The sequence below is a fragment of the Oncorhynchus masou genome, chromosome 18, assembly GCF_036934945.1.
Source record: "Oncorhynchus masou masou isolate Uvic2021 chromosome 18, UVic_Omas_1.1, whole genome shotgun sequence".
In the NCBI taxonomy this organism is placed as follows: domain Eukaryota; kingdom Metazoa; phylum Chordata; class Actinopteri; order Salmoniformes; family Salmonidae; genus Oncorhynchus; species Oncorhynchus masou.
The window spans coordinates 21656943-21729031 of NC_088229.1; the positions used below are offsets into that span (position 1 = coordinate 21656943).

Below are 72089 nucleotides of genomic sequence, written 5' to 3' on the forward strand. Positions count from 1 at the left end.
ACAAATGATAGTCCCTCTAAGCACAAAACAGATGGGATGGCGTATCACTGCAGAATGATGTGGTAGTCATGCTGTTTAAGTGTGCCTTGAATTCTAAATAAATCACTGACAGTGTCACCAGCAAAGCACCCCCACAACATCACACCTCCTCCTCCATGCTTCACAGTTGGAACCACACTTGCAGAGATCATCCGTTCACCTACTCTGCTTCTCACAAAGACACGACGGTTGGAACCAAAAACTCAAATTCGGACTCATCAGACCAAAGGACAGATTTCCACTGATCTAATATCCATTACTCGTGCTTCTTGGCTCAAGCAAGTCTCTTCTTCTTATTGGTGTCCTTTAGTAGTGGTTTCTTTGCAGCAATTCGACCATGAAGGCCTGATTCAGGCAGTCTCCTCTGAACAGCTGAGGTTGAGATGTGTCTGTTACTTGAACTCTGTGAAGCATTTATTTGGGCTGCAATCTGAGGTGCCCGTTAACTCTAATGAACTTATCCTCTGCAGCAGAGGTAAATCTGGGTCTTCCTTTCCTGTGGTGGTCCTCATGAGAGACTGTTTCATCATAGCGCTGGATGGTTTTTGCAACTGCACATGAATAAACTTTCAAAGTTCTTGAAGTTTTTCGGATTGACTGACCTTCATGTCTTAAAGTAATGAGACTGCCATTTCTCTTTGCTTATTTGAGCTGTTCTTGCCATAATATAGACTTGGTCTTTTACCAAATAGTGCTATCTTCTTTATACCACCCCTACCTTGTCTCAACACAACTGATTGGCTCAAATGCATTAAGAAGGAAAGAAATTCCACAAATGTACTTTTAACAAGGCACACCTGTTAATTGAAATGCATTCCAGGTGACTGCCTCATGAAGCTGGTTGGGATAATGCCAAAAGTGTGCAAAGCTTTCATCAAGGCAAAGGGTGGCTACTTTGAAGAATCTCCAATATAAAATATATTTGGATTTGTTTAACTCTTTCTTGGTTACTACACGATTCCATATGTATTATTTCATATTTTTGATGTCTTCACTATTATTCTACAATGTAGGAAATAGTACAAATAAAGAAAAACCCTGGAATGAGTAGGTGTGTCCAAACTTTTGACTGGTACTGTACATGTTGCACTCTTTCCTCTTTTGAACATATCATACACTTACATAGGGGGGCTTTACGTCAAAATGCAAACAAAGTTTACTTTACGCAGACACACATGAACATACACACCATTCACAGCCCAGGTTATTTTGTACAGATAGCCTTTGAATCTCACTGCTCTCCCAGAGTATTTAACCAACTATTTGGTGATTCATAACTGTGTAACAATGCATATAACACCAAAGACAAAACCAGTAGGCTACAAAAACATTTGAAAAAAGTAAATCTTAGTTTATATCGGATTGGCTTGGTGGTAGAATGTGTTTGAGAACTGTCACCGCATTCTTTGCTGAAGAACTCTCTGTGTTGAAGCTGTGAGAGAGGGCCAAATGCCCATGAAGACTCGGTTATTAGGCTCCTGAGTGGCGCAGTGGTCTAAGGCATTACATCTCAGTGCAGGAGGCGTCACTACAGTCCCTGGTTCAAATCCAAGCTGTACCACATCCAGCCGTGATTGGGAGTCCCATAGGGCGGCTCACAATTGGCCCAGTGTCGCCAGGGTAGGCCATCATTGTAAATAAGAATTTGTTCTTAACCGACTTGCCTGGTTAAATTTAACATTTTTAACTACAAAGAAAGGTAGACTGGAATCCTCAAATCCTTACTGTAAGGTCAGTAAGAATACCTTCCCACAATAAATGCTTACATGTTTATACTGGAATGAGAGTTCTCTCTCCACAAATTCACTTGAGTAATGTCATACAAAGTGAAATTCCAGCCTTTTCGGAGTAAATCCTTTGCTTGTTCTAATGCTGTAACATGCACTACAGGCCCACAGTTTCCTTACAGAAGCATACAGACTTCCCAAATGGATGCAAGTTTCATTTTACTGTGCAAAAACGTGCCTGAAACAAAATACAAATATAAAACGCATAAAACATATTTTAAATCATATTCTGAACACTAATATGTGATAGTCATAGTACAGTAGTTTACTCCATCTTTGAATAAGTCTGCTGCATAGGAGTATTGTGTTCAAAGTATCCCAAAGGAATTGCAACATATTACAGATTCATTTTTGTGATATTGAACATTGGCCTGCTTGTTGAATAAGAATAACTTTCACTGGGTCTGTGAGGGTCAAAGTTAGGAGATTGCACAGTTCGTGTCTTTGTCCTTTGCGCCAAGGCTATTTGCCCTCCTCTTCTTCCTTCTCAGGCTGTTCCTCAAACCCCTATCCTTCACTCCTTTCCTCTCTCCATCCCCCTCTCCCTCCCTCTCTCCGTCCACGGACGGGGGCCTTCGGGTTAGCTGGGGGGGCAAGGGGATGGGCTGCCCCAAGAAGTAACCCTCTTCCTCTGATTCTGAGGAGGAGGAGCAGGTTGAGCAGGAGTCCTCATGTTTGTTGTACTGTGCTGGCTGGAGGGTGAGTGACAGGGGCTCTGTGGTGCCAGGGGAAGAGAGGGAAGCACTCTCCCGCTGTCCTCTCCATTCTAGAGCGTCCAGACGGGGCCGATCAGGCAGAGAGTGACGGAAGCGTGTCTCTGTGCCTAGGTGGAGAACGGAGTCAGAGGCCACACGGCCTCTATTCCACCCCCGCCGTAAACTACGATGTTGGTATGAACCATCTGAGGGGACACAAAAAAAAGACAGTTGGCAGTTGTGATGAAAAGAGAGAGAAAAAAAGAGAAAAGTGGTCTTACCCAGTAGGTCCATTTGAGGTGGAATGCCCTTCTCCATATGTAATCTGCGCCCAAAACCTCCATCCTCTTCCTCCCATTCTACCTGTTCTTCTTCCTTTTCTCCTCTCTCCTCATCTTCTTCCTCCTCCTCCTCATTCACAGAGTAGCTGCAGCTGATTGGCTCTCGGAAGCTGACTCTGGCTGTCCCACTGCGAAATGATTGGGGACTAACGTCAGGGGGGCTTGGTTCTGGTTGGTACAGATTTGGCTTGGCCATCAAATCACAAGACTTGGTGGGTAGAGGGGCTGGGAGGGGCGGTGGGTCAGCAGGACTGGGGTGGTTTAGTGATGCAGGTAAGGAGGAATTCCTAGGGGGAGGACACACTGGAAAGAAGGAGAGAAATAAAAGACCTCAATCTATAAAAAGGCAAAGGATTCAATTACTATTCAATCAACTCACAATAACAGGAGATGAGCAAGATTTGGAAACGGATTTATAGAATACTATCCCAACTCTTGCTTATGGCCAATTGTATCTAACAGAGCTCTACAGTTAACTGTTTCATTCTGAACACAATACTTTAGCTCAAGACCCACATTTATTATGCATGTAATTGCCTTGAAGTAGCACTTTGTAGAACAATTCACCAATGTGTAATACCTTTTGTAACTTGACTACTCTTCTCCACCCAGTTCCCACAGTCCTTTGCAGTAGAAGTTCCTCTACTGAAACTGGTGAGGGGGTGTCCAGCGTAGCCGTTGGGCTCTCCTAAAAACTCCAGACTACTGCCTGGATGCTTGCCACAGTCTCCAGTGTGCAAACTGTTGAGAGATTGGTCGATAGGCCAAGATGGTGCCCAGCCTTTGGCTAAGCGACAGTGGGGAAGAGGAGAGTAGGACCTTCTGAGGTTACGATGACCATTGGGTGGTGGGGAGACTCCATTTGGAACATCAGTAGAGATGTGAACACCTGGGAAACAAAGAAGAAAAATGAAGATAAAACACACCTTGCTTGAATAGAAAAGGCTATGTAATATTTTGACCATTTCTAAATGGTATTGTTTTGATAATTTGATCAATGTTGCTATGGATAAAATAACCTGCTAAATTATTCAAATTATTACTTCATTTCAATTTCATTCCCTGAAGGCTATGAGTATTACAAAGCTCAGGCATGACCTACATAACATGTAAATGCCATCTGCAGTATGCAGCTACCTTCATTTTCCTGTGCAGCATGAACACAGTTTTTTCCTGGGACAACAGGGATGTTGGCTCCCTCTGGTGGTTGCTGTGGGGAGCAGCGCTGCGACTGTTGGATCTTCTCTGCAGTCTCACAGTGCCTGTGCTGCGGAGGCCGGCTCTGGAGGGCTGAGTCACACGAGTCTGAGTTATCTGGGTCCTCTCCCAGGGAGCAGGGCCTGGAGCAGAAGATAAGGCCCCCACGCGGGAGGAACGGCCGCCCCAGCAGGGGGAGCCGACAGCGGGCACAGCAGAAACACGACTCGGCTGCATGCCAGTGCTGGCCCTCATAGGTCATCTGACCCTGGTCTATACCTGGAAGACAAAGAGAGGCTGTAAGAAAGTTGTCTCTGTGCGAGTGTGTATACTTTTCTGTGTTTCTGTCTGTGCACACGTGTATATTGTTTTTTTTATGTGTACAGAAGGCATATCTTAAATTTGATCATCCTGTTGTTGCATGAAGTTTGCTGCACAGCAGGAAATGAATACACTGCAAGTTAGCAAGTTTTAAAAAGGCTTCTAAAGGTTGTCATTTCCTTTTTAAAATGTCAGACAAAAAAATATGTATCAACCCCTACAAAATGTATAATCCACAACATGTTTTTCCCTGCTGTAGTAAACTGGCTTCTATTAAGATCCTACATCTGTATGTGTGTAAACACTGAGTGTACCAAACATTCTTAATATTGAGTTTCACCCCCCACACCACCTTTTGCCTTCCGAACAGTCTCAATTTTGTCTCGCCCATTCATCCTCAATGACACACATACACAATCTATGTCTCAAGGCTTATAAATCCTTCTTTAAACCGAATTTTCCCCTTCATCTACACTGATTGAAGTGGATTTAACAAGTGACATCAATAAGGGATCATAACTTTCACCTGGATTCATCTGGTCAGTTTGTCATGAAAAGAGCAGGTGTTCCTAATGTTTTGTATACTCAGTGTATGCTTCCCTTTGTGGAAACATGGATCTGTGTAACTGCAGTACCTATGTGTTCCCCACAGGTGTCACAGTACTCTGCATAGAAGGACTCATAGCAGGAGCAGCAGTACGGCCGGCTCTCTCTCATGATGTACCGCTGCCCTCCCAACGCTGCCTCACACTCAAAACAACAGAAGTGCTTCATGTGCCAGTGTCGGCCCTCTGCCTCCGTACACTCATCTGCTAGAATGATCTGCATTTCAGGGAGAGACGGAGTGAAGAAGAAATAATGTGGGTCAACAAATCATATCTCAAGAAAATACTTAACTCTTGAATATTTCTGGTTGTTGAACGATATTGTCATTCCTCTGGCAAACAGGTTTTTCCAGGGTGTCCGTGTAACAGGGCCAATGTGTCCTCTAAGGACTTCCCACTGGGAACACACTGGTTGAATCTTCATTGTTTCTACGTCATCTATCTATTTATTTCTCAACTTTTTTTAAATTAAGCACATTGCTTATATTTATAACAGAAGTATAGTCTGCCTGGCTGTCATGAAATGAAACCACAGGGAAAAGCATCATCCACTCACTATTTAAGTGCATAGGTTACATGTTTTTTCCTCCGCTGCCCGTTTTGATACAGGTGCATGATAATGGTCCATTTTAAAATTTCCCACATATACTAAATAATATATGTAAAGACAAGATTAAATCAAGAATAGTTTGATGGGTGACAATATTAGCCTGTCACTTGTGAATTATATATTATCACTCTGGATGTTGCCCAGCATAACATAGTCGCCCACCTCATGTAGCCTAGCCCATAAGCCAATATATTTGATAAGGTTTGTATCACAACTAAAGTGGCCAAATAACTTCATAAAATTAAGCACATTAATCAGCTATACAAGGGGTGTATTGCCTAACTGGTTACATAAGCAACACGTGAGTTTAAGTTTGGGGAAGTAAATTTTCACCATAATAATGCACCTTTATAATAAAAGCATTTTTTACACATAATTGCATTTGCAGTCACTTTTGATAATGGTGTTTTCTGCGAATGGAACATTTGCGCTTATAGCCTACTACCATGTGCGCATTGCTGTGCCTATAATGTGAAGAAATAGCCTAATAGTTTATCAACATTTTAAGCTAAACGTTCTGATCTGTTGCTTCAGCCACATTGCGTAAAAACGTTTTTTTGAATCTAGTGGTTGTATTAACTTGGGATCTACCGCATCCCAAAACTGTCCCAGACCGTGTTTGGAATATTTATTTCTCACACAGAATAGGTTGACCTTTGTACCATGATGTAGGCTAGTGCGTTTGCTGTTCATTAGACCTACGCATCTTGTTGGCTAACAAAAAGTAATTTCGGACAGTTCTTCCAACAGCTTCCATATGCACCTCGGAAGAACGCGCGCAGTTGCGTCCCCGATGCGTCTGTCATCACTTGTAGCCTGTGACAAAGACCCGATCACGTGAAGGAGTGCGCGCCACTCAGAGAGGGCACAACACAAAAGGCATGGATTTTTTTTAGGGTGCATTACGGCCAGACAAAGGGGATGCCGACGTGAAATTCTAGGCATTATCAAGTGCTTTTATCAAGTGCTTATCAAATTGCAAATGTTTGTTTGATGTTGTGTACAGCCTGCGCAAAAAACTAAGCAGAGCTTATGCCTTTCAAGGTACTTTTTTCAAATCATCATTAGAGTCGCATCATGCAGCCTTACATTGTATTGGAAATCAAAACATATAGACCAACGTTTGTAGAACAACTAAAGTTACATTAACTCTAAATGAAGTATATAGTAATAACAATTTCTTTGTTAACCGCTCAACACAGAATAGCCGCAATCCCTCAAATCGTTTGGAGAAAATATTTATATTTTATTCAGATTTGTTCAATTGTATTCTTCATACTATAAAATTATTTTTGACAATCCTGGTCTACAGGCACGTAAATCAAAGAAAGAAGACTTACTCTGGGCTGGGAGAGTATGAGTACACATCTCTCATAGGAGTCAGTGTTAGAACTGGACAGGGCAGATAGAATGTATAAACAGACACATGGATCCACAGTTTAGAGATCTTTGTGGAAAGGACAGACAACGGTTAAACAGTATGGAGAAATTTGTGGACTGGACAGGGCAGGTCAGAGTGTATGAGCCAGTGCGGAGAGATTTGTGGACTGGACAGGGCAGGTCAGAGTGTATGAGCCAGTGCGGAGAGATTTGCGTTGTAGACATAGTCACCTCATCACAGGCTTGGCAGCGTGGTTTCATTCTCTCAGCGTGGTGCCGGCCGCAGTAGATCTGTCCATCCTGGTAGAAGTAGATGAGGTCTACCAGCAGCTCAGTGCACGAGGCACACTGGAAACACTGAGGGTGCCAACAGCTACCGTGCCCCGCTCGGCTGGCAAACACTGCTATGTCCCCACCATAGATCTGTCTGCCACACTGAAACACAGAGAGAGAAAGAGAGAGAAAGTGAGAGAGACAAAACAGGTAAACAAAATGCAAATGTGCTTGTGCTTGAGGGAGTACAGAGAATACATACACTAAAAACCAAGAAATGTCCTAATTCCTTGTCTCATCTCCCTAAACGCTCACTCTCAATGTTTCCGTCCCACCCTAGTCTCCCCCTGATCCCCCACCCTGAGCAGTGTCTACCTGTTGGCAGATGGCTCCGGTCATGGTGACAGGGAACAGTCTGACCATGCCTCTGCCCAGGTTCTCCCTCTTCCTCTGCTGACTGAACAGACAAAGCTCCTTCTTCTCCTCCTCATCCAGTTGGTTACAGTACTGATGCTGGAAACACAAAAGACATACAGTTATAATGCTGACTCAGACAAGCAGAAGTCTAGTGAGGAACAACACAAACCAAATGAATTACAGCCCAGAAGCTAGGAAAACCAACATTTCACGCAGAGTTCCAGTCTAGTATTAGAGAACAGTTACAATGCTGAGTCAGACAAGCTGAAAACCATTATATTACAGCCCAGGGGCGTTAGGACAACCAAAAGCTCACACAGAGTTACAGTATTAGTGACCGTTACCTCACTGTCGTGGGCTGGTAGCTGGTGAAGGAGCTGTTTGATGCGGTACCTCTCTCCTGAGCTGTTAGCATAGGGCACTCTGTCCTCCGGGATACAGCTGAAATACTGATACACCTGGATTAAAAAACAAGAATGTTCAGACACACAATCCAAGGATGTTTTTGACCCTGTGTGTTGAAGTTTAAATATACACTGAGTACAAAACATTAATGACTCCTGCTTTTTCCATGACAGACTGACCAGGTGAATCCAGGTGAAAACTATGATCCCTTAATGTCACTTGTTAAATCTACTTCAAATCAGGTTAAAGAAGCCTTGAGACAATTGAGACATGGGTTGTGTATGTGCCATTCAGTGGCTGAATGGGTAATACAAAATATTTAATTGCCTTTGAAAGGGGAATGGTAGTAGGTGCCAGGCGCACCAGTTTGTGTCAAGAACTACAACGCTGCTGGGTTTGTCAAGCTCAACAGTTTCCCATGTGTATCAAGAATGGTCCTCCACCCAAAGGACATCGAGCCAACTTGACACAACTGTGGGAAGCATTGGAGTCAACATGGGCCAGCATCCCTGTGGAATGCTTTCGACACCTTGTAGAGTCCATGCCCCGACGAATTGAGTCTGTTCTGAAGGCAAAAGGGGGGTTGCAACTCAATATTAGGAAGTTGTTCTTAATGTTTTGTACACTCATTGTATATGCTGAGTGTTAATGTATGCATGTATGTGTGAGAGTGCGTGCATGTCTTTGTGTGTGTGTGCATTAAATGTATGTATGTGAAGTGTTCTCTGGTTCCGTTCTCTGGTTCTGACCTGTTCAGGCTTGAGTCCAGGTGGGACCCAGGCGTACTCCTCGGACGCACAGCCCGAGTCGTCATCAGAGATGGAGTGTCTTTGGAAGTCTGAAACCAGCTTCATCATCATCCTCTCTAGCTGGCCCGGCACTGCCCGCACTGCATGCTCCTCACGCACACACTTACAGTGCACACAGATCTTTCTGTGGAGAGAAAAATAGGCCACTGGGTTCAATACATGGCAACTCAGAGTATTGCACAGATGCAACACCCACCAAACAGAAGGCTAGGACTGAACAGTTGGCAAGTGTGACTAAGTTTTTACACAGTTTACACATCTAATAATCTAATCATAAAAACACACCATTGATTGCCTTCTCAAAACCCATACTGTCTGTAGTCAAGTATTGCATGGCAGGAATATAATTTGCGTTGGAGACATGAAGTAATTAGCCAGCCCACAAACATTCTTGAGCGTGACTCAATATGACTCCCTACATTACAGTTACTAACACAACAAACAGGTGTTCATCCAAGGAGAGGCATGTCACCAACTCCGATACAGTCGAATATACACTAAACAATCAGAGGCTAAAACAAGCATGGAGTAAAACTGCAAACTGACACACACGCATTCAGTCTAACAGTGACATGGTTGGATACACAGATACACGGATACACACACACACACACACGGATACACACACACACACACACACACACACACACACACATTTACATTTACATTTAAGTCATTTGTCAGACGCTCTTATCCACACACACACACACACACACACACACACACACACACACACACACACACACACACACACACACACACACACACACACACACACAACTGGATGGGGAAGCTGACCATTCTCTGAATACCTGCTGAAGGAGACCCCAGCCCATTGAACAGACATGTTTAACACGTTGTCACCTATGGTAGACATAGCGGTGAGCCTCATCTTTGCCCTGCACATTAAGATTCCCACCGTTGCTGAGAAGGCAGTATCTTCATCCCAATATGGCGATAGGACTATGGGCAAGTGTGTGTGTCGAAAGGAAAGTAGTGGGTGTGAGTGTAAAAAAACATTAAGAACACCTGCTGTTTCCAAGTCATAGACTGACCAGTGAAAGCTATGATCCCTTATTGATGTCACCTGGGTCATGATGTTGCATCTTTGGGTGTGGCGAGCCCCATCCCCCTCTCCCTGCCTCTCCATTTCCTCCTTCAACTAGGCTGCTGTGGCTAGAGAGACGTCGTAAATTCCTGAGGATCTCCTCATGGACACACAGTATACAGAGAGTAAATTTTCATAGAGAACAAAATAATTCCTTCCACCTCACAGAACTTGTGGTACGAACCATTTTCATGTTCCGGAGAAAGTATAACTGATCGGTGAAGAATCCAGCTACGAACTGATCCGTTTGTTACAACTTGGGGAAGCTCATGGGAGACGGTGTGGCCACATTACCATAACGCTGTTTATATAATAGCCGCAGATATGATGTTTACATCTAATTGTTATTTAAGATGAATGAGTGAGTATGATACTGTTTACACAGTGATTTTGGACTGTTTAATGAAGGAAACTCAAAAAGGGAATTGGAGTGAACTAATCAGAGGACCGCCCCTGAGCCCAGTTAGGGTCAGACATCCTGGGACCCAGCCCCTTTTCTGCAATTCTGAATAAAACCCAACTTTGAGAAATTATCACCAGACCATATTTTTCTCCATCAGGAGTGGACAAAGGTTGTAGACCATTGCTGAATCTTTTAACCATACCACGTGGTTAAACTCTTAGACTATCAATACCGACAGAATAAGAACAAGTCTTTGATATTAACTATTAGTCTGCAGCTAGGAATTTGCAATCATTGAACGCGAAGAATGACAACTGCCAAAACATCCATAATATAACAAATGAATGCATGTCACTCTGAACTATCCCCTCTAACCAAGACAGAGAGAGAGGACGAAACTCTCCAACAGAAACAAACTTTTCACCAGCGATCAAGACAACACACTGAGCGTAAATATATATATTGATTGCAATTTTTCCCGAATGAGTGAGCGTTCATGTGCAAAGGATTAGCATTTCAATTGTTATAATTATCACTCTGTAGTGACTTCTTAGTCGACCCCCACTTCCCCTTTTGTCTAACAAGCCTCAATGCCGGTTTAGCACACTAGGGCACATTCTCCTATCATTTCATGTAACCACATTTACCTTGTTGGTTTGTTTGTTTATGCATTTCTGTGAATTACTTAGTTAGTAATAAATACATTATTTAAGACAATTGATGTATGGATGACTCATAGTGAATACAATTTATGGTGTTTGGAATGAGACTAACGTGAGGTAAAGTAAATAATTCATTAATTCGAAGACTAATTAATCAGATAAAATATCTGAAAAGTTATTTTAGGAAATTATAACTTTGTAATCTGAATATTTTCCTTGGTGCCCCGACTTCCTTGTTATTTACGGTTACATGATTAAATCAGTCTAATCACGTAATACTAATTACAGAGAATCTTTGATAAAAACTAAGTCTTCAATATAATGATAGTAAAGACACGACACCTAAATTAAATCCACTTCAATCAGTGTAGATGAAGGGGAGGAGATGAGTTAAAGAAGGAGTTTTAAACCTTGAGACATGGATTGTGTATCATTCTAAGGGTGAATGGGACAAGATAAAATATTTAAATGCCTTTGAACAGGGTATGGTAGTTGATGCCAGATTCACCGATCTGTGTCAAGAACTGCAACACTGCTAGGTTTTTCAAGTTCAACAGTTTCCTGTGTGTATCAAGAATGGCCTACCACTTAAGGGACACCCAGCCAATTTAACACAACTGTGGGAAGCATTGGAGTATGGGGGGTGCAACTCAATATTAGGACGGTGTTCTTAATGTTTTGTACACTCATAGGTTAGACAGTTTTGATTGGACAGTGTTTTTCTTCTTCTGTTTCTTACCACGCAGCTACTGTACATTGTATGTTTGGACTTCTGTTTTGAAGCCAGAGCATGAGTGAGTCATATTTCACTGTTAGTTTTACAAAAGTAATTCTACATTTTCAGTTAGAAAACTGATGATTGTTTATTTTTGATTAAAAGGTATTGATGATGGGTGTACTTTTTGCTTCATGCATCGTAAACTCAGCAAGAAAAGAAACTTCCTCTCACTGTTGTCGTGTCTTTGTCTATGCCGGATTAAGTGATATGACATGCTATTCTATGAAATAATTTCTCCGTAATGAATATTACCTGATTGAGCTAATCATGTAAATGTAATTAACTAGAGTCGGGCACCACAAAATACTATTTATAGAGCTGTTATGTTCCGAATAAACTCTTAAAGACCTAGTAAATGTTTTACATCAATAGCAGTCAATATTAATCGTCATCTTAATTCAGTCTCATCTGAAAGTTGTAAATTCTTAGTTATCTGCACGAACCCTGGCTAACAAGTTGAATCGGCAATACAAAATTGGGTTTAATTATTTATTTACTAAATACCTAACTAATCACACAGAATTACACATACACATAATTAAAATCATAACTTGATTACAAATGACGTCATAAAGGAAAACGTCCCTAGTGGGCGGAACAGATATGACAGCTGGTTACACAAAAGAAAAGGGCTGGGTTTGAGTGAAAGAGCAGGAAGACTAAGGGACACAGGGAGAAGCTGTGCTATCGTATATACAGTATCTTATGCATTCTAAAATACCGCCCATTTGGAAAAGGAAAATGCAATAAATATTTACTCCGAGCTGCGCTTCGGTAGGTTGGTGGTAGATGGAAGGCCGTGTTGCCAAACCGAGTCCTTTGAAGAATGTCTCTGGTTGTCAATTGTCCCTCAACAGGGACGGGCCACTGATTGAGCAGAGCCCTGTCTTATGAAAACCCAAATCTCACATTTTAGAAGCTAAAATCACATTTCATCCCATCACATATAATTTCAATTTCAAACATTGAAATTGAACAACAATTCCATGTGAATCCGATAACTCTGATGTGTAGACATTCCACTGTAGAGTTTGTCATCTTATCATTGATGAGAATGTCTCAGATGACAACCGAACTGACATCATATTCATTAAGTACCACCGCATATGTTCAATTGGTCGCATTACCAGAATATAGTTCATTTCCCCCCACCTTCTGATGTTCCCAGAATCTCTATGTTAACCAAGGGTTTTGCAAATGTAACCTCAGTAGGGTAGAGAGAGGAAAAAGGGGGGAAGAGGTATTTATGACTGTCATAATACTACCCCCCAGGCCAACGTCATGACACTGTCAACTGCATTTAATTTCAGCAAAATTAACATGTGTAAATATTTATATGAACATAACAAGATTCAACAACTGACACAAACTGAACAAGTTCCACAGACGTGACAAACAGAAATGGAATAACGTGTCAAAAGTATCAAAAGTAACAGTCAGTATTTGATGTGGCGACCAGCTGCATTAAGTACTGAAGTGCATCTCCTCCTCATGGACTGCACCAGATTTGCCGGTTCTTGCTGTGAGATGTTAGCCTCTCTTCCACCACGGCACATGCAAGTTCCCAGATATTCCTGGGGTGAATGGCCCTAGCCCTCACCCTCCGATCCAACAGGTCCCAGACGTGCTCAATGTGATTGAGATCCGGGCTCTTCGCTGGCCGTGGCAGAACACGGACATTCCTGTCTTGCAGGAAATCAAGCACAGAACGAGCAGTATGGCTGGTGGCATTGTCATGCTGGAGGGTCATGTCAGGATGAGCCTGCAGGAAGGGTGCCAAATGAGGGAGGAGGATGTCTTCCCTGTAACGCACAGCATTAAGATTGCCTGCAATGACAACAAGCTCAGTCCGATGATGCTGTGACACACCGCCCCTGACCATGACGTACCCTCCACCTCCAAATCGATCCCGCTCCAGAGTACAGGCCTCGGTGTAACGCTCATTCCTTCGACAATGAACGCAAATCCAACCATCACCCCTGGAGAGATAAAACCACGAGTTGTCAGTGAAGAACACTTTTTTTGCCAGTCCTGTCTGGTCCAGTGGCGGTGGGTTTGTGCACATAGGCGACATTGTTGCCGGTGATGTCTGGTGAGGACCTGCCTTACAACAGGCCTACAAGCCCTCAGTCCAGCCTTTCTCAGCCTATTGTGGACAGTCTGAGCACTGATGGAGGGATTGTTCGTTCCTGGTGTAACTCAGGCAGTTGTTGTTGCCATCCTGTACTTGTCCCGCAGGTGTGATGTTCGGATGTACCGATCCTGTGCAGGTGTTGTTACACGTGGTCTGCCACTGCGAGAACAATCAGCATTCCATCCAGTCTCCCTGTAGTGCTGTCTTAGGCGTCTCACAGTATGGACAATGCAATTTATTACCCGGGCCACATCTGCAGTCCTCATGCCTCCTTGCAGCATGCCTAAGGCAAGTTCATGCAGATGAGCAGGGACCCTGGGCATCTTTGTTTTGGTGTTTTCCAGAGTCAGTAGAAAGGCCTCTATAGTGTCCTACGTTTTCATAACTGTGACCTTAATTGGCTTACTGTCTGCAAGTTGTTAGTGTCTGAACGACCGTTCCACAGGTGCATGTTCATTAATTGTTTATGGTTCATTGAACAAGCATGGGAAACAGTGTTTAAACCCTTTACAATGAAGATCTGTGAAGTTATTCACATTTTTACGAATTATCTTTCAAAGACAGGGTCCTGAAAAAGGGACGTTTCTTTTTTTGCTGAGTTTATGTGTGTTCTTACTGTGACTGTCACCCTGATATTGGCTACTAGGTAGCTGGTAGCTACTTGGTGGTAGCTACTTCCCATGCAGTTTCCGGACAGTCGTGCTTGGCAAGCGGGAGCAAAGGGCACTGTGTCCTAGTGTTGTTACTGTTCATTCCCACCCCATTGAGTAGTAGACTGTATGTATATATCAAGGTGACATCTAGATGGTTATTAATATTAGTTATTTCTTGTGTAGGCTGCTATCCTGATCTGGCTATGTCATATGGCTGTGAGCTACACTAGTTCATTTAGCAGACAATATCGTTTTATTGTATAAAGAATACAATTGAATATAGCTGAATAAAACAGAAAATATATTTTCTCCAAACAATGAGGGAGTGCGCACATGTGGCTTTTCTTTTGATAATGTCTTGAATTTCCCGGTAGCATGCCCATTGTGTCGACGTAATGCCCCCTGAAAAAATCCATGCTTTTTGCGGCCATTGGCCGTTGTGCCCTTGGGCTGAATATAATAATTATAATTCCCTAATTCTCCTGGCTGCGTGCTCCGAAGCATCTCTCACTCACACGGTTCTCTCAGATAGCTACATTTTTATTAGCCAATGCAGTCACATGATCGGGTCTTCCTCACAGGCTGAAGACAGACGCAACTGCGCACGTCCATATCCAATTCCGGGGTGCATATTGAAGATATTGGAAGAACTGTCCACATTTACATTTCATCAGCCAACACCATTCTCAAAAGTTACCAAAAATGTAATTATGCATGTATTGCTTTTATTATATATTGCTTTTATTATAAAGGTGCATTTGTATGGTGAAAATGATCTTCTCCAAACTTGAAACTCACGGGCTGCATATGTATGCCAGTTAGGCAATACACCCCTTGTAAAGCGGATTAATGTGCTTAATTTATTAAGTTAAGTGGCCACTTTAGTTGTGATACAAACCTTATCAAAACTTATAGGCCTATGGGCTAGGCTTATTTTGCGACTATGATTTGAAAAGGTTCTGAGAAAAACAGGCATGCTCTGTTTCTTGCCTCACTGCACACAAGCTGGGCATCATTCACAAGTGATAATATAGTGAAATGCTAATATTTTCACCCATCAGGATATTCTTTATTTAATCTTGTCTTTACATATACAAAATAATATACAGTGATTCGGAAAGTATTCAGACCCCTTGACATTTTCCACATTTTGTCACGTTGCAGCCTTATTCTAAAATAGATTCAATTATTTTTTTCCCTCTCATCAATCTACAATAGCCCATAACGACAAAGCAAAAACACATTTAGAAATATTTGCAAATTAAAATATTTAAAAAATGAAATAAAATGTACATAAGCATTCAGACCCTTTACTCAGTACTTTGTTGAAGCACCTTTGGCAGCGATTACAGCCTTGAGTCTTCTTGGGTAGACACTACAAGTTTGTCACAACTGAATGGGGAGTTTCTCCCATTCTTCTCTGCAGATCCTCTCAAGCCCTATTAGATTGGATGAGGAGCGTCGCACCACAGCTGTTTTCAAGTCTCTCCAGAAATGTTTGATCGGGTTACAAATTCAAAGACTTGTCCCGAAGCCACTCCTGCGTTGTCTTGGCTATGTGCTTAGGGTCCTTGTTCTGTTGGAAGGTGAACCTTCGCTCCAGTCTGAGGTCCTGAGTGCTCTGGAGCAGGTTTTCATCAAGGACTTTTCTGTACTTTGCTCTGTTCATCTTGCCCTTGATCCTGACTAGTCTCTCAGTCCATACTGCTGAAAAACATCCCCACATCATGATGCTGCTTCACCGTATGGATGGAGCCAGGTTTCCTCCAGACGTGACGCTTGGCATTCAGGCCAAAGAGTTCAATCTTGGTTTCTTCAAACCAGAGGATCTTGTTTCTCATGGTCTGAGAGTCCTTTAGGTGCCTTTTGGCAAATCCCAAGTGGGCTGTCATGTGCCTTTTACTTAGTGGCTTCCGTCTGGCCACTCTACCATAACGGCCTGCGTGGTAGAGTGCTGCAGAGATGGTTGTCCTTCTGGAAGCTTCTTCCATCTCCACAGAGGAACTCTGGAGCTCTGTCAGAGTGACCATCGTTTTCTTGGTCATATCCCTAAGGTTTGGTCGGCCAGCTCTAGGAATCTTGGTGTTTCTTCCATTTAAAAATGATGGAGGCCACTGTGTTCTTGGGGACCTTCAATGCTGCAGACATTTTTCGGTACCCTTCACCAGATTCGTGCCTCGACACAATCCTGCCTCAGAGCTCTACGGACAATTCCTTCAACCTCATGGCTTGGGTTTTGCTTTGACATGCACTGTCAACTGTGGGACCTTATATAGACAGGTGTGTGCCTTTCCAAATCATGTCCAATCAAGTTGTAGAAACATCTCAAGGATGATCAATGGAAACAGAATGCACCTGAACAAAATGTTGAGTCTGATAGCAAAGGGTCTGAATACTTATGGAAGTAAAGTTTGCATTTTTTAAATGTAATTTTTTTACAAAAAATTGAAAAACCTGTTTTTGCTTTGTCATGGGATAGTCTGTGTAGATTGATGAGGAAAACAATTAATTGATTGAATAAGGCTGTAATGTAACAAAATGTGGAAAAGGAGTCTGAATACTTTCTGAATGCACTGTATGTGTGAAATTTGTTCTTATTTAGATTTTACCTGTCTCGAAAAAGGGACAGGTGGAAAAAAATACATGTCATCTATGCACTTAACTTCTTTGGGGTACCCCCCTTCTTCTCAATTTCCGACTGTAGCTCAGGCCCAGAAGCAAGGATATGCATTTTCTTGGTATCATTTGAAAAGAAACACTCTGAATTTTGTGGAAATGTGAATTGAATGTAGGAGAATATAACACAATAGATCTGGTAGAAGAAAATACAAGGAAATAAACATACGTTTTCTGTTTTCTATTGTTGCTGCATCATCTTTCAAATGAACAAGAACAGCCACACATACAGATAGGATGCTGGGGATGATTTGAATGAAGAACATAAGATGCCAACAAAGCTGAGCAAAGTTTTAGACAGATAACTTCAAAAATGAGCGAGCTACATGACACTGAGGATGAAGTCATCCAGGTGTCCCACACAAATGTACCCAAGTGGCCGAATTGGTACAGTGATACATTTTGAAGGAAAGAACTATATACAAAATACATAAATGCTATTCTAACACACCCCCCCCAAAAAAATAAAAAATAATAATAATAATAATTAAACATAAACAAATAACAAGGGTAACTATTTACACATTTTCTATTTACAATATTGTGAAGACCCTCAGTCCTCTACACAATATTGTGCTGAAGGTGCCATGGCCCATAGCAGTCTCTTTCTGGTGTAAAGCAGAGGCTTACTGAACAGGTGGTGCGGGTGATGGGGCATTTCCTGTGACAAAGGGCCCAAAGACATCTCCCTACTGTGCCCTTTTTGCCCTGAGGCACATTCATGCCTGCAGAGATTAATCTGGGCAGGTGAACACCACTGGTTGGAGCAGAAGGGACAGCGGTAGAGGGGACAGAAGGTGCTGAAGCAACTCGGTCTTGCTTTCTCTATCAATTTCCTCTATAATTTGGGTTAAATCTGTATACCTAGACTTTGTTTGAGCTTTTCCTGAGTTATTCGCCATAATTTAAATATATAAACTTGCTGAAAATGCTATTGACTATGTACTGCTATGCGTAACACTCGTGGCTCCGTCAAGTAGGATTTGCAATGGCGAATGAGCCTCTTTTACGCCAGAGTTTACGACAAAGGCTGGTCTTCGAACGTATAACCATTACATATTGCCGTTTACCTCCACTCATTGGCTATCTTCCAAGCTAGATTTCAAGATGATCAGTGGTCATTGGGCCAAAATACAGTCAATCAACGATAGACCGGTCCAACCATTGGTGCGCAATGAGGTCACTGATTGGTGTCTTCAAATCGGTTTGTTTCGGTCAAAACGTCCCGGGAAAATAACCATCAAGTATGGTTGTGTTAGTAACAACGAGAGGATTGCAATGAAACCAACCATGACTGGATAAACGTTTGTTTAGTGTGTGTAATTACCACGAACGCTTCGTCCAAAGTTGAATGAGACGGAAATCACAACGCAAGCGGTTTACAAATATTTCGGTTTAGGCTATAAAAGTGGATGTTATCAAACAAAACGAACATTCACTGGTAGTTAGGACACTTGGCATTGCCACCAGAGGAAGATCTTCAAAGGTAAGCAATTTATTTTATTGTTATTTCTGACTTTGCTTGGTTGGAAAATGCTAAAAAATAAAATAAATAAAAAAATCGCATGGTTTGCTTTCGCAGTAGAGCATTTTTGAAATCTGACACAGTGGCTGGATTAATAAAATGTTCATCTTTTAAATTATGTAAGATGCATGTATTTACAGGAATGTTTACTAAAATACAAATTGTGTATTTAGAATGTTAGCGCTCTGCAGTTTTACCGGATGTTGGCCTGGTGGGACGTTAGCATCTCACCTACCCTAGAGAGGTTAAATAGCGAATGGAGTACACTTTTCCTGTAGTTCATTTTCATGCCAGCCAGGTAGGCTATACTCCTCGTGTAAAAAGAAGCAATGTGCTTAAATATTAGGAAAGTTGGGATATAAACATAATAGGCCTAGCCTATAGAAAGCTGATGGGATACTCCTCTTTTTAATAGAGACCATCAATCTGTTTTCTCACGCAATTGCATAGCCTATAGAAATGTTGCGCAACATAAGCTCATGGGCTCTCATGAAGTGTTTGACTAGATTTTCGATGAGATTTGCATTGATGTTAGAATGATTAGAGGGACAATAGAGTGCTGAGTACCAGGCGGTCTAAGGGTTGCCCCCTCTCATTGAATAACTCAAGTTGAAGGTTGATCTGTTGTCCTGCTGGTTGCCATTAGTAACTTAATTATTCTTATAACTTCTTCTGTGTGCAATTTAAACAAAATGGGTTCAAGGACATACATCTGTTCTATTATAAGCAATTATTGGTAGCATGAGTGTCTTTGAATTTGTAAAATGTATTTACACAAAGACTGACCATGAATATTGCAATTTTTCCATTCAATATAATGGCGGAGCCTGTTTTCTGCTAACAATGCCTGCAGTACTGCGGCCGTCCTTAAACTTCCGTGGCTACAATGAGATGGGGTAGTCGTTCTCCTCTGTCCCACAGTGGTTAATAACTGTTGGAGGAAGAGAAGATGGAGATGGAGGGGGTAATCCTCCCCCTTGTCACCCCCTCTGGGCTGTCATATCTTTCCTCTGAGTAATTGGGCCTGTCTGTATGTGGGACTGACTGTGACAGTGTGAGGGTTTGTACAGTATGTGTTCATGTCTGTGTAGGCATTACGTGTGTGGATGCATCAGTGTGTGGATGCATCAGTGTGTGGATGCATCAGTGTGTGGGCTCCTGTATAAACAGTATCTCTCTGGTTCTTGTGTGATTGCATAACAGGCCCTCAGCTGGTATTTGCGGCTCAAGGCCAGCTCCTCAGGCACAGATGGAGGACAAAGCCGCTTTGCGTAGACATCCCCCTTAAAACACACACACAAACACCAATCCTTTCATATGGATAAACAGCATTCACTTTCAATCCCCTGTTCCAAAGTCTCCCATCCCATCCTTACTACTATTCCCTTCACAATAAAATATTAAACTGAACAGCTCTCCTGCGAAAAGTTTCCAACCCTGGCTGCCTTAGCTCCTTATAAGGCCAGGTTGTAGTGCAGTGGGTTCAGTATAAATCATGGTAAACATAGCAGGTCACCTCAGGGTAAGCCATGCTGGCAAAACTCACAAGCCACAATCCAGCCACAGCTGTTTGTCCTCAGAGCTCGTGTACACTGTATGTGTGTGGATGTAAGAGCCACCGTACAACACAGAGTCACGTGTGTGTGTGTGCGTGCGTGGTACAGATGCCCCGCAGCATACAGGCAGCTGGAAAACCACTACATGTACCAGGGAATGATATCCAGCCACCCACCAGCTCCTCAAAATAACAGGGAGATTTATCAGATTTAACAGGGAGATTTATCAGTGCCAATCAGCAAAGAGTTGTCCAGAGTACAGTTTCCAAGTACAACATGAAACACTATTGCCCGAGAGCAATTCATTTTAAATGATGTGTAGGACTGTGCTTGCAAATGATCTTGATTGTTATTAACCCACTTGTATCTATTTGCCAACCTGGAAAGACATCTAGCTTGCCATTAAGAGTATATTTAGCTTGAATGCCAGGACGGCACACTCAGCCGCCACAGCCACTGCCACGAGACCCTCAGAAATGACCAGCGGTTCTACTGTGGTCACAGAGCAGATGCTGATGTGATATGTTTGGCCTGTAATCCATGTTACGCCTCCAATTCTCAGGTTACGTCACAACGCTGTGGCTGTAACAGCATCTTTCTTTGTATTGATATGTAAACAGTGACTCTGGTTGTGGATAATCCCGTACATGACTGAGTGCTGGGCAGAAGGATACAGCAAAGTAGTGAGGATGCTTCTCTGTGATGCTACTGAGGTCAGAAATCCTTGCTCTGCCACATGGCCTAAATGTTTACTATGACCTCTCTGGTCTTTTCACACAGCGCTGATGGCTTTAGTGTAGTTCACTAGTACTATATGTTAGAAACATATACAGTATATCCTTCTTTTATCCTCCAAAACGTTTAATTTTTATTTTTACGAAGCACATGCCTAAAAATTATTCTAATAAAATACCTATTAGCTTGTGGTACTCTAATCTGGTCTTAACCACTAAACAGAGTAAAACAGTGTGAACTGGGCCAGCATGGAGACTGTAACTTCCATTAGTGCACAGTACATACTGCACAGCAGGACCACATAATCCTGACACATAATCCTCAATAATTTCTATATTCCCTACTAGCCCTCTTGGAGGGGAACAGAAATAACTCTCTCTCTGCTTATTTTCACTTTTGGAATGCCACAACACAAATTACAATCATTAGCGGTCCTGTTTTCAAATCTGCTAGCAGTGTTAACAGGCTCAATCTAAATTCTAAACCCTCTCCCTCTGGCAAGCAGGGACCCCACTATCCACTTCCTACTATCCGCTGTGAGCTATCACATTCAAGTACACACAAGGACTTTGACTTTCTGTTCGATGAGTGTTAAGCCTTCCAATTAGTGGCTACATACAACAAAACAGTAAAGCAGGAATTAGCCAAGACCTTTACCTTTTGTCATCAACATCACAAAGAAATCCATGCTGCCTCTGTAACATCCTCCTATCCAGACCGGTGCTATAGTGAAGCTTCTCAGAATCTGATCTCAGATTTAGTCACATCGTGCTGCTGCCTGTCTGTCTGTCTGCCTGCCTGCCTCGTCAGAGCTGAGTTCAAGATGAGGCAGCTCCTTACCAGCGGAAATGTGTTTTCTCTCTCTACATGTCTCTTTTCAATGTATCCCTCCCCACACCATCCCTCTACCCCCATCTGATTAGAGTTGACCAAACAATAAGTCTCTGGACACACACACACACACTACATTCTTTCCATTCACTGCATGGTTTCTCCACACTTCTAAAAAGTGTGCAACAGTTCAATTTGACCTCTCACATTTTCAGAACACACATACACACACCAATGCCATCAGCTTTAATGTTTGAAATAATTGGAGCAGATTCTATAACTCAACTTCATTTGGGAATGAATCATTTCATGTTCTGACAAGTCTAATCAAGATGAGCAATGCAGCACAGATAAAAAATGCTTCGTTTGGACATCAAGCCCTTTTGACCAATTAAAGGATGGCATTTCAGAGAACATCTTGGCCTGGCTACAGGCCTCTAAGAAGTCCAAAATCATAACAGCTCATCTGTCCTCGCTGTCAATCACTCCAGGATGACCTGTCAATCAACACATCCAACCAAAAAGTCCCTTTTGTCCTTAGATCTATGTTAAATTGCCTCGCTTGTCAATCTCTCTTTTACCTTTCTCTGTTCAATCCCCTTTTCCGGTTTCTCTCACTCTCGCCTGGAATAACTATTTAACCGTTCAAACATCAACAAGTGTGCCATTAACCCAGACAAGATAAGTAATAAGATACTCACTCTTCCATACAATCACAACTTATAACAAATTCAAAAGTCACTTTTTAGATGTATCATTAGCCATTCAATCCATCCCCATTTGTTTTGGCCATACATGAGTCAAATGGGTAATGTACCAACCAGTTTGTACAGTACAGTGATCAATAACCCTCTTGGGATGAATACGTCTGCTCTGCTCTTGGTGTGACTAGCTGTGATTTAAACTGAGTAGCTACAGTATCTCTCTCTGTGGCCTGATAGTGCTCTGAGTCCAGATTAGATAGATCCATCCATCCCTCTAAGAAACAGATGGACACTGTCCCAGAATGCTTGCTCTGTGGTCAGTAATTAGTGCCTGAGTAATCGCCACGCCACCTGCCTGCTCTTACCAACTAATAGGGGAGGCTGGCTTTGAGCACTCTGTGTCTCAGTGTCACTGACTGGGACCTATGGGGTCACAAGTAACTTAATTCCTCCTCTGGTGGATAGGGTCGTGGAGCCATCTGCACCCTGCCTAAGAGGCCCCGGCCCAGCCTGGGAGAGAGCAGGTTGATGATAGATCACTGCCCTGACAGTGTGGTTAAACAGCCCAGCTCTTTGGTCACTTGCATGTTTGTCTTCCATGGGGGTAATGGGGGTAGGTGTTACTGAGAATGGGTTAATAAAGGAGATGCCATTTGTCCTGAACTCTGGAGTCTTTAAGATGTTAAACAGTGACCCCCATACATCTCAATCATTTAATCATTCTGCTCTGTGGTAACTGGGAAGTAACTGTGGTTCTGACACCTCCTGCTTAAAAGGATTAAACATCTCTCATTATTCTTGCCCTGATATCAGACTGGAACATTAAACAAAAACTCCCGGTCACCAGACCTCAAACCATGTACCCTCTCTATTCTGCCGAAATGTCTTTCAATAACTTCACCATACCAAAGATGAATATAACCACACCAAAGATGTATGGAAAACACATCAATGATATGATGACAGTCACAGTTACATTTGGTTCTTTTATCTGGTTTGTCTGTGTTTTTAGCATGACAGTATAAAGTACAGTAGAGTCACCATGTGCTTTAGATTAAGGACTGTTTGTCTTCAAAGCCTGTTGACTTGACCTCAACACAGGGACATAATAACCAAGGACGCAAGCACTCAGTTAGAATAATTTGATAGAAATGAATACCCTCCTTGCAGCCTTTATTCCATATTTATAAACTGGGTGGTTTGAGCCCTGAATGCTGATTGGCAGACAGCTGTGGTATATCAGACCGTATACCATGGGTATGACAAACATGTATTTTTACTGCTCAAATTACATTGGTAACCAGTTTATAATAGCAACAAGGCACCTCAGGGGTTTGTGGTATATGGGTAATATACCACGGTTAAGGACTGTATTCGCATTGCGTCGTGCTAAAGAACATATCTTAGCCCTGGTATATGGGCCATATACCACACTCCCTCGTGCCTTATTGCTTAAGTAGAACCCAGTCTGTTTCTTATATCTGACTCTTTATTAGTTCAATCTGCCAGCCAGGGTTGGCTTATCTTCTGAAGGCCCAATGTGTGTTTGTGTATGCTGCATTGTTTAACCCAGAACTCTCTTTCTCTCTGTCAAAATTACCATGAAATGTGGCTATTGTCTCCATTCACTAAAACAACTAATAAAGGGAGTACTTCAGAAAATAGTCAGAAGTGCAAGCTGTGTCAACTTCAAGCCTTGTGCGAATGTACAGTGCGTAAACAAAAATAGTTTTTAAATGTACCGGTCCAAACTCAAAACCTTCTAAACTGCCCTTTCTCAAAGTGCTTATTAACTGTATGAAGACAGTGAAAAGTCAGAGAGAGCCACCCCTCCTTCAACCCATCCCTATCACAGCAGTGGTGGCCCGATCACAGCGGGATCTGAAAGAAAGGGATGGGGAGAAGGAGGGAGGGAGAGATTCAGGGAGGGGTAGAGAAGTTTAGGGCTTTATCACAGCGGTGGCGGCAGTAGCCGGATGTGAAAGGGCTAATCTTATTAGGGTGACGGACAGGATTAGGACTAACTAGGAGACCCAATGGTCTGGACACACTAAGGAGGGGAGGGAGGACAGGATTAGGACTAACTAAGAGACCCAATGGTCTGGACACACTAATGAGGGGAGGGAGGACAGGATTAGGACTAACTAAGAGACCCAATGGGCTGGACACACTAAGGAGGGGAGGGAGGACAGGATTAGGACTAACTAAGAGACCCAATGGGCTGGACACACTAAGGAGGGGGGGAGGACAGGATTAGGACTAACTAAGAGACCCAATGGGCTGGACACACTAAGGAGGGAGGGAGGACAGGATTAGGACTAACTAAGAGACCCAATGGGCTGGACACACTAAGGAGGGGAGGGAGGACAGGATTAGGACTAACTAAGAGACCCAATGGGCTGGACACACTAAGGAGGGGGGGAGGACAGGATTAGGACTAACTAAGAGACCCAATGGGCTGGACACACTAATGAGGGGAGGGGGAGGATTAGGAGGACAAGGATTAGGACTAACTAAGAGACCAATGGGCTGGACACACTAATGAGGGAGGGAGGACAGGATTAGGACTAACTAAGAGACCCAATGGACACACTAATGGGGAGGGAGGACAGGATTAGGACTAACTAAGAGACCCAATGGGCTGGACACACACAGGATTAATAACTAAGAGACCCAATGGGCTGGACACACTAATGAGGGAGGGAGGACAGGATTAGGACTAACTAAGAGACCCAATGGGCTGGACACACTAATGAGGGGAGGGAGGACAGGATTAGGACTAACTAAGAGACCCAATGGGCTGGACACACTAATGAGGGGAGGGAGGACAGGATTAGGACTAACTAAGAGACCCAATGGTCTGGACACACTAATGAGGGGAGGGAGGACAGGATTAGGACTAACTAAGAGACCCAATGGTCTGGACACACTAATGAGGGGAGGGAGGACAGGATTAGGACTAACTAAGAGACCCAATGGTCTGGACACACTAATGAGGGGAGGGAGGACAGGATTAGGGACCCAATGGGCTGGACACACTAATGAGGGGAGGGACTAAGAGACCCAATGGGCTGGACACACTAAGGGGGAGGGAGGACAGGATTAGGACTAACTAAGAGACCCAATGGGCTGGACACACTAATGAGGGGAGGGAGGACAGGATTAGGACTAACTAAGAGACCCAATGGGCTGGACACACTAAGGAGGGGAGGGAGGACAGGATTAGGACTAACTAAGAGACCCAATGGGCTGGACAGGATTAGGACTAACTAAGAGACCCAATGGGCTGGACACACTAATGAGGGAGGGAGGACAGGATTAGGACTAACTAAGAGACCCAATGGGCTGGACACACTAATGAGGGGAGGGAGGACAGGATTAGGACTAACTAAGAGACCCAATGGGCTGGACACACTAATGAGGGGAGGGAGGACAGGATTAGGACTAACTAAGAGACCCAATGGGCTGGACACACTAATGAGGGGAGGGGACAGGGGACTAACTAAGAGACCCAATGGGCTGGACACACTAATGAGGGGAGGGAGGACAGGATTAGGACTAACTAAGAGACCCAATGGGCTGGACACACTAATGAGGGGAGGGAGGACAGGATTAGGACTAACTAAGAGACCCAATGGGCTGGACACACTAATGAGGGGAGGGAGGACAGGATTAGGACTAACTAGAGACCCAATGGTCTGGACACACTAAGGATTAGGACTAACTAAGGACCCAATGGGCTGGACACACTAATGAGGGGAGGGAGGACAGGATTAGGACTAACTAAGAGACCCAATGGGCTGGACACACTAATGAGGGGAGGGAGGACAGGATTAGGACTAACTAAGAGACCCAATGGGCTGGACACACTAAGGAGGGGAGGGAGGACAGGATTAGGACTAACTAAGAGACCCAATGGGCTGGACACACTAATGAGGGGAGGGAGGACAGGATTAGGACTAACTAAGAGACCCAATGGTCTGGACACACTAAGGAGGGGAGGGAGGACAGGATTAGGACTAACTAAGAGACCCAATGGGCTGGACACACTATGAGGAGGAGGACAGGATTAGGACTAACTAAGGATGGGCTGGACTAAGGAGGAGGGAGGACAGGATTAGGACTAACTAAGAGACCCAATGGGCTGGACACACTACGGAGGGGAGGGAGGACAGGATTAGGACTAACTAAGAGACCCAATGGTCTAGACACACTGAGGAAGAGAGGGGGATGGGATGAGTGAAGAGGATTCATACAGGGAGAATGCAAACACAGAAGAAAGGGGAGAGGAATACTAGTTGTTCCTCAGAAAGACACGAGGACACTGACTGGACACCTAAATGACCATAGGTGGTTGAAAAACACTTCAACAGACAGACACTAATTTTCAGGGGCACAGTGAGCTGTATACACTCTCTCCATATTTATTTGGTCAGTGAAGCTATAACTTTAATTTTGTCTCTTTGAGATCAAATGTTTTATTTGAGGCGATAGTACAGAATGTCACTTTTTATTTGAGTGTTTTTATACATACACTACATGGCCAAAATTTGTGGATTTCTGCCAAACTCGTTGCTGACTGGTGTATAAAATCGAGCATACAGTGACTTTCAATGTGGCACCATCATAGGATGCCACCTTTCCAACAAGTCAGTTCGTCAAATATCCGCCCCGCCAGAGCTGCCTCGGGTCAATTGTAAGTGCTGTTATTGTGAAGTGGAACCGCCTAGGAGCAACAACAGCTCAACCTCAAAGTGGTAAGCAACACAAGCAGCACAAGCTCACAGAATGGAACCGCCGAGTGCTAAAGCGCGTAAAAATAGTCTTTCCTCGGTCACAAGACTTCTTTTAAAATATGTGACACACCGAAAGACAGAGGCTCACATCTATATGTACACTACCGTTCAAAAGTTTGGGGTCACTTGTTTTTTTAAAAAAGCTAATTTTTTTTCCATTAAAATAAGAGCAAATTAATCAGAAATACAGTGTAGACATTGTTAATGTTGTAAATGACTATTGTAGCTGGAAATGGCAGATTTTTATGGAATATCAACAATGGCTTGGGAAAGTATTCACCCTCCTTGGCATTTTTCCTATTTTACAACCTGGAATTTGTATAATTTGATTTACACAACATGCCTACCACCTTGAGGCAAAATATTTTTTATTGTGAAACAAACAAGAAACAATACAAAAAAAACAGAAAATTTGAGCATGCATAACTATTCACCCCCCCAAAGTCAATACTTTGTCGAGCCACCTTTTGCAACAATTACAGCTCCAAGTCTGGGGCGGCAGGGTAGTCTGGGGCGGCAAGGTAGCCTAGTGGTTAGAGCGTTGGACTAGTAACCGGAAGGTTGCAAGTTCAAACCCCCCGAGCTGTCGTTCTGCCCCTGAACAGGCAGTTAACCCACTGTTCCTAGGCCGTCATTGAAAATAAGATTTTGTTCTTAACTGACTTGCCTAGTTAAATATAAATAAATACAAAGTCTCTTGGGCTATGTCTCTATAAGCTTGGCACATCTAGTGATGTACTGTGATTTTTGCCCATTCTTCAAGGCAAAACTGCTCCAGCTCCTTCAAGTTGGATGGATTCCGCTGGTGTACAGCAATCTTTAAGTCATACCACAGATTCTCACTTGGAATCAAGTCTCGGCTTTGACTAGGCCATTCCAAGACATTTAAATGTTTCCCCTTAAACCACTTGAGTGTTGCTTTAGCAGTATGCTTGGGTCATTGTCCTGCTGGAAGGTGAACCTCCGTCCCAGTCTCAAAACTCTGGAAGACTGAAACAGGTTTCCCTCAAGAATGTACCTGTATTTAGCGCAATCCATCATTCCTTCAAGTCTGACCAGTTTCTCAGTCCCGGCCAATGAAAAACATCCCTACAGCATGATGCTGCCACAACCATGCTTCACTGTGGGGATGGTGTTCTTGGGGAATAAGAGGTGTTGGGTTGAGAGGTGCTGGGTCAGACATAGCGTTTTCCTTGATGGCCTAAAAGCTCAATTTTAGTCTTATCTGACCAGAGTACTTTCTTCTATATGTTTGGGGAGTCTCCCACAAACCTTTTGGCCCAGAAATGCTGTTACTCCAGATACTCAACTAGTCTAAAGAAGGCCAGTTTTATTGCCTCTTTAATCAGGACAACAGTCTTCAGCTGTGCTAACATAATTGCAAAATGTTTTTTTAATGATCAATTTGCCTTTTAAAAGGATAAACTTGGATTAGCTAACACAACATGCCATTGGAACAAAGGAGTGATGGTTGCTGATAATTGGCCTCTGAAGATATTCCATTAAAAATCAGCCGTTTCCAGCTACATTAGTCATTTACAACATTAAAAATGTCTACACTGTATTTCTGATCAATTTGATGTTATTTTGATGGACAAAAAAATTACCTTTTCTTTCAAAAACAAGGACCTTTCTAAGTAACTCCAAACTTTTGAAGGGGAGTGTAGATATTATTATTCCATTACTTTACTTTAGTTAGATTTGTGTGTATTAGGTGTTGTGGAATTGTTAGATTACAGTGTATAGGCTACATGTATAATCAGAGAGCTCCCTCCAACCACAGCATGTCATAGATCTCTGCTATGAACACTTTCAAAAGTTTTAAACGTGCTAAACCACATGCAGCTAGCATTTCTAATGGTAAACCCTTGCACTCAGAGATGGTTTGTGTGTGGATAACATCGACTCACACAAAGTGCAGCTGCTCTGTTTTTTTGTTGCCTAGATTCTCTATGACCCTTTCTTTCACATTACTGAATGCTTTATCTGTTCTGGATGTGGTAAATGTGTTGTGTTTGGATAATGTTTGTTTGAGTCTATATCTAGACCTACTCTCCACATGGACAGTTTGGTTAATCAGCTCTCCAATCCCCAATCCACTCTAACATATAAAAACACAGAGAAATCATATTGTTGTCAGAAATCACCTCAAATCACCCAATACAGAATGGAAGTTAGCCATATGACTCTTCCTCAATAAGTAAGTTACAACCAAATAGCGACAGCCATGTGACACACAAGAGAGCACTGCCTGCACTAGACTGTGATCATACCTATCCTACTTATGTGTTATGACTCCAAAATGAGAAGGAAAGAAACCTATGGCATGAAATATAATCACATGAAACATCTTGAAAACAGTGTCGATGTTCCTGTGAGGAGTATGTGACGGGAGTATGCGAGGCCTACCTCCAGCCATGCATACGAAAGCCAGGACACTGGTCTCCACATCTTATACATGGTTGTCCCCGGTCTGGGTCTTCCTCCTCCTGCTGAAATCACCACAACACAACATTAGAAACCCAGTATGATATCATTCATGCATCACAAACAATTAGAATAAAATTATCAACAAATGCAGCATTTATTTATTTCACATGACAGTAAGTGATTGGGAGGAGAAATGGTCACGTGTCAATGGTCAATCCACTTTAATCAAAAGCAGTATGGATGGTGAGAGGGTCATCCTTGAGGAGGAAAGCAATTCTCTGGAAAGCAAAATAAATTCACAGAGATCCAGTGAAAAACATGGAAATATCCCTTCCCTCACCCCCTCAATTTGCACATCTGCAGTTTGATTCCATGATTGACAGAGAAGTAGGATTGTATTGGTTCAATATGTAATATTGGTCTTGCTCATAATCCATGGGTGTGATGCCATCTGTGAGTACATGCGTCTAAACAATGTGCATGACTGTGTAACAGGGTGTTTAATAGGGTTGTGTATGTTTATGTGTGACAAACTCAGCAAAAAAAGAAACGTCCTCTCACTGTTAACTGCGTTTATTTTCAGCAAACATAACATGTGTAAATATTTGTATGAACAAAAGATTATCTCACAACTGAGATATAAACTGAACAAGTTCCACAAACACGTGACTAACAGAAATGGAATAATGTGTCCATGAACAAAAAAAGGGGGGGGGGGTGTTCCTTTTCAGGACTCTTGTCTTTCAAAGATAATTTGTAAAAATCCAAATAACTACACAGATCTTCATTGTAAAGGGTTTAAACACTGTTTTTCATGCTTGTTCATTGAACAATAAACAATTAATGAACATGCACCTGTGGAACGGTCGTAAAGACTCCAAAAGCTTACAGATGGTAGGCAATTAAGGTCACAGTTATGAAAACTTAGGACACTAAGAGGCCTTTCTACTGACTCTGAAAAACACCAAAAGAAAGATGCCCAGGGCCCCTGCTCATCTGCATGAACGTGCCTTAGGCATGCTGCAAGGAGGCATGAGGACTGCAGATGTGGCCAGGGCAATAAATTGCTATGTCCATACTGTGAGACGCCTAAGACAGCGCTACAGGGAGACAGGACGGACAGCTGATCGTCCTTGCAGTGGCAGACCACGTGTAACAACACTTGCACAGGATCGGTACATCCGAATATCACACCTGCGGGACAGGTACAGGATGGCAACACCAACTGCCCTTGTTACACCAGGAATGCACAATCGCTTCATCAGTGCTCTCACTGTCCGCTGAGAGAGGCTGGACTGAGGGTTTGTAGGCCTGTAAGGCAGGTCCTCACCAGACATCATCGGCAACAATGTCGCCTATGTGCACAAACCCATCATCACTGGACCAGACAGGAGTTGCAAAAAGTGCTTTTCACTGACAAGTCTGGGATTTGTCTCACCAGGGGTGATGGTCGGATTCCTATTTATCGTCGAAGGAATGAGCGTTACACCGAGGCCTGTACTCTGGAGCGGGATAGATTTGGAGGTGGAGGGTCCGTCATGGTGTGTCACAGCATCATCGGACTGAGCTTGTTGTCATTGCAGGCAATCGCAGCGCTATGTGTTACAGGGAAGACATCCTCCTCCCACATGTGGTACCCTTCCTGCAGGCTCATCCTGACATGACCCTCCAGCATGACAATGCCACCAGCCATACTGCTCGTTCTGTGCGTGATTTCCTGCAAGTCAGGAATGTCAATGTTCTGCCATGGCCAGCAAAGAGCCCGGATCTCAATCCCATTGAACACATCTGGGACCTGTTGGATCGGAGGGTGAGGGCTAGGGCCATTCCCCCCAGAAATGTCCGGGAACTTGGCAAGTGCCTTGGTGGAAGAGTGGGGTAACATCTCACAGCAAGAACCGGCAGTACTTATTAATGCATGGTGCCGTCCATGAGGAGGAGATGCACTGCAGTACTTATTAATGCAGCTGCTGGCCACACCAGATACTGACTGTTACTTCTGATTTTCACCCCCCCCCCTTTGATCAGGGACACATTATTCCATTTCTGTTAATCACATGTCTATGAAACTTGTTCAGTTTATGTCTCAGTTGTTGAATCTTGTTATGTTCATACAAATATTTACACTTTAAGGTTGCTGAAAAGAAACGCAGTTGACAGTGAGAGGACATTTCTTTTTTTGCTGAGTTTATTAACACTTGTGAAGGATGCCCAGCGTGTGCGTTAAGGCAATAAACAGTGCACGCGTTTTTTTTTTTTTTTTTACTTTTTCAAATCAAAGTGTCCAAATAACTTCTTCAAATTAAGCACATTAATTTGCTTTGCAACCGGTGTAGAGCATAACATGTTCTGTAGTTCCGGGTTGGAGCGAGCGGTCGCATCTACACTTCGGTCCGCAGGTAGTATAATTTTTCATTACATTTCATTATAGTACAACGGTTTGATTTGTCTCATCTTAGCAATTTCTTCTTAGCTAGCTACATAGCCGTCTTTGTATCAAAGATAATTGCGTAATTATCGTATTTCGTCGTCCTAACGTAGTCTACACTGCTATCTGCCCAGCAGCTAGCTAACGCCCACCGTCTACTAGCACTGTAGAAACTATTACACTCAACTGAACGACTCGATTAGTGTAGTGTTAGCTAGCTACATAGCTGTCTTTGCTGTCTTCGTATCCAAGATAATTGTGTAGTTTAGAGTGTGTAGACTTAGAGTGATTATCTTAATTTACCGAGGTTAGCTAGCCAGCTATTTGTCGTCCTTAACGTAGGAGATACTGCTAGCTAGCTAGCCAACAGCTAGCCAACGTCTACTGAATAGAACTTCAACAACCCAGTCAACATTCCGCTTCGCTCCACAGGTAGTATCACATTTTGATTTGTTTGATCGTAGCTAGCTAGCTACATAGCCGTCTTTGTATCTAAGACAATTGTGTAGTCTAGAGCGATTTTCTAGGTTAGCTAGCCAGCTATTGTCGTTCTTTTAACGTAACGTAACGTAATCAACACTGCTAGCTAGCCAGCTAGCCAGCTAGCCCCCGAATAGCAGCACTGTAGAAACTATTACACTCGACGGAACGACTTGATTAGTGTAGTGTCAACAACGCAGCCACTGCCAGCTAGCCTACAAAGTCAACAACGCAGCCACTGCCAGCTAGCCTACTCCAGCAGTACTGTATCATTTCAATCATTTTAGTCAATAAGATTCTTGCTACGTAAGCTTAACTTTCTGAACATTCGAGACGTGTAGTCCACTTGTCATTCCAATCTCCTTTGCATTAGCGTAGCCTCTTCTGTAGCCTGTCAACTATGTGTCTATCTATCCCTGTTCTCTCCTCTCTGCACAGACCATACAAACGCTCCACACCGTGTGGCCGCGGCCACCCTAATCTGGTGGAGACCCACGTGGAGTTCCAGGTCTCCGGTAGCCTCTGGAACTGCCGATCTGCGGCCAACAAGGCAGACTTCATCTCAGCCTATGCCTCCCTCCAGTCCCTCGACTTCTTGGCACTGACGGAAACATGGATCACCACAGATAACACTGCTACTCCTACTGCTCTCTCTTCGTCTGCCCACGTGTTCTCGCACACCCCGAGAGCTTCTGGTCAGCGGGGTGGAGGAACCGGGATCCTCATCTCTCCCAAGTGGTCATTCTCTCTTTCTCCCCTTACCCATCTGTCTATCGCCTCCTTTGAATTCCATGCTGTCACATTTACCAGCCCTTTCAAGCTTAACATCCTTATCATTTATCGCCCTCCAGGTTCCCTCGGAGAGTTCATCAATGAGCTTGATGCCTTGATAAGCTCCTTTCCTGAGGACGGCTCACCTCTCACAGTCCTGGGCGACTTTAACCTCCCCTCGTCTACCTTTGACTCATTCCTCTCTGCCTCCTTCTTTCCACTCCTCTCCTCTTTTGACCTCACCCTCTCACCTTCCCCCCTACTCACAAGGCAGGCAATACGCTCGACCTCATCTTTACTAGATGCTGTTCTTCCACTAACCTCATTGCAACTCCCCTCCAAGTCTCCGACCACTACCTTGTATCCTTTTCCCTCTCGCTCTCATCCAACACTTCCCACACTGCCCCTACTCGGATGGTATCGCACCGTCCCAACCTTCGCTCTCTCTCCCCCGCTACTCTCTCCTCTTCCATCCTATCATCTCTTCCCTCTGCTCATACCTTCTCCAACCTATCTCCTGATTCTGCCTCCTCAACCCTCCTCTCTTCCCTTTCTGCATCCTTTGACTCTCTATGTCCCCTATCCTCCAGGCCGGCTCGGTCCTCCCCTCCCGCTCCGTGGCTCGACGACTCATTGCGAGCTCACAGAACAGTGCTCCGGGCAGCCGAGCGGTAATGGAGGAAAACTCGCCTCCCTGCGGACCTGGCATCCTTTCACTCCCTCCTCTCTACATTTTCCTCCTCTGTCTCTGCTGCTAAAGCCACTTTCTACCACTCTAAATTCCAAGCATCTGCCTCTAACCCTAGGAAGCTCTTTGCCACCTTCTCCTCCCTCCTGAATCCTCCTCCCCCCCCTCCTCCCTCTCTGCAGATGACTTCGTCAACCATTTTGAAAAGAAGGTTGACGACATCCGATCCTTGCTAAGTCAAACGACACCGCTGGTTCTGCTCACACTGCCCTACCCTGTGCTCTGACCTCTTTCTCCCCTCTCTCTCCAGATGAAATCTCGCTTCTTGTGACGGCCGGCCGCCCAACAACCTGCCCGCTTGACCCTATCCCCTCCTCTCTTCTCCAGACCATTTCCGGAGACCTTCTCCCTTACCTCACCCCGCTCATCAACTCATCCCTGACCGCTGGCTACGTCCCTTCCGTCTTCAAGAGAGCGAGAGTTGCACCCCTTCTGAAAAAACCTACACTCGATCCCTCCGATGTCAACAACTACAGACCAGTATCCCTTCTTTCTTTTCTCTCCAAAACTCTTGAACGTGCCGTCCTTGGCCAGCTCTCCCGCTATCTCTCTCAGAATGACCTTCTTGATCCAAATCAGTCAGGTTTCAAGACTAGTCATTCAACTGAGACTGCTCTTCTCTGTATCACGGAGGCGCTCCGCACTGCTAAAGCTAACTCTCTCTCCTCTGCTCTCATCCTTCTAGACCTATCGGCTGCCTTCGATACTGTGAACCATCAGATCCTCCTCTCCACCCTCTCCGAGTTGGGCATCTCCGGCGCGGCCCACGCTTGGATTGCGTCCTACCTGACAGGTCGCTCCTACCAGGTGGCGTGGCGAGAATCTGTCTCCTCGCCACGCGCTCTCACCACTGGGGTCCCCCAGGGCTCTGTTCTAGGCCCTCTCCTATTCTCGCTATACACCAAGTCACTTGGCTCTGTTATCACCTCACATGGTCTCTCCTATCATTGCTATGCAGACGACACACAATTAATCTTCTCCTTTCCCCTTCTGATGACCAGGTGGCGAATCGCATCTCTGCATGTCTGGCAGACATATCAGTGTGGATGACGGATCACCACCTCAAGCTGAACCTCGACAAGACGGAGCTGCTCCTCCTCCCGGGGAAGGACTGCCCGTTCCATGATCTCGCCATCACGGTTGACAACTCCATTGTGTCCTCCTCCCAGAGCGCTAAGAACCTTGGCGTGATCCTGGACAACACCCTGTCGTTCTCAACTAACATCAAGGCGGTGGCCCGTTCCTGTAGGTTCATGCTCTACAACATCCGCAGAGTACAACCCTGCCTCACACAGGAAGCGGCGCAGGTCCTAATCCAGGCACTTGTCATCTCCCGTCTGGATTACTGCAACTCGCTGTTGGCTGGGCTCCCTGCCTGTGCCATTAAACCCCTACAACTCATCCAGAACGCTGCAGCCCGTCTGGTGTTCAACCTTCCCAAGTTCTCTCACGTCACCCCGCTCCTCCGCTCTCTCCACTGGCTTCCAGTTGAAGCTCGCATCCGCTACAAGACCATGGTGCTTGCCTACGGAGCTGTGAGGGGAACGGCACCCCAGTACCTCCAGGCTCTGATCAGGCCCTACACCCAAACAAGGGCACTGCGTTCATCCACCTCTGGCCTGCTCGCCTCCCTACCACTGAGGAAGTACAGTTCCCGCTCAGCCCAGTCAAAACTGTTCGCTGCTCTGGCCCCCCAATGGTGGAACAAACTCCCTCACGACGCCAGGACAGCGGAGTCAATCACCACCTTCCGGAGACACCTGAAACCCCACCTCTTCAAGGAATACCTAGGATAGGATAAAGTAATCCTTCTCACCCCCCTTAAATGATTTAGATGCACTATTGTAAAGTGGCTGTTCCACTGGATGTCAGAAGGTGAATTCACCAATTTGTAAGTCGCTCTGGATAAGAGCGTCTGCTAAATGACTTAAATGTAAATGTAAATGTAGATCATGACAAACCCTCCACCTCCAAATTGATCCTGCTCCAGTACAGGCCTCGTTGTAACGCTTATTCCTTCAAGTATGTAAAGTCTGGGACAGTTGTGGGATGCCATAGATCTCACTTTTCTAAATGTAGATGTTCCAAAGGTCTGCATCAGTGGCTTGTAGGCTATGTGTGGAAGCCAGGAGATGCTAAACGTGTTTATGTAAACTAACAGTCAAATACAGTGTGACGGACAGTTAATTGCTTGGCAACTACTGGCTGACAAAATGTCCTGACCGCCACAGCCCTAGTTAGAGGTAGGGGAACAGGTTCTCCTCCAGTCCAGAAGTAACAGCCCAGGCCCTGAGTCCAATCCCTATACAGCAGAACTACAGCTCCTGCTGGGAGTGGGACTACAGCCACACACGACCCAAACTATTTCATTTTGTGAATTCAGAATATCTCAAAGTACATTCAACAAACCATTAAAAAAATATATAATTCTTTGCACATTAGTATTGGTGTCTATTCATGCAAGTAGTCTTTGAGAGTGCGTGTGTCACACTACTGCTCTATTGTGGTGTCTCTTTTTAGAGATGAGAGGAAGGAAACAGATACAGGAAGTGTGCTGCACTCTTTCCTTTCCCTCTCCATGTAGTCACTGTCTCCACTTTCCTTTCATCTGACGCTGGCATCCTACCTCTCCTCTACCACATTCTGATGAATAATTTTCTCACAATAATGTGCTCTTTTCTTACATTTGTCTAAAGGTGTTGAGAGATACAGTAGATGATAAACAGTTGGTTCACACCATACACTAGGTTTCCCCAATAGAAGACCCGCGGGCCAAATTCGTCTCGTGGGTGATTTGATTTGCCCCCCCAATTGTTCCAGCTCATAAAGTTATACAAGTACAGCGAGTAGCCATTTTCAGTGAGTGTGGACATTTACAAGCGAAAGGGAACGAGAGAAATTGCGCAAATGAACAAAGTTGTGATGCTGCTCTTCCATCAGACAAGCATACATGTGTACACGGAGCAGAGGGGGCAAAAATCTTATTTGGAAGCACAGGGGGAAAATGGCAGCTGTACAGAGGTCTTTGACTTCTCAAACATGGCAGAAAGCTAACAACCCATCTCCTTATTAATTCAGCCACATACTCAGCAAACTAAGAAGTAACTAAATACACAGCTGGAGAGTATAGCACATCTTAGACAGTTATAAAATATCTGATGGCAAACATTTAGTAGTGAATTGCATACAAGTGTAACTTCATTGCCTCATATGTGCAGCACAACAGAGAAGGACTCACCAATAGATATAGAATGCTATGGACTTACTAGCGTCCGCATTCTCCAGTTGTACACTTTACAACAAACACGTGACTGCCTGCTGTTCTGGGGAACTACGGTAAGCTTCATAATGAAGAATAATGTGGCAGGCAAATGAAGAACTCCTAACTTCTTCCACAAGTTCACTGCAGGTATTTACTCAAAAAGTAGCTACAAATATTGAAATGTATTCAAAAACCCCAAAGAAATAGTTTCAACGGTATTGACGGTATATGAAAACCATCCTGTGGGTATTTCCAAATAACCCGGAATACAGTATATACCAGGGATGCACAATATATCGGTGAACATATCGTAATCGGCTGATATTAGCTAAAAATGCCAACATCGGTATCGGCCCGATGTCTAGTTTAAAGCCGATGTGCAAAACCAATGTCAAAGATGACGTGCATACCTAAATAACGTAGGTACATGATGTAATGACGCCACGCACTACACGTGCAACACAGCATTCCTAACCTAGCCCACAATGTCTGCTGTGTGGATCGAGCATTCAAGTCGAGCAGTCATTTGAAAGAGTAAGGAAATTTCAGAGAGAGAACACAAAGGTGAAATCCATTAAAGCCAAGATAATGGAATTCATTGCCCTTGACAATAAACTGATCTCAGTTTTTTTTGTACCATTTTTCAGATGTTGCCCTACCAGAGTTACACAGTAATTGCGTCATTGCTATTAGCTTCATGACTGACATTTGGACCAGCAATATCAGCCCCATGAGCAGGCTGAGTCTGACAGCACAGTGGGTTGATAAGGATTTCGTACTGAGGAAAGCCGTATTGCATGTTCATGAATGTGCTGGTTGTCATACCACTGCTGCCATTTCAATGGCATTTTTTAAAACATGAACACACTAGTTAGTGCCATTCGAACAACTGACTCGAGGAATAAACTCATCCATTGCGTCTGCAGCAGACGTGATACCCTCTGTCATGGCATGGAAACATCTGTTCAACAAAACTGACTGGAATGTAAACAAATGTGCACAAAATTTGAGATAAGCTTCATGAGCGTATGGAAAATTTCTGGGATATTTTTTTTTCAGCTCATGAAACATGGGACAAACACTTTACATGTTGCACTCATATTTTTGTTCAGTGTAGTATTCGTATTCTAATTCCTAATTTTAACGCCACCGATTCTGTCACATAACAGTGGAGTGCGCATGCCCATTTTGACTTCGTCAATGCTAAGCTAACCAGTTAGCTAGCAGCTAGTGTGTGACGTTAGTGCTGAATAGTTTCTATTGAGTGAAGATGGCCCTTTTTCCAGACGAGGTGGATGTTTTTACTGGCCCACATCGGTGAATGAAACATTTGCTCTTGACAACAGTTTGCCCCGGCAACACAACTGCCCACACAGGCTGTGAACAAGCGATTCGGTGGCATTCTCTCTTTACTGTGTCGCCACCATGCTCGATGCTATGTACAAGGACCGCTACTTTGATGTAGACAAGAAACAGGGTTTATGTGAAATGTTACATACACAGATGGAAACAGACATAGTGATAGTGCGTACCGAGGAAGAGGCGCCACGGACAGACAGCTGAAACTTCACTGCTTGACATGTATGATGCAATCCTGGTTGAGAATGAAACGACTGAATAATCGAAACAGCACAGCAAGTAAGTGAAAGAAATAGGTTTTGATGATGTTTTACTGGTAATGGGGACATACGTAAATACCAACAAAATAACTTTTTGGTCAATGTGTGTGTGAGTGTGTGTGTGTGTGAGTGTGTGTGTCTGTATCACAACCGGATGTGATACAGCCTGGATCCGAACCAGGGACTGTAGTGACGCCTCTTGTACTGAGATGCAGTGCCTTAGACCGCTGCGTCCATGTGTGTGTGTTGACTATTTATCTGTATTAGAATGCTTAAAAGGCACCTAAAATGTTAAATATCAGGTATTGGTGTCGTTTTTTTAGCAAGGAAAATATTGGATATCGGATTCGGCCAAAAATGTAATATCGGTGCATCACTAATAAATCATTAACCGCTACATACAGCCTACATCATTGTCACCATATTAGTTCTCTCTCTGTCTTGATCTCCTTCGTTTTAGAAGAAATGTATTTGTTCAAAACTGTTCAACTATTGTCTTTCTCTCTCTTTGAGACGACTACTCACCACATTTTATGTTCTGCAGTTCTAGCTTGTGCTTTTAGTACTAGATTATCTGATCCTTTGATTGGGTGGACATGTCAGTTCATGCTGCAAGAGCTCTGATAGGTTGGAGGATGTCCTCTGGAAGTTGTCATAATTACTGTGTAAGTCTATGGAAGGTAGTGAGAACCATGAGCCTCCTAGGTTTTGTATTGAAGTCAATGTACCAAGAGGAGCTAGCTGTCCTCCGGCTACACCATGGTGCTACCCTACAGAGTGCTGTTGAGGCTACTGTAGACCTTCATTGCAAAACAGTGTGTTTAAATCAATTATTTGGTGACATGAATATATTTAGTATAGTTTTATGAAAAAAGGAAAACTTTAATGGTTCACTATTTTTATTTGAATGAAATTCACTGAGGATGGTCCTCCTCTGAGGAGCCTCCACTGGATACGGTATCCCGCCCATCCCTATTCGCAAGTATCCCAATTTAATCAAGGTTTGAAATGACTCAGTTTTTCTCAAATTCTATATATGTTTGGGCATCTTGCAGTGTACAATTATGTATTACTATGTTGCGGCCCCCAACCATCCTCTCAAGACAAAAATAATAATATCAACCCACGGCTGAATGTAATTGGGAACCCCTGCCATACACCATAACCTGATACACCCAGTCTTGGTTTGTGTGGTGTACATGACAATTTGTCAGTCTACTCTTGTTTCATTGTGCAAAACATTAGCCAGCCCTTCAAACAATAGAAAGGGAAGGATGGGGTAGTTAACAAAACAATATTTCTTAGATAAGTGAGAGAGACAGGGAGAGATAATCCCTGCCACGAAACAAGAACGGTGCCAAAAAACTGGAGAGTCCCTCGAGCAAATCTCACAAACTACACAGACATGCAGACATACCACTTATCCTTCTCTCTCACATACACACACCCAAATTAACCAAACCCATGTGATACGGGAATTGGAAGGCACCTGTGAATACCTGTTCAACTTTGTTCTCAAACCACATATCAGTACATAGGGTAAATGTCATGTTAGTATTCACGTCAAGCCAGTTATACCATTTGGGTTTTTATTGCTTGTGAAACTAGGTTATTATGATGGGGCTGCAGTACTAACAATGCTACAATAGACCAATCGGTTGGATGTTGTTGTCTGTATTTCACTCTTTTCATCAATGAGCCTATTCCTTCACTGAGTCCAGATGTTGTGATGTTTGTGTGTCATTGAGAAACTACACCACTGAGACACTTCAACACCAACCTACCAATGGCACCACCCCCCCTGCTCTGAGCTCAGATGCCCAATCTATGAACAGCATCAACAGGTTAGCCCACATGAAACAGTCACAAGCTAAGGAAAGAACATTGAATGGTTCACATACCATTTTATTGCATCTGGTGTGTGATTTAATATCTACATAAGGACATGTACATGCATGCTCACACACAGACATAAGTACTCAAAGTTATCTAAATCAATCAGTACAAGGTAGAAACATAAATTAAAAAGTTAAAACATAGCCTGTTTGAACGTCTTGTGTATACACACAAATGTAAAATGGCAAGAAGGTGGGGATAAAGGAACTGTACAAATGACTTCTGGGTGACTGGACCTTTCTGTTCTCATTTGCTAACAGAACTTTCAGACATGGTGACTGATCTCAGGGGGACAGGGAGGGGGAAACCACCAACTCTAATCACACAAGCCCAAATGTACGGAGTACTGAGAAAGTAAGTCCTCGTCAAACGTTCCCCTCCAAGTTGCTATTAATAAAATACAAATTCAAACATGAAAATATCTGTTTTGTACTTCATACCTTGTACTGAACAAACACGCTCACACATAACTACACATAGTCAGAGAGCTGACTCTCGTCTCTGGGAATGAGGCGACCCATGTTAACACGTGTGCTAAAACAAACAGCTAGTGAAGCCACATTGCCCTCTGCCATACTCACTGATCCTTGACATGTGCAACTCTCCACCAGAGCATGGGACTTCCTGGGAAAGTGTGTCATAAATACAGAGAGAAAAACAGGGGAGGAAAATACCAATCATGTTGTATTGACAAAATGTAAGATTAGAATACTGGGGAGAGAAGAGAGGAATGGAGAGAGAGGGCATGCAAATCATGCATTGTGGTTAGAGCAAATACCAGAAGTACTATATACTTTACAAAGCCTACAGAGAAGGAGCATAAGTAAATGCAATAAAGACGCATAAAATGTTAGCTAACAACTGTTAGGCCAGTACAGTACTGTTCGGTTCAGTACAAGTGTGGTTAAATCAGTATACAGGGTATTCGGGAAGTATTGAGAACCCTTACCTTTTTGCAAATGTTGTTACATTACAGCCTTATTCTAAAATGGATTTTAAAAATTAAGAAGGAAAGGCACACACCTGTCTACAGTGCCTTGCGAAAGTATTCGGCCCCCTTGAACTTTGCGACCTTATGCCACATTTCAGGCTTCAAACATAAAAATATAAAACTGTATTTTTTTGTGAAGAACCAACAACAAGTTGGACACAATCATGAAGTGGAATGACATTTATTGGATATTTCAAACTTTTTTAACAAATCAAAAACTGAAAAATTGGGCGTGCAAAATTATTAGCATTTTGAGTAGCATTTAGCACGCAACATTTTCACAAAAACCAGATAACCAAATAAATAAAATCATTTACCTTTGAAGAGCTTCTGGTGTTTTCAATGAGGAGACTCTCAGTTACATACCAAATGCGCAGTTTTTCCTGAAAGCGTCTGTGTGTAGGAGAAATCGTTCCGTTTTCTACATTGCATCTGGCTACCGAAACGAACCGAAAATTCAGTCACCTGCAACGTAAAACTTTTTCCGGATTAACTACATAATATCGACCGAAACATGGCAAACGTTGTTTGGAATCAATCCTCAAGGTGTTTTTTCACATATCTCTTCATTGATATGCAGTTCGTGGAAGCTTGCTTTCCTCTCTGTATCGCATGGAAAAATACTGGCAGGTGACTTTTGCGCACCAATTTCAGCGCAGGACACCGGGCGGACACCTGGTAAATGTGGTCTCTTATGGTCAATCTTCCAATGATCTGCCTACAAATACGTCACAATGCTGCAGACACCTTGGGGAAACGACAGAAAGGGCAGGCTCATTCCTCTCGCATTCACAGCCATATAAGGAGACAATGGAAAACAGAGCCTCAAAAATCCTTGTCATTTCCTGGATGCCATCTCATCTTGGTTTTGCCTGAAGCTCACGTTCTAGGGCACACACAGAGAATATCTTGGTATTTCTGGACACGTCAGAGTGTTTTCTTTCGAATGGTATCAATTATATGCATAGTCGAGCATCTTTTTGTGACAAAATATCTTGTTTAAAACGGGAACGTTTTTCATCCAAAAATGAAATAGCGCCCCCATAGATGTAAGAGGTTAATAACACATTCTTATTTTCAATGACGACCTAGGTAAAGTGGGTTCACTGCCTTGTTCAGGGGCAGAACGGCAGATTTTTACCTTGTCAGCTCGGGGATTCAATCTTGCAACCTTACAGTTAACCAGTCCAGTGCTCTAACCATCTGCCTCACGAGGAGCCTGCCTGTTACGCAAATGCAGTAAGAAGCCAAGGTAAGTTGCTAGCTAGCATTAAACTTATCTTATAAAAAACAATCAATCATAAATCACTAGTTAAGTACACATTGTTGATGATATTACTAGTTTATCTAGCGTGTCCTTTGTTGCATATAATCGATGCGGTGCACATTTGCGAAAAAGGACTGTAGTTGCTCCAACGTGTACCTAACCATAAACATCAATGCCTTTCTTAAAATCAATACACAGAAGTAATATTTTTAAACCTGCATATTTAGCTAAAAGACATCCAGGTTAGCAGGCAATATTAACCAGGTGAAATTGTGTCACCTCTCTTGCGTTCATTGCACGCAGTCAGGGTATATGCAACAGTTTGGGCCACCTGGCTCGTTGCGAACTAATTTGCCAGAATTGTACGTAATTATGACATAACATTGAAGGTTGTGCAATGTAACAGGAATATTTAGACTTAGGGATGCCACCCATTAGATAAAATACGTTACGGTTCCGTATTTCACTGAAATAATAAACGTTTTGTTTTCGAGATGATAGTTTCCAGATTCGACCATAGAGCCTCTGATCCGTTTCAGTTGATCTTCTACAGTATTTTTAAATGTTGCCTCATGGCAGGAACACCCGTTGTTCCTACATTTTTGTAGAGCGACGTGAGAGATACATATATACACATTTTGTCTGAATACTTACGTAAATGTGATGTTATACAGTTTCCTGTTTTTGCTTTTTAATTATGGGCTATTGTGTGTAGATTGATGAGGGAAAAAAACAATCTAATCACTTTTATAATTAGGCTGTAACGTAAAATGTAACACAAAATGTGGAAAAGTTCTAAGGGTCTGAATACTTTCCGAATGCACTGTACTCAGCAGTGAAATCCCAAACATATTGACGATAAAAGCACACTGCTCTCTGACCTTACAATCAATGTAAACATTTATGTGAGTTGATCAATGCCAGGAGTCATATGTTCAGATAATGGTTGTAGGCCTTGAGTTTATGTACTGCATATGAATTCCTTTATAATAGTGCATAAACAAGAAACACAAGGTCAAACTCCGTCCTCATAAAGCTGATCCATTCTGCTCATGGAGTAAAAGCCGGTATTAGAACAGTCCCATCTGTAAACTGATCCAGAAAGAAATGCATCCAAACCTGCCATGCTGGTTCTAATTAACTTCATGGTGCAAACAGAGAGAGAGGGGATGTTATCTGCATATCATTACCATGACAAATAAAGTTTGTAATGGAAACTTCAGATCCATCATACAACTTTGGCTCCTTCAGCTTATTTTTCCATGAATGAAGACAAGAGCAGGGAGGAGAAATGCATCATGTGCTAGAGAACATGTGAAGCTGATGATGTCAAGAAAACTCTCACAAGTATAAACACCATGGGACCACGCAGTCATCATACCGCTCAGGAAGGAGATGCGTTCTGTGTCCTAGAGATGGACGTACTTTGGTGCGAAAAGTGCAAATCAATCCCAGAACAACAGCAAAGGACCTTGTGAAGATTCTGGAGGAAACGGGTACGAAAGTATCTATATCCACAGTAAAACGAGTCCGATATTGACATAACCTGAAAGTCCGCTCAGCAAGGAAGAAGCTCTGCTCCAAAACCGCAATAAAAAAGTCAGACTACGGTTAACAACTGCACACGGGGACAAAGATCGTACCTTTTGGAAAAATGTCCGCTGGTCTGATGAAACAAAAATATAACTATTTGTCCATATTGACCATCATTATGTTTGGAGGTAAAAGGGGGAGGCTTGCAAGCCAAAGAACACGGGGGTGGCAGCATCATGGTGTGGGGTTCTTTGCTGCAGGAGGGACTGGTGCACTTTACAAAATAGATGGCATCATGAGGAAGGAAAATGATGTGGCTATATTGAAGCAAAATCTCATGACATCAGTTCAAACTTGGTCGCAAATGGGTCTTCCAAATGGACAATGACCCCCAAGCACACTTCCAAAGTTGTGGAAAAATAGCTTAACTTCTCTAGGGTAGGGGGCAGCATTTTGGAATTTTGGATGAAAAGCGTGCACAAATTAAACAGCCTTCTACTCAGGCCCAGAAGATATGCATATCCTATAATTAGTAGATTTGCATAGAAAACACTCTAAAGTTTCCAAAACTGTTAAAATAATGTCTGAGTATAACAGAACTTATTTGGCAGGTGAAAACCGGAGAAAGATCCATTCAGGAAGTAGGATTTTTTTGTGTGTAGTTTTCTATTCAATGCCATTACAGTATCCATTGACTTAGGACTCAAATTGCAGTTCCTATGCCTTCCACTAGATGTCAACAGTCTTTAGAAATTGTTTCAGGCTTGTATTCTGAAAAATAAGGAAGTAAGTCTGGATGAGTGGACCCTGCCGTGTCAGAGCTTTTTCATGCGCACGACCGAGAGAGTGCCTTTCTTGTTTACCTTTTATATTGACAACGTTATTGTCCGGTTGAAATATTATTGGTTATTTAGGCTAAAAACAACCTGAGGATTGAATATTAACATCGTTTGACATGTTTCTATGAACTTTACGGATACAATTTGGATTTTTTTGTCTGCCTGTTATGACTGCGTTTGAGCCTGTGGATTACTGAAGAAAACGCGAGAACAAAACTGAGGTTTTCGGATATAAAGAGAGACTATCGAACAAAAGGAACATTTATTGAATAAATGAATGTCTTTTGAGTACAACCATATAAAGATCATCAAAGGTAAGTGATTAATTTTCTCTCTATATCTGACTTGTGTAACTCTTCTACTTGGCTGGTTACTGTTTGTAATGATTTGTCTGCTGGGCTTTGTTCTCAAATAATTGTATGCTTTTGCCGTAAAGCATTTGTGAAATCTGACACCGTGGTTGGATTCACAAGAGGTTCATCTTTAAACCTTATGTAAAATAGTTGTATGTTTTCTGAATTTTTATAATGAGTATTTCTGTATTTGAATTTCGCTAGCGTCCCACATACCCTAGAGAGGTTAAGGACAACAAAGTCAAGGTATTGGAGTGGCCATCACAAAGCCCTGACATCAATCAGATAGAACATTTGTGGGCAGAACTGAAAAAGCGTGGGCGAGCAAGGAAGCCAACAAACCTGACTCAGTTACACCAGCTCTGTCAGGAGGAATGGGCCAAAATTCACCCAACTTATTGTGGGAAGCTTGTGGAAGGCTACCCGAAACATTTGACCCAAGTTAAACAATTTAAAGACAATGCTACCAAATACTAATTGAGTATATGTAAACTTCTGACACACTGGGAATGTGATGAAAGAAATAAAAGATGAAATAAATCACTCTCAACTATTATTCTGACATTTCACATTCTTAAAATAAAGCGGTGAACCTAACTGACCTAAGACAGGGAATTTTTACTAGGTTTAAATGTCAGGAATTGTGAAAAACTGAATTTAAATGTATTTGACTAAGGTGTATGTAAACGTCTGACTTCAACTGTATACACACATCCTACTTTAGTTACTGCCTATGACCTTGATATCAGGTTATCTAAAAAGCATTTTTTGTTATTACAAGGTGGGGATCAGATATTGTGTGTTTGTTCTCAGGCTCATGCATGTCATGGCTATGTGATCACAGCAGTCGGATAGATTGTGAGGGCCACAAAGTTGGGTAAAGGGTTGAACCTAAAAGCTGACCAGTGCCATCATAGTCATGTACAGTCGTGGCAAAAAGTTTTGAAAAAGACACAAATATTCATTTCACAAAGTCTGCTGCCTCAGTTTGTGTGATGGCAATTTGCATATACTCCAGAATGTTATGAAGAGTGATCAGATGAATTGCAATTAATTGCAAAGTCCTTCTTTGCCATGCAAATGAACTGAACCCCCAAAAACATTTCCACTGCATTTCAGCCCTGCCACAAAAGGACCAGCTAACATCATGTCAGTGATTCTCTCATTAACACAGGTGTGAGTGTTGACATGGACAAGGCTGGAGATCACTCTGTCATGCTGATTGAGTTCGAATAACAGACTGGAAGCTTCAAAAGGAGGGTGGTGCATGGAATCATTGTTCTTCCTCTGTCAACCATTGTTACCTGCAAGGAAACACGTACAGTCATCATTGCTTTGCACAAAAAGGGCTTCACAGGCTATGATATTGCTGTCAGTATGATTGCACCTAAATCAACCATTTATCATCAAGAACTTCAAGGAGAGTGGTTCAATTGTTGTGAAGAAGGATTCAGGGTGCCCAAGAAAGTTCAGCAATCGCCAGGACTGTCTCCTAAAGTTGATTCAGCTGCGGGATCGGGGCACCACCAGTACAGAGCTTGCTCAGGAATGGCAGCAGGCAGGTGTGAGTGCATCTGCTCACACAGTGAGGTGAATACTTTTGGAGGATGGCCTGGTGTCAAGAAGGGCAGCAAAGAAGCCACTTCTCTCAAGGAAAAACATCAGGGACAGACTGCTATTCTGCAAAAGGTACAGGGATCGGACTGCTGAGGACTGGTGTAAAGTAATTTTCTCTGATGAATCCCCTTTCCAATGGTTTGGGGCATCCGGAAAAAAGCTTGGCCGGAGAAGACAAGGTGAGCGCTACCATCAGTCCTGTGTCATGCCAACAGTAAAGCATCCTGAGACCATTCATGTGTGGGGTTGCTTCTCAGCCAAGGGAGTGGGATCACTCACAATTTTGCCTAAGAACACAGCCATGAATAAAGAATGGTACAAACACATCCTCCGAGAGCAGCTTCCCCCAACCATCCAGGAACAGTTTGGTGACGAACAATGCCTTTCCCAGCATGATGGAGCACCTTGCCATAAGGCAAAAGTGATAACTAAGTGGCTCGGGAACAAAACATTGATATTTTGGGTCCATGGCCAGGAAACTCCCCAGACCTTAATCCCATTGAGAACTTGTGGTCAATCCTCAAGAGGCGGATGGACAAACAAAAACCCACAAATTCTGACAAACTTCAAGCATTGATTATGCAAAAATGGGCTGCCATCAGTCAGGATGTGGCCCAGAAGTTAATTGACAGCATGCCAGGGCAGATTGCAGAGGTCTTGAAAAAGAAGGGTCAACACTGCAAATATTGATTCTTTGCATCAACTTCATGTAATTGTCAATAAAAGTCTGACACTTTTGAAATGCTTGTAATTATACTTCAGTATTCTATAGTAACATCTGGCAAAAATATCTAAAGACACTGAAGCAGCAAACTTTGTGGAAATTAATATTTGTGTCATTCTCAAAACTTTTAGCCACGACTGTAATGGCAATTTTGGGTAACACTTTGGGGTACTATGTCCTGGCAAAATAAATACTGGGGGTATGCCGTACCGGTAAAAACATGAGCCTATGACAATGTGGATGCATAAATTCTGGCCTACACTCTTAGAAAAAAGGGTTCCAAAATGGTTACTTTGCTGTCCCCATAACAGAAACGTTTTTGGTTTCAGTTAGAACCCTTTTGGGTTCCATGTAGAACCCTCTGTGGAATGGGTTCGTCATGGAAACAAAAAAGGTTCTACCTGGATCAAAAAAACGGTTCTTCAAAGGGGTTTTTCTATTTGGGAAAGCCGGAGAACCATTATAGGTTCTGGATAACACCTTTTCTTCTAGGAGCGTAATGACAATTGCCAAAATGTTGTGTAACAGACGTTTCTTTCCATTCACCACTGTTTGGAGGCTGAAAATACAATGAGTGTACAAAACATTAGAAACACCTTCGTAATATTGAGTTGCACCCCCCTTTTGCCCTCAGAACAGCCTCAATTAGTCAGGACATGGACTTTCCAAGGTGTCGGAAGCGTTCCACAGGGATGCTGACAGTTGTGTCTAGTTGGCTGGATTTCCTTTAGGTGGTGGACTATTCTTGATACACACGGGAAACTGTTGAGCATGAAAAACCCAGCAGTGTTACAGTTCTTGACACAAACCGGTGGGCCTGGCACCTACTACCATAATCTGTTCAAAGGCAGTTAAATATTTTGTGAAGCCCTCTGAATGGCACACATACAGAAGCAATGTCTCAATTGTCTCAAGGCTTAAAAATCCTTATTTAACCTGTCTCCTACCCTTCATCTTCACTGATGAAGTGGATTTAACAAGTGACATCAATAAGGGATCATAGCTTTCACCTGGTCAGTCTTTGTCATGGAAATAGGTGTTCTTAATGTTTTGTACACTCAGTGGATGTATGTTAGTGATGTGCAGTTCGCAAACGTTTTTATTTTTTTTAACAACTCTTTTTACTGACTCGAGAGTCATGAATTGTTTTTCTGAGTGACTTGTTAATTTTAGTTCGTTAGACCTACTAGTGCTTGCCGCTATGAGCCCTACAGCAGGATTAATACACCCTCTTCTTGCTCAACGGCTCCGGACATGTGCTCCAACCGTCTGTCATTATGCATGCAGGGAATAAATAGATCATGAGTGTAGAGAAGAAAAATACATGTTTAGAACTCATAATTGATCGCATGCTGCAAGAATGAATGCAATGAATTGATTATTGAATGTTATGATGGACACAGCTTTGTAGAACCAAAACGTACACAGCCTCTGCTCTACAAACTCAAGAGGATTAATTGGGGATGGGGGGGGGGTTGCAGTTCATGAACAACATTGTGCTTATCACCCTCACGGCAGTCAAGCAATGCATTCCGCCAAGAGTCGTTCACAATCTAGTCCGGTTGCGGCCACTAATACGTGCTCTGGGCATTAGGCCTTACTGACTCAAATGAACTAAATGGGTTGACAGGTAGCTTAGTAAAGGAGCCCTGAAGTGATTATTTGACAAGCGCGTGCATGCATAGGTGGACCCTTACCGGGAAGTAATGTATTCTACTTTCACCCCTCCTTATACTCATGTTATAACAATGTAACTATATAGTAACAACATTGTTACAATGCATATAAGAACAGATGCTGGAATGGAGCCAGCAGGGTGTTTAGCTTAGTCATAAAACAGAATGTTTTACGTATAGTTTTCCCGCTGTGTTTGAGGAGTTCAACGTTAACAGTGGAGAAGTCATGGGTCACAGGCCTGTGCAGCCAAAATCACTAAAGGCATGTTGGGTTGAGTTGTTACACTCCTCACTGGGCTGGATACATCAAAAACACAGCCTGCAGGGAACGCTTCACCTAACCATCAACACCACACACATCTTGCTCTTCTCTCGGGAACGGTCAGGAACACATCCCCATCCCTTTTGAGCGTTGACAATACCATACTGCATGTTAACATCATACAGCCTTTTGTTTATCTTTGCAATTCACAGGTTCTGTACCTTTGATGCACGTTGATGTGTTCAGGTTTTTACCTCAAATGCATCTACTGTACACCTGGGATAATATTTGTTGTCGTCAATAGGGATTTAATACACGTACTGCAGTGTGGGATATATTTTCTGCAAAGAATGTTTTTATTGCTTCCTGAAAATGTATCCTCTCTTTGACTAAGAGAGGCTGACACCAACTAAACTCACCAGCTGGCTTACTGTGTTGTGTCTTGACCTCAAAACCACCCTTTCAAGTGATTCATGACAAAACTGAGTAGGCATAATTCTGCAGCTTTTGCATGTCTTAACTACCTGTGTTTTTAGTTTCCATTGGGAGGATTGCTTCAGGCTACTAAAATGACGCTGACTAAAAGCTTTATTCACATGTTGGAAGCTCCTGCAGAGGAAAGGAGACACGTACTCCCTGGATATGCCTTTTTATGTGCCTTCTTGAAATTGCAATAATAACTCTTTAAAATGTGTATGTATGAATGTCTTATATAATGTCCACATACAATTTCACCTTCTACTGAAGTTCGTATAGAATCGATACTATAGAGCAGTCATTAATACAGCAGACCCTAAATGGGGCCATAGTGTGGATCTGTTGTGTGTGGTGAGTTCCACATGCCAACAGCCCAGTATAATTATAGTGGGATTCACTTTTAAGGGCATTGGAAATGCTCCAAGTATGCTAGAAGCCAGATGTTTGGTATAACAACAGCTATACTAGTCCTCCATGACTGAATGGTTCAACTCCCTTACTGAAAAAAAAACAATGTCCTCCCTGGCACTAGTCATAGGTGTAAACTCAAATGCATTGGTGAGTCAATGTTCAAAAACATTTTTAAAGACTACCTTGCCTTTGAGCAACAAGTGTGTGTACATTTAAAAAAATATGAGTGTGTGTCACACAGAGCTCACTAAGAGTGTGCGGGCTGGGGTCGGTGAGTGGAAGGTTATACTTTGGGCTAGAAGTTGCCTGCCTAACCTGTGCAGGTAAATGCCAATGACGTAGGTGACCGTACGCCCCTCCCACGTAACCATGATTCATCTCAACTCAGAAAACAAAGAATGGAATTCTGTAAACTAACTCAAGAGAAGTAAAGCAACTTGTCCAATTATATCATAACGCATAGGCAGATCTATAACCAATCCGAATAACACAACGTTAGCAAAAAAAACAAAAACACATAGCCTATTTAGTTCTGCCAACTTTGATTATCTTTATTTTGTAAGTAATTAACTAGATACACTTCGAAAAGCTATTCTATGTCAATAATGTCCTAAGTACGTTCCAGAAAACAGTAGGCCTATACCACGGACTGAAAAACAAAAAAAACTAAGTACAATGTTTTAACCTGTAGTTCTGGCCATTCTACTTACCGAGCGATTCGACCGTCGTTTTTTAGATCCGCGCTTGAACATGTCGATGGTTAAAGAACAAGCGGCTTCGTTGTTTCCAAATAGCCTGGGAGAGTATTTAAATAGGTAGATACATGAAGCATCTAAATTCAATAACGTAAAATATGTTCCGATAATCTGTGTCCCAAATACAGTACCAAATTGTACAAACCCCCTCTTCTTGGAGTTTTACGCAGTCAATTTGCTGGAGTCGTCTGAATATTACTGACGCATACGTAAGCACGCTACACCGAGATGACTGCACTCATTGAGCACGGATGAACACTGTACTGGCGTTGAGGTTCTTCAATATTGCCCATCTGTTGCATTAATAAGAAAACACTCGGGCCATGAGGAGTCAACTTTTTAAAGGTAGAGTGCACCAGGGGCATCATGCACCCCAAAACATCTGAAGGGGAACAAAGTACATGAGGATGGCTGCAGGGTGGTCCTGAGGGGGTCTAGGCCCCCGCCCATAATTGAGAATTTCGCATTTTTTTCAAGTATCTAGAATCATTATGCTTAAGTCTATGTAAAATATGTATATTTTCCTGCATATCTAATCATAACTCCAAACAGGGCTACTGGTGGAATTTTTGTTAAAGAAGCTAAATATGTGTTATGAATACTCCATACGCTCCTCTTGCTGGGTTAGGCGCCACTGTAGCTCCGCTGAATCCATTGCGTTTTTAGGCGTTTTTAAGTATTCTGTAATGAACACTCAGCGAGAAAAAGGTGTAGATTCATGCGTAGAGCGCGGCAGATGTTTATTACGCCTTCACAGAAGGCAGGAATCATGGTCGCAGGCAATGGTCAAATACAATCAATACCACACAACCATACAAACAGAAAGAACTAAACTAAATAGGGAGCTGATGAGACCAGGTGAGAAATGAACACAGGTGAAATCAATGAACAAAAATGAAAGACAGGGCTACGTTCCAGAACACAAAGAAACAGGGCTACGTTCAAGAACACAATGAAATATAACGCAAGGTTGACTAAGAAAAGAAAAGCAGAACCTTACAATATGCTTCTCTGCTAAAATCTGGGTAAAAGATTGAAATGCATGTGAGTCATATTCAGTATATTTAGTTATTGCTTGCTTTAGAAGGTCTTCAACCTTTTCTTGCCCAGAGAACCCTGCCCAGGGAAACCAGTGACCCCCATAATATGTTTGCAAAACATTTTTCTTTCCACATGTCTTGTCTTACCATCCGATGAAGGATAATGGCAAGGACAAGTAATCAACATATGAAAATGAATAGATCTGGTAGGTAAACAGTTTTTTCATTATTAGTCAAACAATATCTCACAATCATACAAACAGAAATAATTAAATAGGGAGACACAGGGAGAGTGTCTCAGGGAGAGCTGGATGAGACCAGGTGAGAAACAGACACAGGTGAAATCGATGAACAAAAATGAGAGGGGAGCAGAGATGGACACCTACCTCAGGGGCTAGGTCCGGCAGGTTGGTTCAACAAGGTCGGGGACTGACCCAAAAATCTGCGTTGAGGCTGATGCCCAGACGGTTATGGTGAAATGCCTGAATCATCTCTGGGTCGAGGATGTCTTGATCGGGACCCAGGACCGGTCTTCAGGCCCATAACCTTCCCAGTCCACCACGTAGTGGATGCGACCTCTCAGGGGTTTGGAATCAAGGATGGCCCGTATGGCGTAGGCAGGTTCCCCTCTGACGTCCAGCGGTGGGGGCGCACTGCGGGTAGAGACTGGAGGGTGAAGAGGACTGGAGGTGACCGTTTTTTTTCCATGGGTAGAGACCCATGGAAGGACGAGGAGATTTTATACTGATGGGGTAACTGGAGGCGGTACGTGACAGGGTTGATGCGATGTGTTATCTTGAAGGTACCAATGAAGCGAGGACAGAACTTTTTGCAGGGGAGGTGGATGTCTCTGGTAGAGAGCCACACATGCTGCCCGGGATGAAAGAGTGGCGTAGGTCGGTGGCGTCTGTCGGCAAAGCGTTTCTGGGTATTAGAGGCTTCCTGCAGATGACTGTGAGCGGTCTCCCATTCCCGCTCACTACGCCGAAACCAGTCATCGACAGCTGGGAAACATGGGGGGGGGGGGGGGGGTGGTAACAAGGACACATTGAAATGGAGTAAGGAGGAGGAGGGATGAGTGCATGAGTGAGTTCTGAGCGTATTCGGCCCAGGCCGTATACCGACTCCAGTCGTGTGGAGAGGCAGAACATTGTTGCCGGAGATACTTCCCTATTTCTTGGTTCAAGTGTTCCGTCTGCCTGTTGGTCCGAGGGTGGTACCCGGAGGAGAGGCTGAGGGCGACCCCCAGTCGGTCACAGAAAGCTCGCCACACCGGGGAGACAAACTGGAACCCGCAATGTCCTCCGGGAATCACATACAGATGGAACACCTGCGGAAACATACACTCAGACAATTCCATGGTGTTAGGTAAATGAGGAAGGGGAACCAGACGACACATTTTTGAAAAACGGTCCATGACAAAAATGGTGGTGTTACTAGAGGATGTGATGAAGTCAACAGCTATGTGGGACCAGGGTCTGTGAGGGATTGGCAAAGGTTGAAGCTTCCCGGAAGGCAGATGAGGGATTCTTCTTCTTCGAAGAAGAAGGATGAATGACACCGTTTGAGTGATTCATAAAATGTAGTTCTCCATTGCCTCATTTTCTGGGATAGATAGGGGGTAAACACAGTCCTTCAGTGGGGACACTCCAGGGAGTAAGTCAATAGCACAGTCTCCTGGGCGATGTGGTGGCAGAGTGGAGGCCTTGACTTTGCTGAAGACATTTCTGTACTGGACGTATTCAGATGGTATGGTGGGTGGCACTGCTGAGGCAGAGTCCTCAATGGTGGCGGCTCTACAGGGTAGGCTGAGACAGCTGGAGAAGCAGGTAAAGAGCAGGACAGTAGTTCACCTTGTTGCCATGAAATGGCAGGTTCACGACGACAAAGCCAGGGGTGTCCAAGGATGAGTGGCTGTTTGGGGGATGAGAGTTCCATGAGTTGAATGGTTCCGGTGTGGAAGACGCCAATCTGGAGGGTGAAGCTCTGTGTCAGGTGCGTGATGAAACCCGTGCCCAATGGATGCCCGTCCAGGGTATTAATCCTTAAGGGAGAAAGAGGGGTGACAGGTGTTAGATCAATGTCAAGCTCTTGTACTAGCTGGTGATCGATAAAATTACATGCTGCTCCCGAATCTATCAAGCCTTCTACGTACTTGGTAACCCCCTTCACGGTTATCAATACTGGGATGGAGAATTGCTTCTGGGAGATATTTAGAAATAAGAACACGGCTACCTGCATGGCAGCGGAGGGACCCTTTCTCATCCCTCCGTGGGGGGCGAACAGGGCAATGGCTGAGTAGATGATCTTTCCCTCCACAGTATAGGCAGAGCCCTTCTTTTATCCACTTTTGACTTTGATAGACGAGAGAGGAGCATGGCCCAACTGCATGGGCTCTGGAAGACTCGGACGGAATGACGGAATCATGGAAAGAGAAGGTTTCGGATTCCTGGGTGGCAGAGGTCTTCGGCGGTCGGCGGACATACGAATGTATTGATTTAAATCCTGAAGGTCACCTCTACAGGCCAGCTCCACCGGAGGTTCCCTTTGAGCCCTCTTCGGTAGATGGTAAGTAAAGCAGCCTCATTCCATCCACTCCCTGCAGCCTTGGTGCTGAACTCGAGGACATACTCAGCAGCTGAAATGCATCCTTGTTGAAGTTCTATGAGGAGGTCTTCTATAGGACGACTGGAGGAAGAATGATCAAATACCTTTTTTTTCACCTTTATTTAACCAGGTAGGCCAGTTGAGAACAAGTTCTCATTTACAACTGCGACCTGGCCAAGATAAAGCAAAGCAGTACGACAAAAACAACACAGAGTTACACATGGGATAAACAAACGTACAGTCAATAACACAATAGAAAATCTGGATACAGTTTGTGCAAATTAAGTAAGGAGGAAAGGCAATAAATAGGCCAATAGTGGCAAAGTAATTAAATTTACACTGGAGTGATAGATGTGCAGATGAGGATGTGCAAGTAGAAATACAGGCGTGCAAAAGAGCAGAAAAACAAACATGTGGATGAGGTAGGTAGTTGGTTGGATGGGCTATTTACAGATGGGCTGTGTACAGCTGCAGTGATCGGTAAGCTGCTCTGACAGCTGAGGTTTAAAGTTTGTGAGGGAGATATAAGTCTCCCACTTCAGTGATTTTTGCCATTTGTTCCACTCATTTCCAGCAGAGAACTGGAAGGAAAGGCTTATAGATGACCTGGAGCCAGTGGGTTTGGCGACGAATATGTAGTGAGGACCAGCCAACGAGAGCATACAAGTCGCAGTGGTGGGTAGTATATGGGGCTTTGGTGACAAAACAGATGGCACTGTGATAGACTGCATCGAATTTGCTGAGTAGGGTGTTGGAGGCTATTTTGTAAATGACATCTCTGAAGTCAAGGATCGCTAGGATAGTCAGTTTTACAAGGGTATGTTTGGCAGCATGACTGAACGATGCTTTGTTGCGAAGTAGGAAGCCGATTCTAGATTTAACTTTGGATTGGAGATGCTTAATGTGAGTATGGAAGGAGAGTTTGCAGTCTAGCCAGACACCTAGGTATTTATAGCTGTCCACATATTCTAAGACAGAACCGTCCAGAGTAGTGATGCTAGTCGGGCGGGTGCGGGCAGCAATCGGTTGAAGAGCATGCATTTAGTTTTACTAGCATTTAAGAGCAGTTGAAGGCCACGGAAGGAGTGTTGTAAAGCGTTGAAGCACGTTTGGAGGTTTGTTAGCACAGTGTACCTCTTTGAAGAGGCGGTGGCCCAATCCAGTGCTTTGCCTGTGAGTAGAGACAACAAAATCCACCCTGCTCTTGTCGGTGGCGAAGATAGTGGGGCTGTGCTCAATGTATTTGCTGCATTGTGTAAGAAATCCCTGACATTTCCTAGGTATACCGTCATATTTTACAGGCATGGGGATGAACTAAGGAGGGCTATGGGTTACGATACCAGGCATCGGAGGAGTAGGGATAGGCTGGTGGAGAAGATGTACAATTTCCTCCATAAGCTCCCCTTGCTGGGTTAGGCTCCACTGTTGCTCCGCTGTATCGATTCAGTTTTTAGGTGAGGTATTCTGTAATGAATACTCAGGGAGAAAAAGGTGTAGATTCAGCGCAGAGCGTGGCAGATGTTTATTATGCCTTCGCAGAAGGCAGGAATTATGGTCGCAGGCAATGGTCAAACACAGGTAGGTAGTCAAAAACAAACAATACCTCACAACCATACCAACAGAAAGAACTGAACTACAGTGGAAGTCGGAGTTTACATACAATAAGGTTGGAGTCATTAAAACTCCCTTTTCAACCACCCCACAAATTTCTTGTTAACAAACTATAGTTTTGACAAGTCGGTTAGGACATCTACTTTGTGCATGACACAAGTAATTTTTCCAACAATTGTTTACACACAGATTATTTCACTTATAATTCACTGTATCACAATTCCAGCGGGTCAGAAGTTTACATACACTAAGTTGGCCGACCTTCAAACTCAGTGCCTCTTTGCTTAACATCATGGGAAAATCAAAGAAATCAGCCAAGACCTCAGAAAAAAATTGTAGACCTCCACAAGTCTGGTTCATCCTTGGGAGCAATTTCCAAACACCTGAAGGTACCACATTCATCTGTACAAACAATAGTATGCAAATATAAACACCATGGGACCACGCAGCCATCATACCGCTCAGGAAGGAGAAGTGTTCTGTCTCGTAGATATGAACATACTTTGGTGCAAAAAGTGCAAGGAAGAAGCCACTGCTCAAAAACTGCCATAAAAAAGCCAGACTATGGTTTGTAACTGCATATAGGGACAAAGATCATATTTTTTGATGAAATGTCCTCTGGTCTGATTAAACAAAAATAGAACTGTTTGGCCATAATGACCATCGTTATGTTTGGCGGTAAAGGGGGAGGCTTGCAAGCCGAAGAACACCATCCCAACCGTGAAGCACAGGGGTGGCAGCATCATGTTGTGGGGGTGCTTTGCTGCAGGAGGGACTGGTGCACTTCACAAAATAAATGGCATCATGAGGATGGAAAATTCTGTGGCTATATTGAAGCAACATCTCAAGACATCAGTCAGGAAGTTCAAGCTTGGTCGCAAAGGGGTCTTCTAAATGGATAATGACCCCAAGCATACTTCCAAAGTTGTGGCAAAATGGCTTAAGGACAACAAAGTCAAGGTATTGGAGTGGCCATCACAAATCCGGGACCTCAATCCTATAGAAAATGTGTGGGAAGAACTGAAAAAAGCGTGTGCGTGCAAGGAGGCCTACAAACCTGACTCAATTACATCAGCTCTGTCAGGAGGAATGGGACAAAATTCACCCAACTTATTGTGGGAAGCTTATGGAAGGCTAACCAAAACATTTGGCGTGATCCTGGACAACACCCTGTCGTTCTCAACTAACATCAAGGCGGTGGCCCGTTCCTGTAGGTTCATGCTCTACAACATCCGCAGAGTACGACCCTGCCTCACACAGGAAGCGGCGCAGGTCCTAATCCAGGCACTTGTCATCTCCCGTCTGGATTACTGCAACTCGCTGTTGGCTGGGCTCCCTGCCTGTGCCATTAAACCCCTACAACTCATCCAGAACGCCGCAGCCCGTCTGGTGTTCAACCTTCCCAAGTTCTCTCACGTCACCCCGCTCCTCCGCTCTCTCCACTGGCTTCCAGTTGAAGCTCGCATCCGCTACAAGACCATGGTGCTTGCCTACGGAGCTGTGAGGGAACGGCACCGCAGTACCTCCAGGCTCTGATCAGGCCCTACACCCAAACAAGGGCACTGCGTTCATCCACCTCTGGCCTGCTCGCCTCCCTACCACTGAGGAAGTACAGTTCCCGCTCAGCCCAGTCAAAACTGTTCGCTGCTCTGGCCCCCCAATGGTGGAACAAACTCCCTCACGACGCCAGGACAGCGGAGTCAATCACCACCTTCCGGAGACACCTGAAACCCCACCTCTTTAAGGAATACCTAGGATAGGATAAAGTAATCCTTCTCACCCCCCTTAAATGATTTAGATGCACTATTGTAAAGTGGCTGTTCCACTGGATGTCATAAGGTGAATTCACCAATTTGTAAGTCGCTCTGGATAAGAGCGTCTGCCAAATGACTTAAATGTAAATGTAATGTATTTGACCCAAGTTAAACTATTTAAAGGCAATGCTACCAAATACTAATGTGACCCGCTGGGAATGTGATGAAAGAAATCGAAGCTGAAATAAATCATTCGCTACTATTATTCTGACATTTCACCTTCTTAAAATAAAATAATTCTTAAAATAAAGTGGAGATCCTTACTGACCTGAGACAGGGAATTTAAAAGTTAATGTCCAAGTCAAGAAAGCTTACCAGCAGCCAGCATCACTTGCCGCGACTGGTAATGTTACTCATTGGTGCTCTTTCAGAGCCTTGTCAGATACTCCAGCGAGTGAAATTAGCTACATATTAGGAGTTGAGAACTAAAGTTCGTATCGTTAGAAAATCGATATTTCCCTCTTCATAATAAAACATTTGTTTAGTCTGTTGTTGCTAGCGATATTCATAAAAACATTCAAGTAAAACATTTATAGTACATTTTCGAAGGCTGGGTTCCCTAGTTGAATACCCATGTTCTAAAGGCATACCAGCTAAAATAGCTAGTCTTAGCTGGTATGCCTTCTGGCAAGGTTGGAAGACTTTAGAACACGGGTATTTAAGCGGGGAACCCGGCCTTCGAAAATATATATTATAAATGTTTGATTTTAATATTTTTTATGATGCTAGCTACTCTAACTTGATTGATAGCCTGAAATGGCTTCTTGGTAGCTAGTTATGAGGTTGGGAGATTGGGAAACTATCTGGGCTCACTAAAGCCAACTTCATAAAACTGCTGAGGGGCTAGTAAAAAAAGAAAAGAAGTGTCCCCTAAGGGGCATGATGCCTCTTGAGTGAACCACAGAGGAAGGTAACCTGATTGCAATACTGTGAAATGAAGGAATCTTCTAAAAATATGGGTTTTCTTCTAGCTGGGTACTCATACTAGGCCCTAGACATACCGTACGCATCCCCTGACCAATCCAATCTCTGTTCCAACTTATACCTAGTGTACAGCATCTTTACATGGAAAATTGACTATTCACAGGAGTTAATGTTAGGCCTATATACAGTATATTTTTACTTGAGCCAACTATGCACATATGGAGTTCCTGTAGGGGCCCCATTCCAACATGAATTTTCCCAGATTAAGACTTTGCCAGCTTGTGACACATATTTCTAGCATATTTTCTCACTATGATGAGACTAGCTATTAATGGTGGGCTTTATTCTAATGTAATTTAAAATGTCTGTTGAAGTGTTTTTTCCAAGTAATGGTCCAACATGAATGACATTTTTTGACGCCAATGAGCAAACATTTTTGTTTTAAGGAAGGAATAGCTGATAAGTTGCACAAAAAAAACGATTATATTGGCCAGCATGCAAATGTTCAAAGAGGTTTAAGCCAGTATAACTACCAGCACAGTGCGGGTACTTGTTGGATCAGCTGAAGGGTTGTTGGAGAATTTGGGGAAAGTAAAAGGAGAACCAGATATATATTTGTTTATGGTTTAACAAAAGGCCTACAAAGGCTCATGGGGTTTACTGAAGAGGATCAACCAAAGACAGTGAAAAAGGGCATGCGTTTAGTTTAGTTTCCTGAAAATCATACTAAATATGTTATTTAGGTCAAGTCAAAATTTAAATAATTAGTAATTGTTGATAGTATTTTGCAGCATTCCATTTTATTGCGATTATTGGGCCCATTTGTGAAGAAAATAAAGTACAGAATGAACCCTGGTCATGTTGAAAGGGCAGCTGCTTCCATCTTGTGGTAGCTTGAGAGACAGCCCTCAGGTCCTTGTACATGCCACAAACCAGTATACACAGTTGTTAGCCTGGCTAACCAGAATCATTGCTCTGGCCAAACGCTACTCCAAGCCAAACGCTACTCCACACCAACGGAGGTATGTAGCAAATGACAGAGAAGCAGAATAATTTAGTGTGAGTCGTCAGGCTAGTAAGTACTATGTATATAACAACAATGTGATTATATAATTTGTAATAGCAGTTATTAGAAAGGTTCATAATTATTTAGAGAAACAAATGGCTTTTATTGTGCAAAGCATTGTGAATGCCTCAGTGTTTCAAACACACAAAAAGGATGAAACAAGAAATAAAAAATCCTGTTAGAAATAAAACCAAATTATACCTTGAAACATTAATTTTATATTTTGGCGGCAAGGTAGCATTTACTAAAGCATATTAAAATTCTAACATAAAATGGATCCTGAAATGTCAACCACAAAATTGATAAATTAATTAGCAGAGAAGATTATTTTAACTGCTAATTCTAAATAAACAATTTTCTAAAGAGTTTACTATAGCCGCATACACTGTCTATATCCCTTAACAACGGTGCACTTACTGAGGTAACATTTCTCTTGTACAACACAAAATGGCATTCAAATATATTTTTTACCATTGGTTAAAAAAACACACAAATACAGGTAAGAAACACACAACCTGAGTTAGATTTGTGAAAACCAGGATGATGAAAACATGTGTGTTTCCTATGGCAAGAGTAACCTACTAACGAGAAGTTCTTTGGTGGCAAAGGAACATCTAACCTTACTATGGGGGCAGAATGAATGGTGGTCAGTAACAGTGCTAGTTGAGAAGAGGCAAAATAACAACCCATAAAATGAAGGCACTACAAATGTTTCCAGGTAGGCTACAACAAATGGCGTATTAAAGGTACTGTGTGAGAGAGATGTAGAGCTCTATTGATAGTATGCATTACTGTACAAATAGCACTATGCACTGAGTGTACAAAACATTACGAACTCCTCCTCTTTCCATGACAGACTGACCAGGTGAATCTAGGTGAAAAACAGTTTAAATAAGGATTTTTAAGCCTCGAGACAATTGAGACATGGATTGTGTGTGAGCCATTCAGAGGGTGAATGGGCAAGACAAAATATTTAAGTGCCTTTGAACAGAGTATGGTAGTAGATGCCAGGCCCACCGGTTTGAGTGTGTCAAGAACTGCAACGCTGCTGGGTTTTTCATGTTCAACAGTTTCCCGTGTGTATCAAGAACGGTCCACCACCCAAGGACATCCAGCCAACTTGACACAACTGTGGGAAGCATTGGAGTCAACATGGGGCCAGCATCCCTGTGGAATGCTTTCGACATCTTGTAGAGTCCATGCTCCGAAAAATTGAGGCTGTTCTGAGGGCAAATTGGGGTGCAACTCAATAGTATGAAGGTGTTGCTAATGTTTTGTACACTCAGTGTAGGTAGCGATATCACTGGTCACAAGGAGAACATTGACTAAGTGGCGGCTAAATTTGACCAGCACAATTATAATATATTACAGCGCGAATATTGAGAGGGCTTTGCCACTGAGGTGAAATGTTGATGACGCAGAAAGATAGAATGCCATTTGAAGTAATTTGTACTAAAACTGCAAAGGTAAACAGCTGATGTTACATTTTAATGTTTTATTAATCTGGGAACCTCTATGGATGTAATGCTACAATCTCATTACTAATAAACCAAACCTTTATTAGTGGATGTAATACAAACAGACATCTTTTGACACATTAATTAATTAGATCAGAAAACAAAGGTATGAAAACTGACCAAAGCTTTTCACCTCCTTATGCTGCATAATTTTTACATCTTTCCCTTTTCGGTAGATGGTAGAATTGTACACCGAGACTGGAATAACCCTTTGTCAAGGGAATCCCTCCTGGAATTGACATAATTATTGAGATCTGCATGTTCAAAATGCAGTAACATTCTCCTCTGGGTCAGCTATAGATGTACTGCAGATGTTTCTCTCTTCTGACCCTAACATTGGTTAATTGCTGCTATTAATCTCTTCATTTGAGCATCAAATTCCTTCCAATCTGCTGCACTTCTTTCTCTCTTCATTTTCGACTCCTCCTGCACAAACTTCCTTTTTCTTTTTTGGGGGGTATAGCTTTGAGTGCTTAAACTCTGTCGTCTGTAAACAAAGCAGAGAATAGAACAAATGAAATTAGGTGAGAAAATGTCTGTCAAAACTGTAGTTGGGTCGTTCCACGAAATGAGTGACTTGAGTCCCTTTGATATTTTAGGTAAAAATTGTGCACCAATATTGCATTTTAAATGCCCGTTAGATTCAATTATGTGCCCTTTAATATAGACCACATGGAGATTTCAATAAATCAGATTTTCGATATGAATAAAGACGTGCTAAAGTGCCAAAATTCAGCAATGTGGTTCAGATTGGCGCCCTCTGTGACTTCTAGGAAGATTTTAATCTACTTAACCCCAACATTTCCACCATCATTGTAAAGCCCTAGTTATTTTGTTGCTTTGACAAAGTCATTTCTGAAGATTATTATTTATTTATTTAATGTGATTAGTGATTCACTTACATCTGTCCCTCATATTAAGGTCAACCCTGTTACGTGAACTTAACTCTAATCTTTTTGTCCATTTTCTGGTGTTTTGTGGTGGAAAACTGAGCAGGTCAAGTACAAAATAGGGTGGCCTAGTGGTTAGAGCGTTTGGCTAGTAACTGAAAGGTTGCAAGTTCAAATCCCTGAGCTGACAAGGTACAAATCTGTCATTCTGCCCCTGAACAAGGCAGTTAACCCACTGTTCCTAGGCCGTCATTGAAAATAAGAATTTGTTCATAACGGACTTGCCTTGTTAAATAAAAGGTAAAATAAATAAAAACACTTCCACCCTGTTACCCATATCGAGAGGACATTTTTTTTGTGAAGCTTGCATTGCTCATCTCTGTTTCACACAACAAGCTTCCATTTCCCCTGTCAAAAGGGGATTTATGGCTGATTTAAGATGAAATCGTGAACCTTGTTACTATCTCCCCTGTTACTTTATTTGGCACTTACTATAGTAATTTTTATTTATTTAACCTTTTGCGATGAGAAAATGTGTTTTTTTATGAAGTTGAACATGGTAATTTTAACATTCTGTCATAAAGAGCACAAGGCACCGAATTGGTGGAACGACCCAGTTCATACCAAAGCTGCAACCTTATCTAAATCACCCACCAGTGGGCGCTGCTGTGTGCTGCCTGGTGCTCTTGATGACCAGAAAGATGGTGTAAGCATCATAGGCAAACAGGATCCCAGCCAGCAGGCCAAACACCTAAGGGAATGGAATAACTGTTAATATAAACATATTCTAAGCACCAAGTTCTACTTTTCAGTGATTAATTGGTCTGAAGTATTGGAGAGCTGAAGAAGTAGGCAATTTGAGATGCTCTAGTTTGTTTCTATTAAAAAAATCTCAGGGTGGTTAGACATTTGACTCACCCCTCCTGCAATACGGGCGCCGTCCCCGGCTCCACCAATCACACAGATCAGAGAGGTGATAAGGTACAGGGCTGCACCAATAGCAGCACGGATAAGATCCTGAGGAAGAGACCAACATTAGTGAATGATTGTACTTCTAATGGCACTTGGAAAGTCCTTGTGTTACTGTCTGTTTTTATGAATGTATCTATAATTTGTGTATGTGCTTCTGTGTGCTTCTCTTTCTCTGTGTGTGTGTCTCTCTAGGTATGTGTGTCTAGGTGTGTGTGTGTGTGACTCTAGGTATGTGTGTCTAGCTGTGTGTGTGTGTGTGTGTCTCTAAGTATGTGTGTCTAGGTGTGTGTATGTGTGCGTGCGTGCATGTGTGTTTGTTTGTGTGTGTGTGTCTAGGTGTGTGTCTGTGTAAACATATATACTGTACTCACACTCCAGACCCAGTTGACCACCTGGATGGACTTGTCCATTTCCATCATGAAGACGACAAAGAAGATGATGGCGAACACCATCTCACAGATGGCCACTGCAGAATAACCTCCATACAATGATGCAGCATAGCAGATTAGGATAATAAAACTGATGAGCTGAAAGAAAATGACAGACAATTAATTTGGGGGAAAGGTAGAGTGAGAGAAAGAGGAGAGAGAGAAAAAGCCTGCATGAAAATATTCAGTGTAATATGTTTATAAAGGTACTTAGAAAATGCCAAATCTGTAGGGCAAAAATTGCTTTTATGCTCAATTAATCTGTAGCCGAATTGCTTGAATTTGGGATGTTATTCATAACATTTCCTTTTTAGGAAATTACTGCTACGTATCCCAGAATCCTTGGGGAACGTCTCGCTGTAGTTTACAACAAACTAACAATTTGGCTCCAGATTCCTCCCTTCCCTTTGAATTAGCAGTTCAGGTTGAATGACGTGATTAAAACTCATCCCAGACAGCAGATCAGCAGTGATAGGAACAGTCATCTGAGTCATTTCCACCACATGAAGATGACAGTTGACTTAAGACCATATTTTATCCACGATAGTCTTCTACTCCAAGACCCAGGCTGAGTGAGACCAGGGGGCAGCAATGTCAAATGGACAGACACCATCACTGCCATGTCACACACAAACACTAGCATCTCCCACATCAAACAGGACATAATAAACACAGTCTATACGGGGTTAAAGACCCTGTGGTGATACAACAAAGTACACAAACAACCGAGGCTGTCACAAAACACATGCAACAAAAAACATAGTAGCTAACATAGCCAATCAGTTTAGAAGCCGATATCACACCGAGTAAGATTCCCAGTGCTGGGATTGATCTTTTTTATCTGAAGCATTTACATGTCTTTCTTTAACATATTGCTTTAATTGTATCTACAGAGGGGTCTGTACCAAGTCAAGAATGCATTTTTCCATCAGAAAAAAAATAAAAAAAATCAGCTGGCATTCCCTTCAGTCCATTCCAGGGAAATAGGGTCAGTGTGGAGAGTACATAAACTTGGACAGCCCACAGTGTAGCAGCAACACCAGCCCTTACTGAATCTCTCTATTGTTGCTGCTGTTGAGCTATGATTCTGGGTGGGTAGATATATTTAAATACAACCACAGGCAGGTTTTGAAAGAATGGTCACATTTCATGGTGCAACTTGACATCACAAAGCCTTTGTGAGGATGACAAAGATGTTACTGACTTAGATGTTCAGGGAAGATATTGGAGATTGTCCTACTTTGCTACCCTTTTTCTTTGATTTGAGGGATAAAATAATTATATTGGCTATATATGAACTTGCTTACTGCCACAGAACAGTAAACCAAGTTAGGGCAAAAAGTGTGGTAGTAGCCTACAGATGATGCAATAAGCTGCCCCCCCCCCCCCACACATCAGTACTTTGTGTGTTCCAGAGACTGGCACGAGCTGCCTCTGTGCACTTGTGGGGTGGCCGGGGCAGGGGCCTACACAATGAGGCTCTATTCTATTCCGGCCTCAGCCAACTGCTCTAATGGAAACCGTCACATGGAGAGGCCGTCACATGGAGAAACACCCACTATCCAAAAGCCCTTCACAACAAAAAAAGGGCCTGCGATGTTGACATCTCACTGTTACACCACAGGAAAAACTGCTCCATTTCTGACCAGACTGAAGACCCAGATGGAATCTGTTCAGTCCTCCATACGCTGACTATGGGAAATGACCAATATTTTGTTAATATATTGACTGTAATCATTGACAATCTAAAAACAGGAACAGAGTGGCAACCAACAACACAGAGAGATGTAACTATACACACAATCTCACACACAAAGAAATGCCAGGAAAAGCTCAACTGATGTTTCAATGGAACTAGCTTCTCTGAATAGTATCGGGATGAGAGGCAAAATACCATTTCTAAGCACAGTAATAGGAACAGAACAAGCAACTGCAATGCCTACATCACTCAGCTTACATGAAACGATTGCTCATCATCCAGGGAGAGTCACACTGACTATGTTTCACTTTGACATTAGCTAGCTTTCACAGAAGCAAGTTCAAAACCAATGAACCAATTAATTGTTTGCGCTACAAAAGGTAAAAAGCATATCAAACATTCTTCAATTAAGTTTCTATGTGAGAATTGGCAGAACAATCTGAGATACCAAAGATATTTTTGGGGCTATGCTGGCATGGAATCACCCTTTTGGAATATGGCTTCCATAGGCCCATTTAAGTTCAGAAGCCATGTACCTTAGTGTCAGTGTCAATCAATTACAGTACATGGGGTTACTATGAAACATTGGGTGAGGAAATGAGTATTTCCCAACTGATTAATGATGTCAAGAGTTGTCTTCCTGTGTATCTCACATCACATGATCCTCCTCTTCCTGCTGGAGTATTCTTTGCTCTGTATCAACTACAGTATGTAAACTGTCTGAGACACCTACCATCTCTCGTCCTGTGACTTTCATACTTTCTCCCGGGCTGTTGTGATGCTCCACAAGGGGGGTCATCCACCTGACCTGTGTCTCCAGCAAGGTGTGAAACTGTCCTTGAATGCCAAGCCAGGTCAAAGAGAGTTGCAATATAAGGCGTTCCTGCATTCTTTATCCCAGGATGCAGTAACCTCACACATCTCTGGAATTTCCATTACCTCTGCAAAGCACTGACTCTTAATGTGTGGTGAAACACTGACCTCTGGGATCTGACTCTAGGAACCCCCTTGCTAAAATAAACTCTACACATACACTACATGACCGAAAGTATGTGGACACCTGCTCGTCTAATATCTCATACCCAAATCATGGGCATTAATATGGAGTTGGTCCCCCTTTGCTGTTATTACAGCCTCCACTCTTCTGGGAAGGCTTTCCACTAGATGTTGGAACATTGCTGCGGGGACTTATTCAGCCACAAGAGCAGTAGTGAGGTCGGGTACTGATGTTGGGTGATTAGGCCTGGCTCGCAGTCGGCATTCCAATTCATCCCAAAAGTGTTCATCTGTCAAACCCAGAATCGTCCGTCTGACTACCAAATTGTGAAGCGTGGTTCATCACTCCAGACAACGCGTTTCTACTGTTCTAGAGTCCAATGGCATTGAGCTTTACACCACTCCAGCCGACGCTTGGCATTGAGCATGGTGATCTTAGGCTTGTGTGCGGATGCTCGGCCATGGAAACACATTTCATGAAGCTCCCAACGAACAGTTCTTAACAGTTCTTGTGCTGACGTTGCTTCCAGAGGCAGATTGGAACTCGGTAGTGAGTGTTGCAAACGAGGACAGAAGATTTGTACACGCTATGTACTTCAGCACTAGACGTGTGCACTTGACAATAACAGCACTTTCAGTTGACCGGGACAGCTCGAGCAGGGAAGACATTTATTAACGGACTTGTTGAAAAGGTGGCATCCTATGATTGTGCCGTGTTGAAAGTCACTGAGCTCTTCAGTAAGGCCATTCTACCACCAATGTTTGTCTATGGAGATTACATGGCCATGTGCTCAATTTTACACACCTGTCAACAACTGGTGTGGCTGGAATAGCAGAATCCACTAATTTAAAGGGGTGAACAAACTTTTGTATATATAATATTTCTATTTTCAGAAAAGGTAAATTATCTTTGATTGTTTAAATAACTTATGAAAGAGACTGGTGTGTTTTTTCCCCAACTAATCATGGAATGCGGTTGTTCAAAGACAGAAATGTATTTGGTTCAAATCTATCACTTGATGGTTTCATTTCAGAGAGACAAATCATGTTTTGCTGCAAACCGCTATATATCCACCTCACTCAAAGAAATAAGTAGCACTGCTAGGTTTTACACAGTCAAATAACAAATAACATTTTTAATGAAGAACTGTACAAATGATAGTTTCGTATTGATGTCACAAATGTAACTTTTTTAAATTAATTAATACAGTAATATGAGATCTGTATGTAAAATAGTGACATATAGTTAGTCCATTCATTTTAAGATCGATAGGTGAGACAAACACATAACAGTCAGGATACAAATATTCAATTCCAGCTAAACAATGGATATATAGTTTTTGCAGGAAAACCCATTTTAATGGATATCTAAAATCCTTGAATTAAAAATCTGAGAACAGTAATATTTTACACACACATGAATGCACCCATAAGCAATCATTTCTGATGAAAAAACACAAATGTGAAAAATTGGTGGATATAGGGTTTTGGAAAGAAACTCTTAAAATTCTAGAACTCGCTAGAATTATATTCTGTTCCATTTTATGAGAAAGCTCAGTCTGTGAGTTACCACCCCCTTTAGAACAGAACACCTATCATACCCAATAGTGCGTATCTTTACAAAAGGAGAGATTCACCAGTGCTGACTTCTTAGGGCAATGACAACACTGAGCAACAAGATAGGCAATCAGTATGCATGCAACAACTCCACCAGAGTAGTGGGATGGCCCTCTTCAATGCACTTAGGCATGGGTAACAAAGCCCCCAAAGGACACTTTACTACCCTACAATACATCTCATGGATGTAGAGCACATTAAAAGGGGTCTACTGTGTACAAAAACACTTGGCCTGCTTGAAGTTATTCATGTCTATTCCTGGAGTGTCTTTACATACATCCTGGTTAACTCAATCCAGATAGGTTTAGCATAATGTTGAAAAAAAAATAGTTTGATTGGTCTGTGCATAATGTTGGATGTCATCTGCAGTGTATTCCTCTTTCCATCAAACCATGTACCCACTTTGTCTCTCTCTGGTTGTACTCAACAGTTGTGTTTGTTCTATATTTGATGGGCTCTTGTGTGTGCTGGATTTTAAATGTCCATATATGACTGGACATAGGCTACAGTTTGCTGAAAGATGATTAAATAAACCTTTACTTGAATTTGGCCACAGTTGCATGCTAAAACAGACCGGACAAGTCGCGTGCGCAAGCACTGCAAAATAAATGTACACATACATGTTATTCAATTATTGCAGCACACTGCTCGCGCGTGTCAGCGAGCTCATGCATGGCCAGGTCGCTAAAATAGAAATTGGTTCTATTTGTGACGCTCAACGTGCTGCAATCCATCCTCTTCCATCGGGTTTTTAGAAGCATATACCCACGTGGGGGATTGAAAGATGACCTTAGGTCCATTCCGGTCAGTTGTAGAAATGCTGTAAAGTTGGTTGCCAACTGCCATTAATGTAAGAATGTAAGAATCAAGTTAGCTACATTTTTCCCCCTGTTAGTTTGTGATAGTGATGCATAAATTAGGCCTATTTGAAACAATGTCATCTCCTGACCACATTTTTAACAGCCACATTCAGTAGCATGAAACCTCCCCTAAAGCTTGAAACTCCCATTGAAAATCCCATTACAGTTTAGATCTTTTATCTGAACATAATTTATGATGGTAATTTTATTTTTGTTTGTTTTGGGGTCAAAGATAATAATTTCAGTATGGTTTTAGTTTTTTAGATGGGTTTGTTAATTATTTTATTTCAGTTTAAAAAAAGAAGATTAGTTTGCATTTTAATTTCAGTTTACTATAATAAACTTGCTATATAACAGAACATTAATGAGCACAACATCAAAGAGAAGGAGCTTTACACATTTACAAGCTAGGTAGTAAATGTGTAAAATTTATTCGGCACACCTTATCAATCTTAGGGAGAGGTCTGTCATCCTTCCATGACTAATTGTCACACATAATCATAACTCTCATGGATATCCTGTAGTATGTGATCCTATGTACACTCTGATTTTCAATCTAAACTGTCAGCATTTGAATGTTGCGTGCCAAATGAGGGAGATTCACGCACAACACCACATTAGAAGTGACAGGTGGAAGCTCTTAACCCTTGGCCTACAAACCCAGCCCTTGGCCTGTCCCCTACCTCCGAGAGCACATGGTTCTCATTCTAGGTCCAGTTCCTTTAAGTCCAGATAACTGTGTCCACGATTTTAAAATGGCCCCATTCATTATCATGCCATGATCAAATCATTGGAATACCATCATGGAAATACTCACAGATCTGTATTGCAAAAACAGCTGTAGGTACATGAACTACACCCACATAGCCTATTCAGTTATGATCTAAGATACATTTTTGTAAAGTAGTAGGTTTACTTATTGCTTAATAGAGGCCTATGCTAAGGTTATGAATGCAAACCTAAAGTAGTATGTCATAACAAGGATATATTCTAGGGAATTATATAACATTTCTACAACAGAGCTTTCATTCATAGTTTGGAAACTCCTAAATAGCAGTACCTTTAGGTTGTAGCAGTAGTCTACTCCTTGTGTATAAGGCTTTAAGAGTAAATCGAAACAAACGTACTATTTCTGCAGCAAGAATAGTTCCTTTTCGGGTCTTCACGTAGCCCTTCAGTTTCTCCAGGCAGCCCGCAGCGACACTGGCCTCTGTATCAGCCATAACGAAATGAAATGTATAATTTACCAGTTAAGTATAACGGCTGAATATTGCAGGACTCAACGAAGACACAAGTTACATTCAGTAAGGAAAAAGCGGACTGCTGTTGCCTCCTAACTTCTGGTTTTTTCTTCTCTCCAACTTGGAACTCATTCGAATGGGTGAGTAATGGCAACTTCCTGGACGAGAGAACAAAATTGGAAGGAGGGAGTAAAGACGGGCAAACGGGGCGTTGGCTTGAACTTTTCTCTAGAGATTTAGATGGTGGAAGACAGTTTGCTCCAACTGTTGCTGTGATTATAACTGTTGCTGTGATTAATTTATGGACGTTATTTATCGTTCATTAACATTATAGCCATCAGCAATATGTTTTCTCAATTTCAGTGGGCAGAAACTAATGGAAAGCATTAGACATGTCCTATGCAGTTGCTGTGTGACAAGCCTCTCTTTGCTTTGGCAACACCGTCGACTATGTTCTTGACAACGTAACTAGAACTGCCTACTGGTAGGTTGGTGCTGTTAGGCACATACGGGAACCACTTCGTAGTGCGTAGCTTTCTCACCCAGGGGGTGTGAACAGTTGTTTTTAGAGCAAACAGATTCGGAACAGTTGCCCACCGCTATGCATGACACGTTACCATTTTGTAAAATGTGCTGTTTCATTTACTTTGCTCCATGCATAATATAATTGTGTTGTTCATGTATTGTTTAAGGGGCAATCTCAGTGGTGTAGTGGAGGGTATACCCACGTATTTTTCAATATGTATTGCCCATACTCACTTAATCCATACTGATACTGATCAAAGTAGTGTCGTGCAGGTATACGCCCTATCAATTAATAGTGCTGAT

General features: G+C 42.8%; 2 protein-coding genes across 4 annotated transcripts; both read right to left on the bottom strand.

Annotated features, from left to right (window-relative positions):
• Positions 1-1968: 1968 nt before the first annotated feature.
• On the bottom strand, positions 1969-52178 carry LOC135504209 (prickle-like protein 2). Of its 3 annotated transcripts, none has more exons than XM_064922566.1 (11): positions 51935-52178; positions 29850-29932; positions 8820-9003; positions 8010-8123; positions 7624-7761; positions 7207-7410; positions 5016-5202; positions 4000-4338; positions 3443-3751; positions 2803-3165; positions 1969-2727 (listed from the first exon to the last, which is right to left on the bottom strand). In XM_064922566.1, exons 1-11 carry the CDS (start codon positions 51974-51976, stop codon positions 2246-2248), a joined length of 2445 nt encoding a protein of 814 aa, XP_064778638.1. In that variant the 5' UTR covers positions 51977-52178; the 3' UTR covers positions 1969-2245. The 3 variants fall into 3 exon arrangements, with proteins under 3 accessions (XP_064778638.1, XP_064778637.1, XP_064778636.1); XM_064922565.1 differs by having other exon boundaries at positions 1969-3165; positions 51935-52019; positions 52125-52173; XM_064922564.1 differs by having other exon boundaries at positions 1969-3165.
• An 8942-nt stretch (positions 52179-61120) lies between these two features.
• Positions 61121-71495, bottom strand: LOC135504210 (proteolipid protein 2-like). The gene is made up of 5 exons (XM_064922567.1): positions 71148-71495; positions 64792-64947; positions 64367-64465; positions 64103-64199; positions 61121-63045 (listed from the first exon to the last, which is right to left on the bottom strand). Exons 1-5 carry the CDS (start codon positions 71241-71243, stop codon positions 63032-63034), a joined length of 462 nt encoding a protein of 153 aa, XP_064778639.1. The 5' UTR covers positions 71244-71495; the 3' UTR covers positions 61121-63031.
• Between the last annotated feature and the right edge of the window lie 594 nt (positions 71496-72089).

Coding starts and splice junctions, on each gene's coding strand:
- LOC135504210 (XM_064922567.1), bottom strand. CDS start 71,243: ATGGCTGATACAGAGGCCAGTGTCGCTGCGGGCTGCCTGGAGAAACTG. Junction 64,466..64,791: donor TGGTCAACTGGGTCTGGAGT/GTGAGTACAGTA, acceptor TCTCTTCCTCAG/GATCTTATCCGTGCTGCTAT. Junction 64,200..64,366: donor GCGCCCGTATTGCAGGAGGG/GTGAGTCAAATG, acceptor CCATTCCCTTAG/GTGTTTGGCCTGCTGGCTGG.
- LOC135504209 (XM_064922564.1), bottom strand. CDS start 51,976: ATGTTCAAGCGCGGATCTAAAAAACGACGGTCGAATCGCTCG. Junction 8,124..8,819: donor CTGGACTCAAGCCTGAACAG/GTCAGAACCAGA, acceptor TTTTTAATCCAG/GTGTATCAGTATTTCAGCTG. Junction 3,752..3,999: donor TGCTGCACAGGAAAATGAAG/GTAGCTGCATAC, acceptor TTTGTTTCCCAG/GTGTTCACATCTCTACTGAT.